At 49.5% G+C, this 72,089-nt stretch overlaps 2 protein-coding genes across 2 annotated transcripts; one reads left to right on the forward strand and one right to left on the reverse strand.

Moving 5' to 3' along the window:
* Nucleotides 1-3,427: 3,427 nt before the first annotated feature.
* Nucleotides 3,428-12,029, forward strand: LOC119270106 (UPF0481 protein At3g47200-like). The gene is made up of 2 exons (XM_037552077.1): nt 3,428-4,274; nt 11,251-12,029. Exons 1-2 carry the CDS (start codon nt 3,633-3,635, stop codon nt 11,953-11,955), a joined length of 1,347 nt encoding a protein of 448 aa, XP_037407974.1. The 5' UTR covers nt 3,428-3,632; the 3' UTR covers nt 11,956-12,029.
* Nucleotides 12,030-35,683: 23,654 nt separating this feature from the next.
* On the reverse strand, nt 35,684-37,647 carry LOC119270107 (uncharacterized protein At4g15970-like). Its single transcript, XM_037552078.1, has 3 exons — nt 37,181-37,647; nt 36,725-37,099; nt 35,684-36,554 (listed from the first exon to the last, which is right to left on the reverse strand). The coding sequence occupies exons 1-3, from the start codon at nt 37,388-37,390 to the stop codon at nt 36,063-36,065; spliced, it is 1,077 nt and encodes a 358-aa protein (XP_037407975.1). The 5' UTR covers nt 37,391-37,647; the 3' UTR covers nt 35,684-36,062.
* Nucleotides 37,648-72,089: the final 34,442 nt, after the last annotated feature.

The following is a 72,089-nucleotide window of genomic DNA, read 5'->3' on the forward strand; positions in this document are numbered from 1 at the left end:
CTCCAGACTCGGCACGATCCTAGCCCGTGGGACGACACGCGTATTAGTTTTCTTTAGTTGGATTGTGGCGAGCTTCCTTCTGTTTTTCAGTTGCAAGATGGAATAAACAAAGCCCCAGAAAAGATGCAAAGAATTACCCATCGCAAAACTCTTATTTCTCTGTGTGACTGTGTTCCTCTGTTTTCAGTCTACCTCATGTGTGTAATGTTCTTCAAAGAAAAATTTAGAGAGAAGAAGAGATAGTTGAGATCACGCCATAAATCTAACAAATCAAGCATTTGAAAATGTTATAATGTGATTCAAGAATTGTTAATCTTATATTTTAAAAATATTTATCAAGCATTTAAAAAATGTCAAAATTGTGTATAGAAAAATATTGACAATGTCTTAAAAACTTGTTAAACTTGAATTTTTAAAAAATATGTATTAGAAAAATGTTCTTGACGTATACGAAAAGTGTAGACCAAGAACCAAAAGAAACGATGAAAACCAAAAAAACAAAGAAAACACGAAACTAAAGAAAATGAAGAAACAAGTGCAAAAGGAATGAAAAACAGTGAGAACCAACAATGAAACAAAAAATAAAAAAACATTGAAAACCAAGAAAGAAACAAAAAATAGAGGAAAAATGGAAACTGGGAAAGAAAAGGAAAACTAAGAAAAGAAACAAAAACATAAGAAAGAACAGAAAGCCCATGAAAAATGAGAGAGAAATGGAGAAGGCAGGTTGGAAAAAAATGATGAGAACCCATTAAAGAAACAGAAAAGCCAAAGTAAGAACAAAAAGAAGGAAAAAAATCAAAGAAACTGACAAAACTGCGCTGCCCAATGACTATACGTGATGGAAAGCATTTAGGCGAGGGCAGCACATTTCTGGCTATAAGCGAGATATAGCTCCCGCACGCCCGGCGTGCCTAGCGTCGTGTCGTGCCGACCTGAATAGCATTTAGGCTGTGCCTGGGCTAGATGGTGCAGCACACGGGCCGGCACAGCACCACTTGTTTAGTAAACATGCCCCCATGGGCCAGGCCGGGCACAATTATGGTGGGCCGAGCCGGGCCGGCTTGTTTGGCCTACCGTGTTTCTCAAAAAACAAACTAATGATGGGTTGAACAGGGGAGCAACTAGTTAACGAGCGCTTCTTCGGGAGCCTCGCAACGATCAGCGCCATTTGGCGCGTTCTCAGACATTTGTCACGTGTCGTGCTCTGGACGCTCCCTTTGAATTTTATTTTTTTATTTTTCCGCACGTGTTTTCAGCTTTTTAAACTGTTTTTTTTGGGTTTTTTCGACGTTTTGGTTTTTTCTGGTCTTTCTTAACTTTTCGATCAAAAAAAATTCCGAATTTTTTTTCATGAAAAAACGCGTTTTTTTTCTTTCTTTCGTGAAAGTCACGGTTTTTCTTTCGCGAGAGGCACGGTTGTGCTTTAGCGAGGGTCACCGCCGTGCCTCTCGGAAACAAAAAAAACGCGTTTTCTGTTTTTTTCTTTCGTGAGAGTCACGGTTTTGCTTTCGTGAGAGGCACGGTTGTGCTTTCGCGAGAGTCACGGCCGTGCCTCTCGGAAAGGGAAAAACAAAACGCGTTTTTCTATTTTTTTCGTTCGTGAAAGTCACGGTTTTGCTTCCGTGAGAGGCACGGTTGTGCTTACGCGAAAGTCACGGCCGTGCCTCTTGAAAAGGGAAAAAAATACGCATTTTCTGTTTTTTTTCTTTCGCGAGAGCCACGGTTTTGCTTTCGCGAGAGGCACGGTTGTGCTTTCGCGAGTCACGGCCGTGGCTCTCGGAAACAGAAAAAAAACACGTTTTCTGTTTTTTTTCCTTACACGAGAGTCATGGTTTTGCTTCCACGAGAGGCACGGTTGTGATTTTGCGAGATGCACGGGCGTGCCTATTTCGGAAAGGAAAAAACCGTGCTCCTGGTTCGGTTTTCTCGCCCGGTTTTTTTCGTGAAAAAAAAGTTCGTCAAAACCTATCAACATGGGACTCTAGTTTTGAAGATCTCGACGCGAGGAATTCAACGGTGAAAACGATTCGAGATTTGGACGCACGGTTTAAGAGATAAAACGTTTTGAATAAACGAATCTACGAAAAAAGAGAAAACTCCCGGATTCCGACAAGTGGCGCGCTGCAAAGTGTAATGGTCTTTGCAACGAGTACCTTCTAATTAGTGATTTGGGTTAAACAGTGTCGTGCATGCCTCGGTCGTATCGGATGCAAAAGAGAAAGGTGTGGACTGTGGAGACACTGAGGCGAGGTTGAAGACCGACACAGATAAGAGTGAGCTGAGACAGTGATGGGTTGCCGTAAAGCGAAAGGGTCTTACTACTACTCGAAACTAAGGATTAAACCAACGCGAGGTCAAAAATATTCTCTCCTGCTTTCGATGTAGCAGCTGTCAGAGCCACGCCTCGAACTATCGACGATGCGGCGTCCGTCAAACAGAAACAAAAGATGGTGTGCTGCAGGAGCAGGACACACTGCCCTTGCTGGCCCCTGGGACCTGGATGGTGCTCGCTCGGCGGATCGAAGCCTGCAATTCCGTCGTTGATGGAGATGAAGCTCGCTGGTTCTGGCAGAGATATCTACTGACGTGTTTGGGATCCTGAGCTGCGGCGATAGCCGCCGCCCACCGCCTGTTCATATGCTACCGGTTGATCTTTTGGTCTTGCCGCCGGTGTGGTTTGACGGGCTGGGATCGATCGTCCGTTGTGCTGCATGTAACTAGCCTTTGCTGCTTGTTTACTATCAGAACTTTCTCTATTTTTACCTTGCTTTTGTTTGCGGTGTACAAAGATGTCAATTTAGAGCCCGGGTGTCCTCGATGAGCGCTTTATTTTAAATAAAAAAACCATGTGTGGAATTGCTTTAGCATTAAAAAAACGAAATATTTAAAATAAAGTGCTCACTGACACCTGTAGCTGCAAAAACCCTATTGATGCATATTTCTTGAGTCCCATTCCGATAATCCTACACCTACGAAGTGGCTATGAAGGCCTATATTATTTCCGTCCCATACACCTCTCTCGCCCCCTGATTTTAACAGGGTGGGCCCGTTCCCTCTAACCGATCCAATAATCTTTCTTCACGATGTTGTTTACGTTGAACCCGTAACAGACCTTACGTAGGTCTAGCATTGCCCGTCTCATTCTGCCAAACTGGAAACTCCCTTTACAGCAGGAACGCGTACTCAGATTTGTACACCTTTCAAACTTGTGCGCTGGATGCCGGTTACTCGTTGTCTATTTCGTTAGCTCCTCTCTTGACAGTGGAACCGGGCATAAACTCAGCATCAGTAAGAAAAAATGTGAGGAAAAATGGTGGTCGTGTCACTGCATTATTGGGGCCGGCCAGATTTGCTTTTTCCGCCGATACCATAAATAATCCACAGACAAGGTTAGGTTACCGCCGAAAGGGGCGGCCTATGGTGGAGGGAGCCCACGCAAGAAAATTCCTTGTCCTTACCGAAGACGATCATCGGCATCGGTAGCGTGCGCTTCCAATCCATGGGTGTGGGCGCCATCCGACCAATTGCAACTTGCCTGCCTGCCCCTTCTCCATAGCGACAGTGCAGCGACCTTCCAGCTCAGTGCCCCAGTGAGCTGAACCCAGTCCAGTCCCGAGCGTGATCCATTAATGGGGGAGGCGACGGCGGCGGCGACGGTGGAGGCGGACGCGGGGGCGCCGCTGAGCAGCTGGGTGGTGGAGATGGAGAAGACGATCGGCGAGATGCACATCGACCCGGCGGCGGAGATGGCGCGGTGGAAGCGGCACTCCATCTACCGCGTGCCGGAGCGGATCAAGAACCTGCACAACAGCAAGGCGTACCAGCCGGAGCTGGTCTCGCTGGGGCCCTTCCACCACGGCGACCCGGAGCTGCTCCCGATGGAGGAGCACAAGCGCCGGGCCGTGGTGCACCTCGTCAAGCGCTCGGGGCGGCCGCTGCGGGAGTTCGTGGCCGCCGTGGCGGAGGTGGCGCAGCAGCTGCAGGACGCCTACAAGGACCTCGGCGACGAGTGGCGCGGCGCCGGTGAGAACCGGGACCGCTTCGTGCAGCTGATGGTCACCGACGGGTGCTTCCTGGTGGAGGCGATGCGGATGGACGCGCTGCGGGGAAAGGTGCACGAGGAGTACGCGCCCAACGACCCGGTCTTCAGCAAGTACGGCTACCTCTACCTGTGGAACTACATCCAGTCCGACATGGTCGTCGTCGAGAACCAGCTGCCGCTCCTCCTCCTCCAGAGGCTCCTCATTGTCCTCGATCACCACAAATATCAGGTACTTTTCGCTCCTTCATTCATCCCCCTTGCAAGCACTAGTTTCCTTCCGTCCGTAGTTTGCCAATGAAATCCCGATCGATCCACCAGATTCAAACCGGCAATAATGACTTCACTGATAGATTTACTTAAAGTACTGCTACCGTTGATGCGATCTGCATTGGAGTAGTTTGGATTTGACAATAATGTCTTCACTGGCAATAGATTTATTTATTCAAGGAATTGATTCGACTGAGTGGATTGGTTGCTGGATTCAGTTTAAGTGGCGTAGAAGCATCGCTCAGTGACTGTCGTTGCATGCCGACCTGGACAGGAACAGAAGGAGACATGACATGCTTGATTGGCAGGCTGCAAAGGGGAGCCAGCCAAACGTTTGTGTGAAAGTGATATCTTACTTGAAACTTTGAAAGAGAGGCATAGAGATAATTTAAAGATATTATCATGCACGGACAAACATACGCAGTATGCATGAAATACACGTGGATACTCACACGATAAACAACTTGATGCCGGGATAGAAGAACCGTTGTATATGTTTTTTTGTTGTGGCCTTCCTTCCGGCATCTAGTACAACGAAGACTTTTCTTGATTATTATAATGAACTTTAATGAAAAGGCTTGAACACTTATGCGATTGATAAGGATAAAATATTTCACACTGGCAGCTTATTTGTTCAGTCCGCAACTAAAAACATCTTATGTTAACTTACAGAGGTCACGAGGACAGTGGCTTCAGTCTCACAAAGTTCTTTGGCAGGCATTGTTCTCGTGCATCGTCCCTGTGTTCTTAACACACTAGTACATATTACTAATAAGTATTACTTCCTTCGTCTCATAATATAAGATGTTATTACAATAATATGTATATTATATTATGGGACAGAAGGAGTACAACTTTGTACGCGTGAAATTTTTGGGAGAAAAACTTCAAAAAAGTATTACTATTACGGTATTACCCTGCGCCAGTCTCCACTACAGATACTAAGAATACTAGGCCCGTAAGGGATTCATTTTTCTGGTTTTTTTGAACCTTTTTTTAGCACGGTTGTTGGGGTGACGCGTGTCCAGCAGTTTTCCTGGGTGCAGTAAAAAAATCTTGGTTGGATGGTTTTAGCACGTTTGATTTGACGTGGTGATTGCCAAAGTCAGATGACCTTGTCTATTGACGCGTGTGCATGAGATTCTACCGGAGAGTTCCTCTATATTATTGTACTTGTCTTTTGATATTACGTGGCAGTGGCCTATTTAGACGGGTGGATGTGGAGGCGTCTAGAGCTGTCTCTCTGGACCTCTCGAGAGGCATCCCATCAAAACTGCTTCCGATGTAGACGACTATAAAATGCCCCTGTTCATCTCCCAGATCGCGGCTCCCACAACCATCCTTCCCGTTCTCTGCCAGGCCCGACTGCCGGCATCCAAATCCTCTCTGAGCGACGGCTTCACATCTACCCTCCCCGGGCCAAGGTGGTGGCGCACGTAGCCATCGCACCTCCTTCCACTTCGGCTACACCACCCCCTCTTCACATACATCCTGTCCTAGCCGGCTGCACAATGGAGGCGACCGGGCACCTCCCAGAGGAAGACGAGACGGGCGACCACCGGGACAGCCAACCCACGGTGCTGGATGGCGGAGAGGGACGATGGTGACGCCGCTCGGCGAAGAGGTGGCGATGGAAGGGGCGTTTGTGGTGGTCGGTCGCGGACGGCATGGTCATGGAACGGTGACTGGGCAGACGAGCGGTGGCGGCACCAGGCGGTAGGGCTCGCGGGGAGGACACGACCGCGTCAAGTTGGTGCTCGCCAGCATCCTCACGGATGGGTTGCTGTCCGCTGCGTCCGTGAAGCCAAGATTGAGAGTGTGCAGCGCCGTCCTCGGCACATCCCGGCGACCGCCGCCCCAGCAAGCCGCGTCACCGCCACGCATCCCCCATGCCCCGAGTGATGGCGTTTCACCTGATGTTTCTCCCCACGGAAGCGCAGAAGGGAACCGACGCGTCGTCTGCCAGTACGGGCGAGCGAGAGGATGATGCTGACGGATCTGCTCTCTTTTTTTCGGTGTTGCTCTCAGTTTGGTCCTAGGCGGTGCCCTTCCGCCTTCCTCGGCAAGCCTACAGCGCCAGCTTCCAACTTGGTGGCGGCGGTGGACGAGCCCACTGCCCACGGCCTTCTGTCCTCCGGAGGCGAGCCAACAGCGAGCTGCTGCAGTGTTTCGCCCCTCTTTCCCCACGAGCTCTCGACTCCTCCTCTGTCACTCACGCGGCAAGCAGCGAGCTAGCAACTCTCAGGCGGTAGCTCTCCAGTTGGTCGTCACTTTATTGGCAGTAGCAACACCACTAAGGTATGCTCCTCTTTTTGTTCTTTTTCACATCCACTGTTCAAATCTATATAACTACACACACCATAATTATTACTAGATTAGATGATAGTTTGTATTATCTAGACTTCTGTTTTTACTGATGTAAGGGAAAAAACATGTGGGAGGTTTTTTTGCTCTTGGTTTGATATGTCGTTGCAAAAAGGTTTTGTTTTACAAGGAGATGAACTGTCATTGCTTACAAGTTCAGATCAGAAGGTGGGTGCATATAGTACAGAAAATTGTATACCTAATTAATTATTAGTCTAAACGGAAGGTTTACCAGGTATGTGTGCAAGTCTGTGGGGAGGACATGGATTTTGAGATCCAGCTCCTGCCCGTATGTGCAAGAAATTCATGACCTACATCTCTAATATAGCATGGTAAATCGTTTTTATTCTTGATCTATCCATTACGTTGTGTTCCATTTCCTGGTAGGAATTCTGTTTTAATTTCGCATGCTGTTCAAACACATAAGCACTTGATGTGCATTACTGACGTACTAAGGAAATGCTACAGCTTGATGTCTATGTACATTTGGAACTTTAGTTCTGACGAGATGTGTCTTGTGGAGTATATTGGCTTCCAGTACAACTGAGCATGATTTATTGGCAATATACTGCTGCACTACATTATTCCCGAGTCAAGCATAACATTTTGGGCATAACTTTACATGCAGTGCAATTTGGCAAAACAGATGAGAAATTCCTTCTTATTCCAGAACCACTTAAATTTCCCCCGTACCTATTTCCCCATTTGATCTTTGTAGGAGATATTGGCACAATGACTTTATGTTTTTAGCAGTATTGTTTGTATTTTCTTTTGCAAGAAATGCTTTAGAAATTGGACTGTAGCAGTTTGGTCTCTTGAGCTCACAAGATCTGTTCTTACTAACAGAGCTGCTTACAAACGTACCGGTCATTAATTACCAATTAATGGTTGCATAATCTGACTGCTTTCTCTCCTATGGATCATGCTTACAGTTGAGTATCCACTGATTCCTAAATGCTTGAACTGGCTATACATCTCCTTTTGTAAATCATTCTAGCTCCTGATTACCAGCTAGGCAAATTTTAACATGCTCCCTCTTACCCCAGCTTTTTACATGTCAGGTAAGAAGGTAAGAGTTAATTAGACCACCAATTAATGAGATCAACGGGTCAGATCTATTATATGCTCTTACCTCTCATGTGAAAAAAGGAGATAAGGGGGAGCATGTTAAAACTGCTCAACTACCAACTAACAGCTGCATAAGAGGACTTCGCTTTCTCCCTTGTTAATCATGCTTCCAATTCAGTGCCTACTGATTCACATTGTCTAATATGCATGTACCATTTTTTGTTTATAATAATCATGCTCTGGTTAAATAGTAAAGAGCATAGACCAACATTTCCTATAAGATTCTCCAAACAAAATATATATTAGAGAGCTACTTAGTGCCTACCTTTTCAATACCAATTACTGCAAGTAAATAACCCTATTGTGGATATTTGGGTAACTTCAGAATTATTATTTTCTTTGCTTTCTTGCACTCTGAGAAAAAACGACCACACCCTACACAACTTCTGGGAGCCAAGGTCGTTTTAGCCTTTTGTCATCTCTATCTCAAGGCTGCTTATTATGTGGAACTTCCTACAATCTTTTCTTTTTTTTGTTCACTGCTTCATTGCTGCTCTAGCAATTAGTTTGTACAATTCCTTTTCTAAATGGAAGTACCTACAAATCTAAGTGAACTTGTGCCTTCTCCATGTCATTTATCGTATTTTATTTTGGAAGGTTGCTAATTATATACTCCATCTATTTTCTTTCTTTTTTCTTTCATACTTGATTGTTTTCTTGAGGCCACAAGGGATTTTCCGTGTTTCTAAGGTTCTAATGGCCTTTATCAGTATAAAACTTAGGCCCCTGGAACTTCCCATTTCTAGCATCATTGCTATCTTACATAAAGCTGACAATTTTATCATGAGATTTTCCTTGGTCCTTAGATAGTGTGGTCTGGTCACATGAATTTCTACAGATTTCAATCCTGATATTAAAGCAACTCAAATGTTTGCATACATCGTGCTGATCGGACATCATCCGTGCTAACTAATTCTCTAAAAGGACAGTTGATTGTTCCATGAAGCCGAGCTGTTATGGATTTGGCGCATTGTATATCATCCATGCTAATGAATTCTCTAAAAAGACAGTTGATTGTTCCAGGAAGCTGTGTTAAAGTTGCACATGTGGTCTTCTTGAGTGTTTCCCAGTATATATGTAGTATGAAAACTGACCGGTAGTGATTAAATAAATGGGGTCTTGAAACAGCCTCATTGTTGGCATCATCTTCTATTTGTTAGCGAAGAACAATCCTTTTTTTAGCTAACCTCAGGTCTAAGAAAAGAACTAGAGCTTTGCAATTTTGTATCCAGTAGCCACTATCACCACGTACTGTAGATCACTTATGCATATACCGCCTAGACTAGATGTACCCTTTTCCCACCTACTGTAGATCACTTATGCATACACCCTTTTCTTATATGAACTACTTTGTCGTGAATTAAGCCTTGAGACGACTTACCAAAAATTACCAAAAAAAACAAATAACTAATTTGCCGTGAATTAAGCCTTGAGACGACTTACCAAAAATTACCAAAAAAAAACAAATAACTAATTTGTCGTGAATTAAGCCTTGAGACGACTTATCAAAAATTACAAAAAATAAATAAATAACTTACCAATCCATGTGGCGCGGCGTGCCGCCGCGCACTACACGCTAGTTTTAGCTATCAGGACTATACTCCTGATCAGATCAATAGCTTGAGCGCCATCTTCCAAATCCCAGCACCAGCACAGTTGTTCTCTTCTTCATGCTGAGCTGAGCAGAGCCGGGAACATTCCCTCGCCTTGGTCTCCATGATCTGGAGGCATTTGTCCAGCATCAGGACAGAGTGGCCTCCATCTTTTGAGCAAGCGCAACAGGCGTCGCCGCATCATCCGCAAAACAGACCAAACTGCATGGCCAAAAAATATGTCATTTATCAGTTTCCAAGTGGTCCACAACTCCACATTAATCCAGAAGAAATCATGTAAGCTAAAGCCTCTTTTCTTATTACACAACCAAGGACTTGCAACATTAACATAGCTGTCAAGCACAACAGGAACATCAACTATGACTCCCACTTCTTTCCAGAGTAGTGCCAATAACATCAAATTCAAAGAAACGGTGGCGAGTTTCTAATCTACAGCACAATGAGTATCTTTTATCAGGGATGTCTTGTCTCTCACACAAATTGTCTCTAATGAGCAATTTATTGTGTGACAAGAGCCTGTACCCTGGGGGGAACGATGGGTAATTTTCAAACAGCAGGGACAAAGATGGGGGTACTCCCCCCTGAAATTAATCACTACATAAAGAAACTGCGACTATGCAGGCCAGAACCATGTAATTGCTAGACCATCTGGTCCGGACAATCTGTACAAGGTCTTCCTGTTGCTGCATAAGTTTAGCATCAAAGCCCCTCCCAAAAGAGATCTTGATTTGAACCCCGTCCCAAATCTCGGCAATAGTGACATTAACCTCATTGCACACAAAATTTATGTCAAAGAACTGAATAGCTGAACTAAAATATTTGACTGACCGAAATAAAAATAGCCGCCTGCCAAGTTAATTTCACTACTCACTCCGATCCATATTACTTGTCGCGCAAATAGATGTATCTAGATGTATACATCATTTTGAGTGACAAATAACATGGATCGGATGAAGTATGACTTTACATGACGTTGTGTGATTAAAATGACACATTTCTCTATGAATTTTTTATACTTCAACTAGATTAATTTTTCTTTGCAATTGAACCAGATTAAACATTAACTAGTACTCCCTCCGTCCGAAAAAGCTTGTCCCTCAAATAGATGTATCCAGCATCAAGTTAGTGCTAGATACATCCATTTGAGGGATAAACTTGGGACGAGCTTTTTCGGACAGAGGGAGTATATAAAATTATACATATACATGGTTGCACACGCCTACTTGTTGTCGTACTGGTCTTCATTAGCTGGTTTTGTCAACCGGGATGAAAATCCTTGTCTAGATCATCTTTCATCTTTGGCGGGATGTGGCGGTGATAACGTGAGAACGTTATTCCTTCTTGAAGGTGTTGCTGCAGAAGAAGTCGACTTAGTTGTAGGTGCTTATTTCATATCTTGTAATGGTTCGGTTGTGGCTACTTTGTTTTGTACTCTGCTTACTAATTGATAAAAATGGATGTGTGCAACAATGATGCAGAGACCGGGGGTTTGAACCTTGTGCGCTGGGACGTAGAACCCATTCCTGTTAAATTCATATTCCAGTTTGACGAGTTATTTTTTCAGGGGTATTTCTTTTAGGTGTAGACTTAGAATTGAAGCATGCCACCATGTTTGCTCTAAGAATTTGAAAATTCATATGTTCATCGAATAAAAAAAGATAGCTATACTCTTGGCCTTGAGGTGGCATAAGATTGTCATAATGCAGATTAATCAGAACATTATATATTGAACCTGTTAATATTATTACAAAGATATCATAGTCGGGTCATACACACGATGGAGATCAGAACAACCTTGTTAGTTCTAACTTTATGTCTAACTAATTTTTATAGAACGCTTCACGGGTGAGCAGGTTGGTGCTTGATTCTCTATGTCCGTGGCGCCGACACTTGGTTGGCATCAATCACCTTGGGCTCCACCCTCTCGACATCTTGTACACAAGCCTCACCCACGGCGACCATCAAGAACGCACCGGATCGACGGCGTATGTCATGCCCTCGGCGATGGAGATATACGAGGCCGGAATCCATTTCAGGGTGAGCGATACCGACAGCCTCCTCGACGTCCACTTCGAACGTGGCAAGCTAAGCATGCCGGCGATCAGGGTTGATGACAGGACCGAGAAGAAGTTTCTGAACCTGATGGCGTTCGAGCGGCTCCACCCCGGTGCTGGCAATGACGTGACGGCGTACGTGATCTTCATGGACAACATCATCAGCTCGGCCAAAGACGTGGCGCTGCTGAGATCCAAGAACATCATCGAGTGTGGGCTGGGCAGTGACGAGGAGGTGGCCAAGCTACTCAACAACACGCTCAACAAAGGAGGAGTGATGAGCCCGGCTAGCAGGCTCCACGACGTGCAGCGGCGGGTGAAGGCCCAGTGCACGATGAGGAGGAACAAGTGGCGAGCCAATTTCATACAGAGGTACTTAAGGAATCCTTGGGTGTTTATCTCACTTGTAGCCGCCGTCGTCCTGCTTGTGGCCACTCTATTGCAGACTGTGTATACTGTTTTGCCCTTCTATAAGATTATTTAGTACCACTTGAATATACCATGTAAGCTTTCTAATATTGAAGCATATATGTTTTGCCCAATTTGGTTCATGGACTCTCTCCCTTGTTTGTTTTATGAGTACCTACCTTGTCCCAATTTTTTTGGCCATATGCATCCCACCACCAACAACACCACGACGCTACAGATCAGAGTTACCGGTATTTGGGGAAAGCGTCTTACGTGCAATGTGTGCTCCAAGGACTCGCAGTCGCATACTTGCACGGACTCTCATTTTCTGCTCAAGCTCAACGCAGTGGTGGTGCATCATATCCATGCGTCAGAATAAATCCTGCACGCCATGGCAACCCGTGTGCAGTTGACGTCTTGACGTGGCTCAGAACAGAAAATAACCCTGGACTGTGTTGGCTGCAGTTGGCTATGTGCATCATGTTACGCCCTCCATATGGTGATACTGAAATTGCCTTTATATTATCGCAAATCGTGTGGGCTTTGTGTTACTCCAGATTGCTACAGATGTAATCCCTGGTAGGGAGTCGTCTCAACTCTCGTGTATCGTGTGCGTGTGGTTGTAAGGCCCTGTTTGGTTTCAATAAGTCACCTGACCATCAACCTATAATCATGTCTACGGAAGAGCAGGGTTCCCACAGAGGGAACTTAAATTCAGAATTCCTACGAAGCAGCACTACAGTGAGCAAAGTAACTCTAGCGACAGGGAAAAAAGCTCGTGGAAACTACATAGCTCATCCAAGAAGTGCACCTTATTATTTATGTTGAACATTTGATCATATCTCTCTTCAAATCTTTCTGTTTTGATTCAATGTGGGCTCAGTATGGGACCTCAAAATCTGACTTCATCATCGATATAACAATTAGCGAACAAAATGAATATATCGCCTTCAAAACTCCTGAAGTTAAGGTTCAACGCAAGGACAAGATGCAGGTAAACTGAAGTCATAGCTGATACAAGGAAGCAAGACAAAGTCAAGAATTCGTGTGACTTACTTCAAAATGTTCAGAGTGTGCACTGCATACTCTGGATGATGGCCAATTGGCCATGGAATCCAAATAATGAATATATCCTATCTACTTATAAGGAGTATTGCACTGTGCGGCAAAATCACCTGTTAGCCTGTTAATGCGTTCTGCAACCATTGGAGTTTTTGAGCCAGCCCCTGACAAGAACATTATGTCTATTTTGCCAGGAAGTTTTTGTTAAAATCTGTGGAAACAGAGAGAAAACATAAATCACAGAGACAAAAGAAAATAGTACTCAAGTTCTAGGTGTTATTGACTCATTATTGGTTTGACAGGTACATGAGGGTCTAAGGTATATTGATGGAATAACTTTTCTTCACCTTTAAAGTATCAGATAGATCATTATGTTTGAAGAGTCTTCAATCATGTCCGGCAGATTAAAGCTTCCCACTTTGCGTAAAAAGAGTAAATGTCACTGGCGGTCTTAGAACTTGCGCTGCTGGTGCACTTAAGTCACACTACTTACAAACAGGAAAAACCCGTCACAGAACTTGCGTTGCGGGTGCATTTAAGTCAGAGAGGCAAGCTGAACCGGTCGGACGCCCGATTTTCTCTCTTTTGCAGTCTCGCAAGGCGCACGTGACACCTCCGGGGATTGGTATTTTTGCAGTAAAGTCGGTACTGATTTATTTGCAGGGCCGTATTGCGAAATCGCTAGATGATGATCGCCGAGCAGCATGGCCGGTAAGGAGATGATAGAGAGTGGCAGCGCCGCCGTGGCTAGCAGGCGCACCCCTTCCTATTTTCCCGTGCGCCCGTCGTCAGTCGCCTTGAACATAGCCGTGCGTCCAGCTCTCCACCGCCACCATTCTACTGTTGCCACACGAACAGTTGCCGCTGCCCTGCAGCTACGCCTTGCCTCCTACCTGCCGGCTGCTCGCGTACGGCGCGCCGAGAAAATGTTAGGAAATAAGCCACAGTGGGCGCGTGTGTGTGCGGTGAGCGTGTCGGGCGCCGATCCGTGGCCGCGCCGAGCCCGTGGCAGGCGTGCGTGTGTGCGTCTGGTCATTGTATGGGCATAGCCCGACTAGTGTATGGGCATAGTCTGACTAGTGCGTGGGCAGTGTGCGTGCGTTTCGAGTGTGTTGTTGCGCGGCCGGAGGCAGAGTCCAGCATGAGCATGCAGAGGCGTGGGCGCTCGGGTCTCGCGGAGTGAGGTGTGGCTCACGAACGAGAGGATGCGCAAGTCGCCGAGCTGCAAGTGGACGTGGACGAGTCGCCAGCGTGGGCCGTGCATTGAGGAGCACGTCCTGCGGACGAGGGCATGCTCGGGCGCAGCGTGATCCGCGTCGAACGAAACGGCGCTTGAAGACCGGGTAGTGGAGGAGTGCTCCGTGTGGTGACCCTGGTGTATAAAGGGCATTGTAATCAGGCGTTTTGGGTTGAGTCCAGAGAAAGAATAAGGCTAAGATACAGGCGTTCGTCGCCACGGCGTTCGTCGCCGGAATATCCTTGTGTGCTCCATTGTTCTTCATCTCCCTTGCGTTCTCGTCGCGAGAGAGAGTGACGGTACAGCTGGAGGCGTCCTGGACTCTAAGGATCTAGGGGTCTTTGTGCGAGAAAACGATGCAGCCTAGAGGCGTTTAACCGCAAAACAGAAAGCGTCCGACCGGTTCAGCTCGTCTTTGTGACTTAAATGCACCCGCAACACAAGTTCTGTGACGGGTTTTTCCAGTTTGCAAGTTGTGTGACTTATGTGCACCCGTAAAGCAAGTTCTAAGACCGCCAGCGCCATTTACTCCGTAAAAACTAATGGTGCTAGCAATACGAATGTCTTCGGTCCTTTTGTTTCGAGCAAGTTGGGGTTGGCTACAGATGAAACCCAACAAAAAGCCATGAGAAAGAGATAAGAATAATTCCAACTATCATGTCATAAGCGGAAAGAGAAAAGGATCAACATAGTTAAGTACCTAGCACGAATTCTGAGATATACAATTGGCCTGCAAGTCCCACAATACAGGCGTTCTTTGTGATCTCTTTGCAACTGGCAGCCAGTCAACATTAACCATCAGAGATCTAATCAATTTACTGTAAAAAAAATCTATAGTAGTATGCAAGAAATGGGAGCCTTACATCACGTTGTGCAGAAGTAGAGTGCATATAGCACGTTAGAATCCTCGTTCCATTGTACTTACTATAGTTACCAAATGTTCAGCCCCAGTTACCAAATGTTCAAACATAGAGCAGAAATGTTCAACTTGAGTACAAATAATTTTAACACCTATCTGACCAAAAAAAATTCGATAAACGGTGGATTTTATTGACTCAAAATGAAGCATCAAAAAGATACAAAACACGATGAGCCCATATCCGGGCTTTGCATAACTAAGAACATCTCCAGCCATTGTGCCCCCCAGCCGGCATTTTTTTTGCCTTTTGGGGTTGGCCCGGCAAAGTATTTGGCATGTGATCGAGAACTTTCCCAGCCGTCCTCCCCAACCGGCCCCGAGCGCGCCACGCCTCCTGCCTGCTCGCATGCATTGCGACACCTCATTCTCCCCCTGCTCTCTCCCTCATTCCCTGGATGCCATGGCCGAAGTCGCCGTTCGCTCGCTCTCACTCCCCCTCCCTCTCGCTCTCTCCCGCCTCCCCGCGCCACCACCACCTCGCCGCGCTAGCTCCCGCCTCGACGCTGCGGCGCGCGCAGCCGCGTCCTCTTCTCTCTCCCCTCCCGTTCCCCTTCCCTGCCCTCGCAGCAGCGCGCGACTCCGCGCGGCACGCTCCCTCGACGAGCGGCAGCCGAGCAATAGCCTCGCTCGAGCAGGGGGGAGACGGGGAGACGAGCAACAGCAGCCGCCGCCACAAGGCCAGGCGCTCGCCGCTGGGCGTCGCCGGACAAGAGCGCGTCGACGGCGCCCTTGCGCGCGAGCGGCCCATGGACTCGACGAGCGGTGGCGCGCGGATGGTCACCAGTCAACCCCGCGCAACCCCGACTGGTCCAGGAGCACCGCCAGCGTCGACCACTTCTCCTGCGGGCATCGGAACGGACTGGGTCGCTGTAGAGCTTTGGGATCGACCGCCTCTTCCCGCTTCGGTCGCCGGAGATCCCTGCCGAACCCACTGCCGGCTATTGCTACTAAGCTTCTCGCCGAGCCCCCTTGAGCCCCTCTGGTGAGCACCGCCGCTCCTACATCCCCTCCTGAGCTCCGTCTCCTCCTCTAGCTAGCTGGCCGCAGCCGCCGGCTCTGCCTCCGCCATGAACGAACAACGGCTCGATGTCGAGCTGCCCGAGCCCACTCCTGATGCCCGTTGTCGGTGTCAAAATCGGCGGATCTCGGGTAGGGGGTCCCGAACTGTGCGTCTAGGCTGGATGGTAACAGGAGGCATGGGACACGATGTTTTACCCAGGTTCGGGCCCTCTTGATGGAGGTAAAGCCCTACGTCCTGCTTGATTGATATTGATGATATGGGTAGTACAAGAGTAGATCTACCACGAGATCAGAGAGGCTAAACCCTAGAAGCTAGCCTATGGTATGATTGTTGTTCGTCCTACGGACTAAAACCCTCCGGTTTATATAGACACCGGAGAGGGCTAGGGTTACAGAGAGTCGGTTACAATGGTAGGAGATCTACATATCCGTATCGCCAAGCTTGCCTTCCACGCCAAGGAAAGTCCCTTCCGGACACGGGACGAAGTCTTCGATCTTGTATCTTCATAGTCCAGGAGTCCGGCCGAAGGTATAGTCCGGCCATCCGGACACCCCCTAATCCAGGACTCCCTCAGTAGCCCCTAAACCAGATTTCAATGACGACGGGTCCGGCGCGCAGATTGTCTTCGGCATTGCAAGGCGGGTTCCTCCTCCAAGTACTTCATAGAAGATTTTGAACACAAAGGTAGTGTCCGGCTCTGCAAAATAAGTTTCCACATATTGCCATAGAGAGAATAATATTTACACAAATCTAATCTGCTGACGTATTCCGTAGCGTGACATCATACCACGGCCAAGTCTTTATTCGAATCATTTTACTGTCCCACCTCAGTGCGTTTAGCGAGGCGGTTTCCTTGGCACGTCTTGTTAAAGCAGAGATCGTGTCCCCTTATTCCGGGATTCTCATCAATACGGGTGTGGGAGATAAGCGAGTTTTACCAGGCTGGTGGGGGCGCATAGTCGCGTCCGCCCATATAAGGGGATAAGGATCCACCTTTTCATCCACGCCTTCTTCCTCCTTTGCCTATCCATTTCCGCGCACTCGAGCTCCAGTGCTCAAGTCCGCATACCCCACCTCAACCTTCTCCAGCCATGTCCGGAGCGTGAGGCAAGTGGATGGTCTCCTCCGTCACGGAGGGACACATTAAAAGACTGAGGAAGGCCGGATACTTGTCTAACGACATTGCGCACCGGCTTCCCGAAGAGGGGCAGCTCATCCCCACCCCTAGGCCCCATGAGAGGGTGGTGTTCCTCCCCCATTTCCTCTGCGGACTGGGCTTCCCTCTCCACCCATTTGTCCGGGGGCTCATGTTCTACTATGGCCTGGATTTCCACGATCTGGCCCCGAACTTTGTCCTCAACATATCGGCGTTTATCGTCGTGTGTGAGGCTTTCTTCCGCATCCGCCCCCATTTCGGCCTATGGCTCAAGACTTTCAATGTCAAGCCAAAGGTGGTGCACGGCACCCAAGCGGAGTATGGAGGCGCCATGGTGGGCAAGATGCCCAACGTCCTATGGTTCGAGGGCTCCTTCGTGGAATCCCTAAAGGGGTGGCAGTCGGGGTGGTTTTACATCACCGAGCCGTGCGACCCTGAATGGGTCGCAGCCCTCGAGTTCCGATCCGGACCCCCTACGCGGCTCGCCTCCTGAAAAGAGACGAGCCTGTCGTGGGGTAAAAAAGGAGAGCTGACCGGACTCCAAACATGCGTCCAAACCCTAGTGGACAAGAAGCTCAAACTTGTCAACGTAGTCCAGGTTATGCTCATCCGCCGGATCCTCCCGTGTCAACAACGGGCTTTCAACCTGTGGGAGTTCGACCCGGCGCGACACCGAACTCTAAGCAGGATCTTTGACACGATGTACGAAGATGCCTAGAAGGTGCTTTTCAAGGGCGCCGAGGCCCCCGCATCCGCTATCGAGGATCGCGGATTCAGCACGCAACGTCACGCTTGTGCGGTAAGCTGTTTTTACCTTTTACAGGGTATTAGTTTTTCATAGTTTGACTCCATGCGTGATCTAAGCTCCCTTACCTTTGACAGGATTGGCAGAAGACGTCCGGACAGATCAATTGTCCGGCTCCTTTGCCCGAAGGCCCAGCGGACGCTCGCTTGGCGAAGCTGCTGGTTTCGGCACCCTACGTGGTGCCGGAGAAGAAGGCCGAGAAGAAGGCCACGGGGACTGGAAAGAGTGCCCGGCGCCGGGAGGTGTCGGATTCATCATCCGACGACTCCAAGGCGCACTCCTCCCATGAAGACGAGGAGGAGGAAGAAGAGACCTCTCCCTCTCCAGCGGGGGGAAGGAAGAAAAGGAAGGCCGCCCCAACTAGGGAGGCCGAAGGGTCCAAGAAGGGGAAGACCCCTCCTCCGGACTACTCCACCAACGCCGACGACAGCGAAGAGGAGTGGCCGCACAGGGCCAAGCCCCTGGCGAGATCGTAAGTATCCGGATACCAGAGTGATTCATAGTATTCCCCCATTGCACAGCTTTTCCTTATGTCGAACATGATTGTGCAGTCCGCCCAAGGCCGGACTCGATGAGTCGTCGAGCGGCTCCCTGGATTCGTCAGATGTGAATTCGCTTCCGACGGCTTCCTCCCCCACCCTACGGACGGCGCCGAGGTGGCGTTCCAACAGGTTCCAAGCCAGGAGGAGGTGTCCTGGAGGCGCCGCAAGGCAACCTCCCGGACTCCAGGCGTAAAGGGGATAGAACCCCCAAGGGCTCCAAGTCCGGCCTTGAGCCGGACACCGCGCTGGAACCTTCAACGGTTTCGGACTCCGGTAGGCAGCCTCCTTCCAAGAGGAGCAAGCCTACCGAGCCGGTGACCTCCGTCCAACCGGAGGCACCGGACAATTTGCTGGAGACGCTTAATGGCGCCTCCATCGATGAGGAGCACCGCACTATTATGAGTGCGGTGATCCAGAAGGTTCAGTCCGCCAAGAGCGGACTGACTGAAGCCTGTGCCAGCCTTCTAACTGGCTTTGAGGTAAGTAAAGAATATGTAAAAATATTACCGCATAGACAGTAGCCCCTGATGCTCTGTTCGGCGTTCGGAAAGAAAAGCCGAATAGAGGATCTAATAAAATTTACAGGAGTCTAACATAATCAAGTCAATATGCGTATGCAGGCTTCGCCGCTGGCCTCCGCCGCACTGACTGCGGAGGTGGATACGCTGAAGCAGAACCTCGAGCGGTCCGAGCAAGAGCTCGGCCTAGCCAAGCAGCAGCTCGAGGAGAAGGAAGGTAAGAAATACCTTATTGAAATATGTGAAAGGTGCAATTGCAAAAAGTGACAGGATTAACGCGGCTATTGTAGGGGCCACAACTGAGGTGGCGACCCTTAAGCAAGCGCTATCCGAGGCCGAAAAAAGGGCGGCCACGGAGCGCACCGAGCGGGAGAAGCATGAGACGCAGGTTGGCGAGGTGCGGCAAGAGGTCCAGTCTCTCATGAAAAAACATAAGAGTTTGGAGCTTGACTCGAAGACGCGAGAGTCTGAGCTCGCGGCGGCCATTGAAGATGCCAAGTCTGCCAAGGCCGAAGCCTAGAAGGCCCTCCAGGAGGTTGAGGCAATAAAAAAGATAGCGGCGGGTAAGGCATTCTTTATGCAAAGCAAGCACATAAAAGTGAATTACTTGTTACTTACCCGAATGCGGAGCTCTCCAGGAGCATTCGTAGACTTGCCCCGTAGCGTGTCAGATGCCGCCGCCTTCTACCGAGCCAAGGAGGGAAGCTCGACGGAGAAGGTGTTCTGGTCTCAGTATGCTGAGGCCGAACATCCGGTGCCCTTAAGCGACCAGCTGAAACAGCTGGTCGAGCTCCATAAGGTGGCCGAGCAGGCCATGAAGGGCCTCATAGTCCGGCTGTGGCCTGGAGAGGCCATGCCTGGGAGCTACTTCGGGCTGGTGAGGCGGCTGGTGGAGGCCTGTCCAAGGCTCGAAGTCATCAAGCGCTCCGTATACATCGAGGGTGCCCGTAGGGCGCTTGCCCGTGCGAAGGTGCACTGGGGCAAGCTGGATGCTGAGAAGCTTGTGAAGGACGGGCCACCACCGGGCAAGGAGCATCGCAAGCCCGAGATGTATTATGAGGGCGTTCTGAAGGGTGCCCGCCTTGTGGCGGATGAATGTTCCATGGATGTAATTTTTCAGTAAACTCGCTCGTTTTGTCCTGTGCGCTGAAAACTTGTTCATATGCGCTAAGAAATGCTTTTTGAATTTAAAATATTACCTTCTGTGCGGCCGTTTATCAAATTTGAGAGATGGCGAGTCGTCGGCTTCTGCCCCCATGGCACGAGTGCTGGGGTGTTCGGGATAAACATGAGCGCTCTTTTTCCCATTCTTGGGTCCTTCGAGGGAGGCGCTCAACACAATGAACAAGGCAATCAGACTATAATGCTTGAACACTCTCACTTAGCCATAGAATTCTATAATTTTATATTTCGGCGAAGCCCCTAGTGTTCGGAAGACCGAATTCGGGGCGCTATCCACGCCTAGGCCGGACAAAGCCGACTCCTCGCTCTAAGCGGCATAAGTCTTTAGGGACTCGAAAACCTCTCGAACAGCGACCAGCTCTCGCCTCATCATGACAGTCAGTTTTAGCTTTCTCTACCGAGGTGCTTAGCCCAGCTCAGCTGGGGCACAATCGCAGTAGTTCTCCTAGTGCTACCTTAGCCGATATAACGAAACGTAAGGTACCAAAACATAGGAGCCGGGCAAACCCAACTATTGACCCAAGATATGATTCGGAGCCGATGCATATAATGCTATAAGTTCGGGGTGCCGCACTTGTGAAAGTGTTCGGACTTCTCACACCGTATTGTGGGGTACTTAAGCCCCTGGCGTATTGGCCGTACCAAAGTGTACGGTGCAATATGTCATTAATGAACATATATTCGTAAAAAAAAGTAATGCAATAATAGACGGAAGCTATGCATTGTTTATTTAAAAAGGTTGCGATCAAAGCAGGATGATACAAATAGTGTGATAAGCAAAAAATGGAAGTATCAAATATGTCCTTTCCAGGGGCGAGCTGCGGAATGTTATGCGAAACAGGTATACTGCTCGTTATAGAGACCACCTTAGAGTTCCGTAGTGCGGCGTAGCTTTCTGCTTCCCTGGTTGTATCGTTTGCGCGGCAATTGTACTGACGGACAAGCCTTCCGAAGAATGGAGTCCTGAAAATAAGAGAAAATTAAGAAATCGGCAGCCCCTAGTGCGGTTTAAGCCGCGCTTCGGTCGTGCCGTGATGGTGCCCCTTCCCCTGTGCCCATGGTATTTCCAGAGCATAGTTATGTACGCGCAACACTGGTTTCGCAAGTTCGCGAGGGCTGGGGCTGGGGCCGCATTGCTACGCTTGCTCTGAACGTGTCAGGCGGTCTTGGTGTAGGTTACTCCGGGCGCGCTTGACGGTGTCCAGACGTTTAATGGCCGGACTAGAGAATTGCCTTGAGAGGCTGCTTTGTATTTCCACTGCGATAGCCGCCGTATGCTCCTCCGTTCGGAGAGAGCGTTCGGTGTTTCCATTGACCGTGATGACGCCTCGAGGGTCTGGCATCTTGAGCTTGAGGTATGCGTAGTGCGGCACCGCATTGAACTTGGCAAATGCGGTTCGCCCAAGCAGTGCATGATAGCCACCGCGGAACGGGACTATGTCGAAGATTAACTCCTCGCTTCGGAAATTATCCGGAGATCCGAAGACCACTTCAAGTGTAACTAAGCCTGTACAGTTGGCTTCTACACCTGGTATGACGCCTTTAAAGGTTGTTCTGGTGGGTTTAATCCTCGAGGGATCGATGCCCATTTTCCGCATTGTATCCTGATAAAGCAGGTTCAGGCTGCTGCCGCCGTCCATAAGGACTCTAGTGAGGTGAAATCCATCAATAATTGGGTCTAGAACCAATACGGCGAATTCGCCATGACGGATGCTAGTGGGGTGGTCCCTTCGATCAAAAGTGATCGGGCAGGAAGACCATGGGTTGAACTTTGGGGCGACTGGCTCCATTGCGTATACGTCCCTTAGCACACACTTTCGCTCCCTCTTGGGGACGTGGGTTGCGTATATCATGTTCACCGTTCGCACTTGTGGGGGGAAACCTTTCTGTCCACTGTTGTTCGGCGGCCGGGGCTCCCCCTCGTCATCGCTATGCATCCCCTTGTCTCTGCTTTTGGCATTTAACTTGCCTGCCTGCTTGAACATCCAACAATCCTTGTTGGTGTGATTGGCTGGTTTTTCGGGGGTGCCATGTATCTGGCATGAGAGGTCGAGTATTCGGTCCAAACTGGACGGGCCCAGAGTATTTCTTTTGAATTGCTTTTTCTGCTGACCGGGTTTAGAGCCTCTAAATCCGGCATTAACTGTCGTATCCTCAGCGTTGTCGCTGTTAATGCGGCGCTTTTGCTTGTTGCGACGCGACCTGCCACTGCTGTCCTTGGTATCCGAATTACCAGGGCTCTTGGTCATGTTATTGCTGCGAGCTAGCCAGCTGTCTTCTCCCGCGCAAAAGCGGGTCATAAGTGTCGTGAGGGTTGCCATAGATTTCAGCTTTTCCTGTCCTAGGTGCCGTGCAAGCCACTCGTCGCGGATGTTATGCTTGAAGGCTGCTAGAGCCTCTGCGTCCGGACAGTCTACAATTTGATTTTTCTTGGTTAGGAACCGTGTCCAGAATTGTCTGGCCGATTCCTCTGGCTGCTGAATTATGTGGCTTAGGTCATCGACGTCTGGTGGTCGCACATAAGTGCCCTGGAAATTGTCGAGGAATGCGGCTTCCAGGTCCTCCCAACAACCAATTGATTCTGCTGGCAAGTTGTTAAGCCAATGCCGAGCTGGTCCTTTAAGCTTGAGTGGGAGGTATTTGATGGCGTGTAGGTCATCACCGCGGGCCATGTGGATATGAAGGAGATAGTCCTCGATCCATACCGCAGGATCTGTTGTGCCATCGTATGATTCAATGTTCACGAGTTTGAAATCCTCGGGGATTTGATGATCCATTACTTCATCTGTGAAGCATAGTGGGTGTGCGACGCCTCTGTATTGGGCTACATCACGATGCAGCTCAAACGAGCTTTGTCTACTGTGTTCGGCCCGGCCGGATTTACCGTATCCGGCGTGACGAGTACCGTCTCGTGCCGTGGGGCGCCCACGTGATCCGTAGATCGATCTTGTTTGCCTTGCCTTGTCCTCCAATATATCTCGCAGGTCTGGCGCATTTTCCCATGCCTTGGTATTTTTTGAGCGGCGCCGGGGTGCGGCTTGAGTGGAGGGCCGAGAGGCCTCTCTGTCGCGGCCACGGGGTGGCCGGTCGGCCGCATCATGCGCTGATGATGTAAGTTTAGGTGCTTCCTCTTCTAATTGGGGTAGCAACCTGCGCTTTGGGTAGCTCTTGGAGGGGCGTTTGAGTTCATACTCTTCGGCCGCAAGGACTTCAGTACATCTGTCGGCTAGCAAATCTTGATCAGCTCTAAGCTGTTGCTGTTTTTTCTTGAGGCTGCTCGTCGTGGCCATAAGCCTGCGTTTGCAACGCTCTTGTTCGACCGGATCCTCCGGCATGACAAATTCGTCGTCGTCGAGGCTTGCCTCGTCTTCGGAGGGAGGCATATAATTATCGTCCTCGACCTCTCTGTCTGCCGCTCTCTCATGAGGGCTGGCTTCTCTATCCTCTTATGCCGAATCTTGCTGGAGGTGGTTGTCTTCGGCACCGTCCGGGGTGTTATTATCTCCCATGCCGGAATCACCGTTTTTGTTTTGGTGGGATTTAGAGCGGCGCCGCTGACGCCGGCGCTTAGGCTGCTTCTTGGAGGGGTCATCCTCCGCTGTTCCATCGCCATTGCCTTCTTTTGGGGTGTCCACCATGTATATATCATACGACGAGGTGGCTTTCCAGTGCCCTATAGGCGTTGGTTCTTGATCGTCTCCTGCATCGGCGTCCATACCGTCGATGTCTTCGGAGTCGAAGTCGAGCATATCATTTAAATCATCGACAGTGGCTATGAAGTGGGCGGTGGGTGGGCTTTGAATTTCTTCATCATCCGCATCCCAACCTTGCTGACCATAGTCCGGCCAGGGCTCTCCTGACAAAGAGAGAGACTTTAGTGAATTCAGAATATCGCGGAAGGGCGAGTGCTGAAAGATGTCCGCCGCGGTGAACTCCATGATCAGCGCCCAATCGGGTTCGATCGGTCGGGGCGCGGAGGGCTCGGAGTCTGGAGAGGAGTCCGGCTCCTTGGAGTCATGGGCTTCGCAGAGAATAGGGCTGGTGTTCGGCTCGATCGCCATAGAGATTGCATCCCCTGAGGTGGTGTCTAACCACCCATCCTCGATTGGTGTGATCGGCTCCGAGCTAGGGGTCGGAGCGGACACGGGTGCGGCCTCCAGGGCACTGTTCGGCGGCAGAGCTAAATCATGCCCATCGTGACAGTGCGGCGCGCTCGGCTGTGGCTCGAATCCGTCGAAGATCAAGTCTCCGCAGATGTCGGCCGTGTAGTTCAAACTTCCAGTTGACCTGATGGCCAGGGGCGTAGCTTTCGATCTGCTCCAGATGACCAAGCGAATTGGCCCGTAGTGCAAAGCCGCCGAATATGAAGATCTGTCCGGGGAGAAAAGTCTCACCCTGGATCGCATCGCTGTTGATGATCGGAGAAGCCATCGGGCCTAAAAGTGACGACACAGAGGAACTCTCAATGAAAGCACCAATGTCGGTGTCAAAACCGGCGGATCTCGGGTAGGGGGTCCCGAACTGTGCGTCTAGGCCGGATGGTAACATGAGGCAGGGGACACGATGTTTTACCCAGGTTCGGGCCCTCTTGATGGAGGTAAAACCCTACGTCCTGCTTGATTGATATTGATGAAATGGGTAGTACAAGAGTAGATCTACCACGAGATCAGAGAGGCTAAACCCTAGAAGCTAGCCTATGGTATGATTGTTGTTCGTCCTATGGACTAAAACCCTCCGGTTTATATAGACACCGAAGAGGGCTAGGGTTCCAGAGAGTCAGTTACAATGGTAGGAGATCTACATATCCGTATCGCCAAGCTTGCCTTCCACGCCAAGGAAAGTCCCTTCCGGACACGGGACGAAGTCTTCGATCTTGTATCTTCATAGTCCAGGAGTCCGGCCGAAGGTATAGTCCGGCCATCCGGACACCCCCTAATCCAGGACTCCCGCACACGTCATGCTCTGCGAGCTCCCAGTAGTCCGCCTAGCCGCTCGCTACGCTCGGAGACGAGCCGTAGCAGCACGACGCGGCTGCTCCGAGGAGATGCGGGCGAGGCCGGCGACGGGAGACGGGGCCGTCCGCTTGTGGCTCCTCCGGGGAGATGCGGGCGAGGCCGGCGACGGGAGACGGGGCCGGCCGCTTGCGGCTCCTCCGGGGAGATGCGGGTGAGGCCAGCGACGGGAGACGGGGCCGGCTCGCCGGTGGAGGGCGTCCAGGATCGCAGGAGCGAGGAGCAGGGGAGAGAGGAGAGAGAGCAGAGGAGCGAGGCGGGAATGCGGGAGACAGCTTGTCTTTTTTACATGCATCACGTGGTGGGCCAAGCCAGGAAAAGAAGGAGAGAGAGATTAGAGAGGCTGCCAGTGGGCCTTTAGCAGCGAAAGTACCGTGCCGGCGCCCCCAGCTGCCTCCCGCTTGCGCGCGCCGGCCGTAATTTTAGGCAAATCCGGTGCAAAACGAGGTTATGGGGGTGTGACTGGAACTTTTTTGATCGCCGGTGCTAAAAAAAAGGCTCCTGGGGGTTTCTTGGGGAGGCGGCTGGAGATGCTTTAAGATGCACACAGCCAATACACGCAAACATGCCGGCAATTAGCAAAGTCATAAGGCCAAAGCTATGCATGGGCGAGGAAAAGATAAAAAAATCCCAAAGCAATCAGATCAGCGACTGCCAAAACTACAACAATGACCATGTCTGCACCAATCATATCATGACACAACATGGACGATGAGGTCTTCAACAACAACGCCTTCAGGGGGAGTGATGCTCAAGCGTCATCGTCACTGGATGCAGCCATAAAGGCCAGAATCTAGATTTTCACCCTGAAGAATCAGTCCGAAGCATGTCCGAGCAATGCCTTCAACAAGGTAACAACGCAAAAAACATCGCCATTGCCAGGTATGACCAACTCCGGTCGAACCTAGGCTTTCACCCCGGAGCTCTAGACTGGGTGCTCGGATAGCACCACCATTTATCCGCAATCCCAACAGTACATGCGATGTGTCGTCGCCGTTGCACGATCATTCCTCTGCATCAAGCCGTCGTCCGTAGTTTTGCATCTCACCGCTGAAGTCAACCGCCGGATCTCAAGAGATGAACCCTCCGTAAGACCTTCGGATGACCATCGCCGTCATGGAGCCGTAGGAGGTCAGTCACCACCAAACAGACCGACCGGATCTGGATCACCACCACCAAGCCTTCCAGGCCTGAATCAAGGCAACTACGCCGGGGTACCATGCTGCGGCCGCCTGACTACAGATACGACTGTCTGGCATATTGTAGACAGTCGTCCGTTCCAAGACTCTGGCCGCCCGCACACCGGCACCAGGAGGCCGGCGTCTGCGCGTGCGCTACAGATCCACGCTGGGAGAACATGCGCCTTCTGCCTCGGGCTGCCAGCTGCCACCACGCCGCGGCCCTCGCACGCTAGCTGCGGCAGCACGGGACAAGTCCGGCTGCGAGCCCACGAAGCTGGGATCCATTAGGACTGACCCAGCTCATAGGTAAGAGCATCTCCAACAGCCGCGCCAAAAGGCGCGCGCGGTAAACTTGGTGTTTTGCGCGCGCTGGACGGTTTCGCACGCTCCAGCGGTGGCAGGAAATAATTACGCGCGCGGGGGAAAGGGCGGCAGCTCGCTCGCTACTTTTGACGCGCTGCTTCCGGCGCGCCTATAAATTGCGGCGCTTGCCACGCGCGCCTCGTAGCTTCTTCGCCGCTCCAGCGCGTCCACCGCTTCCTCTCCTCGCCGCTCCAGCGCCCCGCCACCGACGCGCCACCATGCCGCCGCGCCGCCGAGGAGCATCGGGCTACCGCGGCGTCCGCCAGCGCCCCAACGGCTGGTACTCCGCCGAGATTCGGTCCGGCGACGTCCGGCTCGGCCTCGGTACGTTCCGGACCTCGCACGAGGCCGCACGCGCCTACGACGCGGCGGCGTGGCGCCTGGACAGGCCGCAGCAGATGAACTTCCAGGATGTCCAAACGCGCCAGCAGGCGCAGGACGTCGCCCCTCCGCCTCGTCTTATCACGGACTAGGACCGTGCGGATCATGCTCGGCGGCAGCGCCGCCTCCTCGTCGCCGAGGAGGACGAGCGGGCCATGGCGAAGTGGCGCCGGCGCCACCCGGAGGACATCGCCAACGAGGAAGCCTTCTGGGCAAGGCGCCGCGAGAAGACGGCAAGGTGCCGCATGGAGCGGTTGGACAGGCATCGGCGGAAGGCCCTGGCGTTATCGCAGTGCGAAATCGTTGAAAATGGTGGGCAATCGATCTTTTCGTCTAATGATGACCGTTGGGAAGACATGTGGCTCGATACCTCGAACGAGACCAGCGAGGATGGCGATGATGATGATGACGACGATTGGGAATAGGCTGTAATTGCACTATCTAGTAGTTTTTTTAAAATCGTTGCACCGTAGTTTTTTTTATCTATCTATGCTATCCAGGATATCTATCTATGTATCGTTTTAATCTATGAATTTTATTTATCATTTTAGTAAAAAAATATACGCAATGTTTAGCGTGTGCTGCATTTTAGCGCGGCCGCTGGAGCTACGCGTGCGCGCTCAGTTTCAGCGCGGCTGCTGGAGCCAGCGCTGTCGGCCGCGCTAAACCAGACAAAGGGCGCGCGGCAAATGAGTTTTTAATGCGCGGCGCGTTGGGCGGTCGATGAAGATGCTCTAACGCGTGCTGTGCCGATGCACCCCGCCGAGCCGCATGGCCTCGCGCCTCTGCCAGGATGAGCGGCCCCCGCGACCCCCACCCAAGGAGAGAGGAGCAGGACTCACCGCCACCGACGCTGAGCGGGCTTTGCCCGGCGACGCTTGTCAGCTGCGGCGGGGAGTGAGACGGCGGCTCGCGGCGACTAATTTCACGCCCAGCTCGCCCGCGGGGGAGCGACCGGGGCGTCAGTTACGGGCCAGTTGTTTGTCTCGTGCGCGTTTTAGCAAAGCAACGAAGGGGGCGGCAGAAATGACGCCACGAACTAATGATCCTCACCAGAGGCAGATCCGTAGGCTGCAGCCTGTAACTTATCAGTAGGTGTAGAATTTTCGTGCGCGCCGCGGCGGCCTCCGACTCCGACTCCGTCTGCAACCACCCGGCAGCGGATGCGAGGAAGGCGACGGACGGGAGGGTGAACTGAATTTCGAATTATCATTTTTTGAATTTTCAAAAAAGTACGTGCATTCTAAAAAATGTTTTCGTGTTTTTTGGAAAACAACGGATGAAAAAAAAAACACTTGAAAACAAAAAAATAACCATTAGAAACCTGAGCAGGGAATTTTTTTTGGGTCCCTCAACTATCTGGAACAGAGAGTCTTTTTTTTAAGTAAGAGAGTTGAATGGGCTGACCCACTCGGTCGTTCACTGGGCGAAAGGTCCAGATTACAGGCTTGATGGGCTCTAGTTGTTAGTTCGGGCTGGAGTTAGATGGGCATTGGTTGTCAGGCCATGGCCAGGAAGAGTTGCATCGAAGGTCTTAGCCAACAGACTGAAGCAGATTCTCCTCGATATCATCTCCGAAGAGCAGTCCGCTTTTGTCCCTGGACGCCTTATCACAGATAATTTTATCACAGCTTACGAGTGTTTGCACTATATGAAAACCAGGAGGGTGAAGGGAAACAGGTTTTGTGCACTTAAGCTAGATATGATGAAGGCATACGATCGCCTAGAGTGGCCGTATCTGAAAGCGGTCATGATTAAGTTGGGTTTTAGCCCCAGATTTACAGAGACCATTATAAGGTGCGTTTCTTCGGTTTCTTTCTCCGTTCTGTTTAACGGTGGCAGTTTGGAGGGTTTCAGGCCTACACGTGGACTTCGACAGGGGGATCCGATCTCGCCTTACCTTTTCCTGCTAGCTGCGGAGAGCTTATCGTGCCTTTTGAAGTTCAATATTGGGGTTCAGGGAATATCAGTGGCGCCTGAAGCACCTCTGGTTAATCACCTACTTTTCGCTGACGACAGTTTACTCTTTTTTGAGGCAAACGATGAGGCTGCTACAAGGGTTAATGGTCTGCTGAGAGTATACTTTGATGCTTCGGGGCAGAGAATCAATGTGGAAAAATCATCAATCTTTTTTAGCAAGGGGGTTGCGGATTCGGTAAGAGGATCAACCATGAATATCCTTGATGTGCACAATGAGTCGTTAACTGAGAAGTATTTGGGTTTGCCATCAGACATGGGCAGAGCAAAGGAAGGATCTTCTAAATATTTGAAGGACCGAATTTGGAAACGTGTTCAGGGTTGGATGGAAAAGTGCCTGTCAACGGGAGGGAAGGAAGTTCTCATCAAGTCTGTAGCCCATGCCATTCCAACATACTCAATGGCATGTTTTAAGCTACCCCGAGGTTTATGTGAGCACATCAATAGTTTGATACGCAAAGTTTGGTGGGGGAGTAAAAACGGTGAGCGAAAAACAGCATGGGTGTCGTGGGAAACAATATGAAAACCAAAATTTATGGGCGGCCTGGGTTTCCGAGATATTGAGCTATTCAACCTAGCTCTTCTTGCCCGGCAAGCGTGGCGATTGATGCAGCAGCTGGATTCCCTTAGCGCCCGCATTCTAAAAGCTCGTTACTTCCCAAATACAGATTTGCTGAACGCCACACTTGGCAATGCTCCTTCGCAGGTTTGGCGGCCACTCTTGGAGGGCCGTGACATTCTGTCTTTGGGGCTCATCAAGAGAATTGGAACCGGAGCAACTACGCATATTTGGCAGGATAACTGGTTGCCAAGAGATTATAAGTTGAGGCCCTTTTGCGCCCGCTCCACGAACCCGCCGGGGATGGTTTTAGAGCTAATCAACCCAGCCACAAGGTCATGGAACCAACAAGTATTATTTGAGTTTTTCATTCCTGCTGATGTAGAAGCGATCCTCAATATACCGCTCAGTACCAGGCAACAGGAGGACTTTTGGGCATGGCACTACGACAAGAGAGGGATCTTTTCGGTTCGGTCAGCTTACAGGATGATTTGCGCCATCAAAACACAACGAGAGGATTGGCTTGAACATCGTCCTGGTCATTCTAACGTGGCTGCGGACAAAAACTCTTGGTCTCAGCTATGGAAGGTGAAGGTCCCCTCAAAGATAAGAGTTTTTGTATGGCGGTTGGCGCATACTTCTATCCCTACCGGCCGGGTGAGACATGAAAGACATATGGCAGAGTCCCCCGCCTGCTCTATATGCGGAGCAATGGAGGATACATGGTGCCACTCGCTACTGAGTTGCTGCATGGCGAGATGTGTTTGGGCTCTGGAGGATGATGAACTGGTTGAGCATATGATATCAAACCAAACCGAAGATGCGAGACTATGGCTGTTCTGGCTGTTTGAGAATACAAATCAGCGAGACCTAGCTCGAATTTTAGTGACCATGTGGGCGATTTGGTGGGCTAGGAGAAAAGCTATACACGAGGAGGAATTTCAGAGCCCGCTTTCCACTATGTCTTTCGTAAACAGATTTTTGGAGGAGCTATATATAGCTAACTCGCTAAAACCCTCGACTGTTGTCACACGAGTTAACCGGCAACGAGCAAAGGTGTGGCTACCACCCCCGGGCGAGACCTCAAAGCTAAACTGTGATGGGGGGCTGTCAACCTTAGGAGACAAAGGAGCAGCAGGAGTTGTGTGTCGTGACAGACTTGGCAAGTTTCTTGGTGCTTCTGCAATGGTGTTCGATGGCCTCACTGACCCGACAAGTCTTGAAGCTCATGCATGTAGCGAAGCACTAGCTCTAGCCCGGGATTTGCATTTTCAGGATCTCACCATTGCCACGGATTGTGCTGAAGTGATTTCAAACATTAGATCGTCAGGGGTTCCTTCTTATGCTCCTATCCTTCGAGAGATCCATACTAGCTGTAATGATTTTTCTTTTGTTGATTTCCGTTTTGAAAGTAGAGATAATAATTTTGAGGCCCACTTGCTTGTCAAGGGAGCTGTGTCTCTCGCAGTGAGTCGTCATGTGTGGCTAGGGGTGCTACCGGAGATTGCTTGTATTCCGGAGGTTGTGAACTTTGAATAAAATCTCTAGTTTACCTTCAAAAAGAAAAGAAAAAAAAAGGGGCATCGTCTCTTCACTCCATCGACTCGCCTCGATCCCCAATTCCCCGTTCTGCCCAAACCCTGAATCCACGGAAACAAACGAACAGAATGGAAGGAGAGACGCGGCCGCCGCCGGAGCTGGACGGAATGGAGGGTGGGGCGCAGCCGCCGGCGGCGGCGTGTGTCTCCAAGGTGCTCGACGACGAGAACCTCCTGACGGAGATCATCGTCCGCGTCGGCTGCCCCACCAGCCTCGTCCGCGCCGCCGGAGTCTGCAGGCTCTGGCTCAGCCACGCCTCCGACCGCGCCTTCCTCCGCCGTTTCCGCGAACTCCACCCGCCCAGACTCCTCGGCTTCTACCTCGCGCAAAGGGAGTATCCGGACGCCGCCGCACGCTTCTTCCCGATGCTGCCTCAGCCTCCGGGGCTCGATGCCGTCGTCCGCCGCGCAAGCTTCAGCCTGGATACCTACGAGGGCGCAGACATGATGGAATGCTGGAACGGCAGCGTCCTCACCTGCTTGCACGTACAGAACTTCAATCACCGCCGATCCGAAATTATATTTGCGGTGCACAGCCCTCTATGTTCCGAGAGAGGTATACCCACCATCCCAGCATTACACCACAAATTCGGGGAAGGCAAATTATGCACTTTTATTCAGCTCTTTTCCAAAGAAGAAGGCGATGGCGTGTCCTACTTTTATATCAGGGTGGAGTGCGACAGGCTTCAAACATATTCTACGGTGCATGTATATGTGTTGCAAAATGGTGATGATGTCTGGCGCACCCATCTTACCTTGGCCTCAGGAGACATCCTACTATATCCACGATCCAGTCCCAAAGGGGTGCTCGTTCACAACAAAATCTATGTGCCGTGCGACCCAAATGAAATTGTTGTCCTGGATTTGACAACCTCGATCTTATTGACAATTCAGCTCCCACAAGGGGTGGGTTTTGGCTTAGCAGGCAACACCATGCTGTCACGGGCTGATGATTCTTCTGGTGTATATCTCATCCATGCCAAAGAGTTTCAACTTCACATATGGCTCCTCAAGGGAGACAGCTGGTTGTTGGTGGACACCATTTGTTTGCGTGAAATGTGTGCTAATTTGCTTGAGGATGAGCCTATTGCTGATATCCGGATAAACCATGTGGGGGACTATAATGAGTTTGTATTCTTGGAGATGGGTCGATGTGCACTCTATTTGGATATCAAGTGCAGGACACTGCGTAAAGTGTATGAGATGACATCAGAGGAGCAACATTTGGGTGATATCTATCCTTTTATGATGAGCTGGCCTCCCATATTCCCTGCACTCGTGGATAGTGCTACAAGGTGTGCCTTTTTTCCCTTTTGGTGATCTGTATCGCGTCCTCGTAGAGGTTACAGAGTTTTGCAATGTGCATCGTGCATCTCACTGTTTCGTATAGTTGTGGGGTGGTTTTACATATGTGATTGATTCCTTAGGCCTTTTTAAGAATACTAATTAAGCGACATTAGTGAATTTTGCTCAATATTAGTTGCAAAATTGCACATGATAGTGTCGATGGTTGTTGTTGTTTGTACATATATTGAAGTATTAGACTGTAGCGGACCCCTCTGTGACTCTGTGGAATACTCCCTCCGTCCGGAAATACTTGTCATCAAAATGAATAAAAGGGATGTATCTAGATGTTCTAGATACATCCCTTTTATTCATTTTGATGACAAGTATTTCCGGACGGAGAGAGTACTTGCTTCTGTTTGTGCTGGCAGCAGAAGTCATGCTTCCTGAACCTGGTCTTCCCTTTATAGTCTCATAATAAAAATTCGTAGTGGTGCTGAAAACTGTCCTATTTGCTTCTTTCGCATGGATCTCTCATTCTGTTCTATACTTGTATCACAGTTATCTGAACTAGCAGTGCAAAATTGCAAACTGGACCTACAAAAACATGAGACAGCATGTATAAGAGGATTAAGAGCTGAAGTATGCCTAGCCTTGTCAATCTGTTATCATGCTGACCACTATGTTTTCTTGCACATAAATAGTCAGAAACCCATAAATTCTGGAATTTCCTATTTCTTAAATCCATTGTGTAATTTTCTACATACTACTTCTCAACTGTGAACCTCAAGCTACTTATGAGGTTGCTAATACTTGTTTCCCCCCAGAATGTTGCCTAGTGGATCGTATGTTCTTTTTCTCAAACACAAGTGCTGGATTTTACGCCGGTGCTCTTGACCTTATTCATGATTTGTGATTCAGATATATTGCAGTGAAAATCTTCCTTTTGGTACTCCCAAGCTAAAAGTGGCTAGTTTATGTTTGTGTGGCATTTCTCTTTCTATATCGGAGTTTTGGTTTTGTTGGAATACAAACTATAAAATGGAAATATGTCTGACTGGGATACGAAGGCATTTAACCTATGCTGCTGTAAATTTTGGAAATAAAAACTATATTGCTTGACCAAATCCATCCCTTTGATTTCTGAGTGCACTTGACATTTGACTATCGATGGTGTTATTGTGATGCTTAAAGTGGCAAATTGAATGAAACATGATGCTTAATTACCTCCATCTGGATTCTCCTATGTCTTCTCTGAGACAGAAATGTCACGTGAAGGAGACTAGGATGCTTTTGGATGGTTTGCTTGTGTCAAGAGCGCTATAAACGAAGAGCACGGGGCTGCATTTCCTCAGTAGCAGTTCTAACCGCGTTCATCTTATAAGTAGTGGTGGATTAATTAGGATGCCATGTAACTGTATCAGGCACTCTTGTCCTGTGACATCAGTAGTGTTACTCTGTTAGCGACCAATTGATTTCTCTGTTTCGTCTTGTTGCCCTGTGTGGTTCCGGTGCTTGCCCGCTTCAGCTTGCTCCTTGTGGCATCTGGGGGTTGGTTCCACAGCTTTGCTACTTGTGGCATCTGTCGTTGGTTCCACAGCTTGCTAGTTGTGGCATTTGGAGAAGCGTCTTACTGTATCAATATTACAGAATCGGTTTCAGTTAGGGATGTGTAGCTATCTGACGTAACAGTAAAAGAAAGCTTCGTTGAAGGCACGATCTACTCTTCTTCTACTTCCCCTGTTCCTAAATATAAGTCTTTTTGAGATTTCAATAAGAATATTTTCGTTGAGAACTCCCTTCGAACTGCTCAAATTTGAGAGGCGGTCGACACGACTCCTAACTTTTTGAACAGAGCAACTCTAGCCTATCCCCTAAGAAATAGAGAAAATGGCCGAATAAAGTTTAGTGGAGCCCTTCGACCAATCAAATTTGAGAGGCGGTCAACGCGACTCGTAACTTTTTGAGCAGCTAATAGCAACTCTAGCCTAACCCCTAAAAAATAGAGAAAATGGCCGAGCAACTCTAGCCTATCCCCTAAAAAATAGAGAAAATGGCCGAGTAAAGTTTAGTGGAGTAAAAATACTCCAGTAAGTTTTGACCAGACCTAGCCGACCCTCTAAATATAAATGGAGTAAACTTACGTTTGGGTCATACATTTTGTCGAACACATGCTATGCACCGCTGCAATGATGGTGGCCACGCCGGCAACGTTGGTGCGCACTTCAGACACGCTAGCAATGCTGGTGAGCGCTTCTCGCGGCCTTACTGGAGCGGGGCCTCCGTCCACACCATGCATGGTGGGGCGCTAGGGGCGACCTTGTGGCCTGTGCTGCTCTAGCGAGGCGCGGGCGAGGAAGGATGCGAGGTTCGAGGTGTCAGCATCCATGGTCAGGGCGCGCTTTGGTTGGTGTGGGTGACGTCGCTGGTTCTGTTGGCTTCTTGGTTGCGGCTTCATGGGTCGCTTCGCGTCCTACCGCAGCTGTAAAACTCCTGCAGCAGCGGCAAAGGGGTGGGACGCTACAGAGGTGGTGGCCCAGGGGCGGAGCTGGTGATGGGATGCAGCGGCAGATTTGGGTCGGAGGGGGCGAGGAAAGCCACTAGATTTTACTCGGTCAGCTAAAGGCCGAGTATATTTACTCTACGGATAGGCTGAGTAAAAAAAAATTTACTCCCCTAACCACTTGAGGAGATTGGCCAGGTGCCTGTTAGAGGAGTAAAATCAAAATTTTACTCTTTTATTATACTCCCTCCGTACTTGAAAAAGTGTACTTTCAACTTTGTTGAAATGTTAAAATATCTCAAAGATTGACCAAGTATGTGCAAAACTATATTAATTTTGTGAAACCTAATAGATATATGATAAAAATATATTTAATCATGAATCTAATGCTACTAATTCGATGAAAAAAATGTTAATGTATTATTGTATAAAATACGGTCAACTATAAATTTTTTTGACTTACCAACAAAATTGAAAGTACACTCTTTAAAAAACGAAGGGAGTAGTCTTTAGGGGATCGGCTAGAGTTGCTCTCAACCGGCCGAGAGTTCGACTAGGTCTGATTAGGGTTGGGCTTGAGATGCTCTAACTGCTTGACAGCAACAAAATTACAGTTTAACACCGTAAAATCCACCGGAGCATAGCAATACGTATTCTTCTTCCCTAAGAAAAGCATAATTTTTGTGTACTCTTTTCGAGAAATATAGCATGTGTGCGTGTTGTAACTAGTTAATTTCTGAAATATGAACAGAATGGCGAAACACAGCAACGACAGGCCGGAAGCTCGCTCGCAATCTTCCATGCACCATCGGTCTCTCTCAATGAGCATTCCCGCATCGATCGGTCCCCGTCGTCGATCTCAATCAATCAACAAATCGATCAATCAATGTATGCACTTGCCTCCCTCGAACCTCCACCCGATCTTGCCGGCCCGGCGCTCCCACTCCGGGCGCGACACGTAGCGCCTCCAGTCCTCGACGACGCGCCGGAGGTCGTGCAGCTTGTTCTCCAGGCCGATGCAGCAGGTCATGTGCACGGTGGCGATCCGGTTCAGGTCGCGCCCGAGCTGGCAGAAGCCGCTGACGTGCTTGCTGTCGACGAACCTGATCCGGACGCCGATGGGCGGCGCCGCCAGCTCCCGCTTGATCTCGTTGAAGACGAACTGGTCGTGGTTCTCCGGGAAGCGCGCCCTGGCGGCGTGCCAGTAAGCCATGGCGCGCGCGTTGCGGGCCGTGGCCTTGAAGTAGATGAAGCCCGTGTTGGGGTAGTTGCCCAGGTCGTCCGGGTCGCCGAAGTAGAAGTCGCTCGACGTCGTGATGTCCGCCGCCGCCGTGATGTGCACCCGCGGGTCCCGGAACCACGCCACGTCCACGTCCTGCACCCACGCACCCCGCACCTCGTCAACGCCTCGATCGGTAGAGAGATGCCGGCACGATTATTATTTCTAACGGAGATCGAGAGAGCACGTCGATCGATCTCCAGAGAAAAGAAAACGATGGAAAAAAACTAAACTAAAGTAATGGCAATGGCGACGAGACGACGTGCCGTGAAGAGGAGGTTGTAGCCGAGGAGGAGGACGCGGTGCTGGAGCCGGAGCTTGCTCCAGACGAGGTCGAGGTAGTCCTTGGTCATGTAGCTCTTGGCGCCGGAGAGGTCGAGGCCGTGGACGTCCGGGAGCAGCAGGTGGCAGTGCGGGTGCACGGCGCGGCACCGGCGGAGCGCGCCCTCGTCCATGGCCACCACCACGATGTGCTTCACCAGGTGCGAGATGTTGAGCCCCACGCGGAAGCTCTCGAGGAAGGAGTCCAGCAGCGACCCCTCCGCCGCCCACGCCTCGTTCACCGACGTCATGATCACCGTCCGGTCCTCCATCGCCGCCCGCCGCAGCATCCGCGCGAACGCGTCGTCGCCGCCGCCCGTCTGCGCCAAGGAAACCGTTAAGCAGATTAGAATCAGATAGCAACGGCCGAAGAGCTAGCAAATACGAGTAGATCGTAGTACCGCATTGGTAGGAGAAGAAGCCTTCGTCGCCGGCGCGGAAGCCGGCCGAGCCACCGCGTGGCTTCCCTGAGGGGTGAACTCCGTCGTCGCCGTGGGCCACGCGGGGCCTGCGGTGGCGGTGTAGAAGAAGACGAGCAGCGCAGTCGCTGAGGCCGCCCCTGAGAGGAAGATGGCCACCGGCGAGGGCTGGGTGCTCTTGGAGATCGCCATGCCGGAGCAGCAGCTGGATCAACTCCGAGGCATGCAGGGGAAAGGAAGGAGCAAAGAGCTCGGAGGCGGCTTCCTATAACTCTACCAGCAGCAAGCCCGGCTTTCCTCGGACGCTGATAGGCCGTGCCAGTTCGTGCCTTCTCCACTCTCACTGTACTGCTACCATTTCTTGGCCCATTATTTATTGGACTAGTATCATTCTATGCATGTTATGCATCACGGGTGGCTCGTTGACGGGGTGATTAACTAACGCGCCATCGACTAATCAAACGCGAGGTCGTAGCCAGGTCCGATGCCATCCACATGGCTGCCCGCAATCAAACGACAGATGAAACCAGCAGGGCGCGCGCATGGTCATGGCCAGGTCTCAGAACTCTCGCAGCCGAGCTTAATTACGAACGCGACGGATGACTGGGGTGGGCCGGTCCTATTGCTTGGACGAGTTCGCCATGCCTCCATCGCTGCCACAGTGCACACGGCCGGAGGAGGAGGAGGAGAAGCTTCCGCAAGCAAAGCAGCAGCCGGTCGACAGACACTGGCGCCAATTGAATGCCGAGACCTCGACGTGCACGGTGCAACGCATGGTTGTGGGCCGGGGAGGCATTCGCGGGAACAAATAATCATGGCGAACTCCGGCCGTCCGTCACCAGCGCCTACCTACTAGTGTCAGCGTCACCAGTATCGCCGCCCGTACTGGCATGCTGCTGGCTTCTGCCAGAGCGACGCGTGCACGTCTTGGCCGGCGTATCGTGTGCACGGCGCACCGACGACGGCCGCCTCCATATGCAGCGGCACAGCGGCACATCTGATCCGCACATGGCGCGGTTCTTTGGCATGCTGGCGACACCGTACCAGTGGACGGTGGTGTTAGAACGAGGCGGGCGGGCACGTCTGTGACTGTGATAGTACTTGCTGTTAGGTGGTTAAACTGACTTTGCTCTGACCTCTGCGAATAGGACTGAACTCCGCCGAACTTCTCATCTTTTTTCCGTTGCGCGTCCGTCGTTGGACTGAAGAAGAAAGCTGCGGCTCGACCGAGAGACAGCTTGCCTGACGGGTGCTTGTGAACCAATTCATCGCTTCCATACAAGCCCCGGTAGCCCCGAGTCGTGGCGTTTTCCCCTTCTGCGATTAGTCGCCAGTCGCGACGGAATCATGATGGCCTCCCACCGGAAAACTGCACTGTTCCTGCTGTCTAAGTTTCGAAGGGAAAAAACTGCTTCTACTGTGCAAGTCACCTAAGGCACCTTCAACGCCAACCCTTAAACCATCTACAATTGTTCGGACCATGGAAGCCATCCAATTTGATCCTATATTGGTCGGCAGCACGGTCTGGACGTGTTTTCTCCCACAAACCGGAGACAAAAGTGGAGAAGGTTTGCGGGAGTCCAAACCAATTCCAAGCCCGCTCCCATGCCCGCTTCCAAGTCCAGATCGATCCATCACAAAAAAAAAGACCGATCCCAAGCCCACTTCCGACCGTCATGACCCTCCGGAAAACTGCACGCCATCTATGTGTTTGGCTCAAGGGAGATGCTAGGGTGGTTATGGGTATCCCTATCCAGCTGGTTAGAACATTTCCAACAGGCGCGCAACGCTCGGCGCCTAAAAAACAGTTTGCAGCGCCTGAATCGCCTATTTTTGCGCGCCGCGGTGCGCTGGCTTCAGCGGCTGAGGCAGTCCTGGATTAAGGGGTCCTCGGGCGTCCGGCCTGTGTGACATGGGCCGGACTATTGGGCCATGAAGATAAAAGATAAAAGACTTTCTCCCGTGTTCGGATGGGACTCTCCTATGCGTAGGAGCCAAGCTAGGCGTCCGGATGTATTATTTTCTTTCTCTGTAACCGACTTTGTATAACCCTAGGCCCCTCTGGTGTCTATATAAACCGGAGGGTTTAGTCCGTAGAGAGCAATCACAATCATACATGCTAGACTTCTAGGGTTTAGCCACAACGATCTCGTGGTAGATCATAATCCTCATACTCATCAATATCAATCAAGCATGATGTAGGGTATTATCTCCATCAAGAGGGCTCGAACCTAAGTAAAATATCACATCCCTTACCTCCTGTTACCATCGACCTTAGATGCACAGTTCGGGACCCCCTACCCGAGATCCGCCGGTTTTGACACCGGCATTGGTGCTTTCATTGAGAGTTCCACTGTGACGTCGAAGTTAGGGTTGATGGCTCGCCTCGTTATCAGAGACAATATCAACTCTGGAGGAGCTCTGGCCTCAGGCCAAACCCTAAAAATCTTTTTTGTGTAATTCCAAATGTGAAGCAAGTCTCCATATCCTATTGGTGAAACTGAATACTTGAAATCCAACAGAACCCTTGTTTCTGGGCGGCTTTACCATGACCGCCTGTTCGGCCGTTAAGCCGACGATGACTTCTCGGGTCATCGAAAATCGCCTCCGTGTTGACTCTGAATACTCCAGACAGATGGATTCGGTGGAGTGCTTGTCTTTAAATGAACTCCTGGATCGCATTGCCGCCATGGGGGTCGCTACTGACTATGATCGGATTGGGCTTAAACCCGATCAGAGAGAAATCAAATCACCGCCGATCACCCATCAGATAGCGGTCATAGAAGAGCAAAACAATAATTCTTCCCCTATGCTGAAGACGAACTATGTTCGGATTTCTGAGCTCGAGGAGCTGGATACCTGTCTGCGGAACGACACTCCAAGCCCTCAGAATCCGGAATCGGGCGTGGGGCCCGGAAAATCATTGGACATCCCGGAACCCGAACTAATAAGCTCGCAAGCTTCTCAAACTCCGAACTTCAAATTGGGTCAGGGTTCGGATTTAAAGCCACCCACCCACCACATGCAATATTCAACAAGAAATTCCGGTCATCCGGATATATATGCAACCTCACGTGCATACGACAGCGGTCTCAGGAAACAGTCCATCACTTTTGGACCAGGTTCCTCCTTGTCAAAGACAAGATTAAAGATTGTCGCGATGAGGACACGATTTCTGTATTCTGCAATAATTGCACGGATGAAGGAATCCTCAACGCCATCAACCACCGTTGCGAATTACACTTCGCGGACTTGGCAACTATAGTACAGAAGTACTGCACAATGGAAAGTGCCTGGAAAACTCAGACAGCTCGCTGGGAGCCACGGTCTCCACCCAATCCCATGCACCCTCACGGGGCACCCGAACCCATAGTAAAGAAAATTAAACCCATTACGGGATGCGGAACCGTTCTGGAGGGCTGGCTCAATAGGCCATGCAAAATACACATGACACTGGATGCCGTACCAACCCACGGCCTTAGAGCATGTTGGATACTCCGGCAAGTGTCCAAGAGCGGCGAGGATATCCTCACCAAAAACACCACGGAGCAACTCCCCCCAGAACACGACGACCACATAGTATTGACAGTCTTTGAGACTTTCGCTTCAAACAATCGGCGCAAGAGGGCACTCCGCGACCTCGCTGAAGTCTGCCAAGTCGCAACAATAAATCCTTGGAACGACACGGCCATAACTTTCAACGCCAGTGACGAACCAAAAATCCGGTCAGTCCGGGCACCGGCCGCCTTGGTCCTCAACTCAATTGTGGATGGCTTTCGGCTCACTAAAGTGCTCATGGACGGCGGCAGCGGAATAAACCTCATCTAGGAGGACACACTGAATAAAATGGAAATAGACAGGAGCCGCATCGAGCATAGTAATACGACCTTCCGAGGGATCATTCCCAGCCGAGAGGCACGATGTGCGGGGAAAATTACACTCGACGTGGTATTCGGCACGTCGGAGAACTATCGGTCCGAAGAGATAACCTTCCAAGTGGCCCCTTTCAACAGTGGATATCACGCCCTGTTGGGGCGAGATGCATTCACACGCTTTCAAGCTATACCTCATTATGGGTATATGAAGCTCAAGATACCCGGGCTCAACGGTATTATCACTCTTGCTAGTGATCTGGACATAGCCCTCCACGCCGAAAACAAAACAACATCCCTGGCCCTCGAGGCACTGTCCGAGGCCCTCGCGGCCGAAGAGTTAACCGCACTACGCTCTACGGTGGATAGGGATGACATAATCCTTAATAAGCGTCCCAAATCCACCTCCTTCAAACCAACAGACCAAATAGTCAAATTTTAAGTCCACCCGACGGACCCCAAGAAGACAGCTTCCATCGGGGCACAACTGGACCCAACGGTTGACGCCGCACTACGAATCCTGGCGCCTGTGCGTCGGTTTCAAATCCTGGCGCCTGTGCATTCAAAGACCTCAATAAGGCTTTCCCTAAGGATCCCTTCCCCCTCCCCCGCATCAATCAGTTTATTGATGCTACTGCAGGACACGACTCACTGTGTTTCCTCGACGCATACTCCGGATACCATCAAATCAAAATGAAGGAGTCCGATCAAGCCGCAACGGCATTCATTACCCCATACGGGCCTTTCTGCTTCAACACTATGACTTTTGGGCTCAAAAACGCCGGCGCCACTTACCAACGCATGATACAAACATGCCTGGAGAAGCAAATCAGCAAGACAATTGAAGCATATGTAGATGACGTCGTCATAAAGACTAGGCACGTCGAGTCATTAATAGACAATCCGCGTCTCACATTCGACAGTCTCCGAACTTATGACATCAAGCTCAATCCAGAAAAGTGTGTTTTCGACGTTCCCGCTGGAAAACTGTTGGGCTTCATCGTTTTCAATAGAGGAATTGAGGCAAATCCAGCCAAAATCCGAGCTTTGTCACAATTGACTACACCAACAGACCTTAAATAGGTCCAAAAGCTAGCCGGATGCGTAGCAGCATGTAACACCCTCGATGCGGCTATAGCTCCCACGTGTCGAGGCACGACTTAGAGACATAACCGCATTGAAAGTAATGTCGCAAGTTAGGCAATCATCACAACATCCCATGTAATGCATAATAAAAGGGGGAGACACATAGTTGGCTTACACTCGCCACGTCACATCAAAGTACATAAATAACATCCATCATACAAACACTCATGGCCCGACTACAACGCCAAAATAGAAAAGAACCCAACATGCAACAAGGCCCCGAATCAAACCCCAACTAGGCACCACTACTGATCATCAGGAAAAGACATGTAGTAACGCTGAGAGTCCTCGTCGAACTCCCACTTGAGCTCGTACTCGTCACCTGGAGCGGAATCACCTGGACCTGCATCTGGAATTATAGTATCTGTGAGCCACGGGGACTCAGCAATCTCGCACCCTCGCGATCAAGACTATTTAAGCTTATAGGAAGGGTAAGGCAAAATATATGTGGAGCTGCAGCAAGCGACCAGCTTGTATGGTGGCAATCTTACTCGCAAAAGAGAGCGAGAAGAGGAGGCAAGGCACGAGCGAGAAGCTAGAGGGCAACCTGCGCAAACATTACTCCAACACCGTGTCCACTTCCCGGACTCCGCCGAGAAGAGGCCATCACGGTAACGCACACAGTTGATTCATTTTAATTAATTAAGGTTCAAGTTATCTACAACGGGACATTAACAAATTCCCATTTGCCCATAACCGCGGGCACGGCTTTCGAAAGATCAATCCCTGCAGGAGTCCCAACTTAGCCCATGACAAGCTCTCACGGTCAACGAAGGAATAGACCTCCTCCCAAGATGTTCCGATCAGACTCGGTATCTCGGTAACTCAAGACACTTCGACAGGTTAAAACAAGACCAGCAACACCGCCCGAATGTGCCGACAAATCCCGATAGGAGCTGCACATATCTCTTTCTCAGGGCACACTCAGATTGTCTTAGGTACGGGTAGGCCAGCCCAGAGTTTCCCCTGGTGGCCACCGACAGCTGACAGGTGGACCAACACTCAGAGGAGCACTGGCCCGGGGGGTAAAATAAGATGACCCTTGAGTCTGCAGAACCCAAGGGAAAGAAAAGGCTAGGTGGCAAATGGTAAAACCAAGGTTGGGCATTGCTGGACAAGCTTTAATCAAGGCGAAATATCAAGGGGTTCCCATTATAACCCAACCGCGTAAGGAACGCAAAATCCGGGAACATAACACCGATATGACGGAAACTAGGGCGGCAAGAGTGGAACAAAACACTAGGCGAGAGGCCGAGCCTTCCACCCTTTACCAAGTATATATATGCATTAAGATAACATAGCAATATAGTGATATCCCGACAAATAAATAAAAGATGTTCCAACGAGGAATGGCCTCCAATCTTCACCTGCAACTAGCAACGCTATAAGAGGGGCTGAGCAAAGCGGTAACATAGCCAATCAACGGTTTACTAGGACAAGGTGGGTTAGAGGTTTGACATGGATTGGGAGGCTGACAAGCAAATGGTAGGCATCGTAGCATTGGCATAGCAAAAGAGCGAGCAAACTAGCATAGCAAAGATAGTAGTGATTTCAAGGGTATGATCATCTTGCCTGCACAGTTGTCAGAGTTGACTGGATCCTCACAAGCAAACTCAACGGGCTCCTCTGTAGCGAACTCGTCTCCCGGCTCTACCCAAACAATACAAACAAGCAACAAAGATACAATCAACCACGTGCAAGACCAAGCAATATGATGAAATGAAGATATGCTATGCGGGATGCAAAATGCAAGATATGACAGAAAAAGCATGAAGCTGGCCTCAACTTGGAATTCCAAGGGTGCCACTAGAAATATGAGATGAAATCGCTTGAAAACGATATAAAGTTCATCGGAATCGGAGTTACGGTTTGGAAATGGCAAGCGATTCAAAATTGACACCGGTCTGCGATTTACAACAAGTAGGCATCTAAATGCAACGAAAAGAACATGCTACAGCCACCAAACGTGACAACAGAATACATGGCAGGGATGCACACAAGATGCTTAACAAAAGACTAGCACTGAGCCACGGCCAATTCATCCATGATGAGGTTCAAACAAGCATGGCAAAAACGCAAATGCAAAACAGATTCCAGACTTAGTGAAATTAACACTTGTCTGAAATTTCAGATCACGAAGCCCTCTTCGGAGCAGCAAAACAACATGATACATGACCTGATTATGATAAATAAGAACATGGCATGGAGCTACTCAACAAGCTTAACAAAAGACCCAAAGTGACCTGGGGCCAAAAGGGATCACAAAATATACTAACGAGCACCCGAACATAGCAAAAACATAATCAGTTTTCAGACTTAGTGAAAACTGAGACATGCTGAAATATAACTCACGAAGGCATATAAACGAGCTCGATGGACTCACCACGGTGCAAGTCATGGCAAGGCAAGATACATCCATTAAGAAGGCACAAAATTCTAGCTAGACATGGCAAGAACAATGACATAGCATGCACGGATCAACTACAATAGCATCGGCAAAATCGTAAACAAGTTGACGATGTGCCCAGATTCACAACGAAGCAAAAGTAGAGCTCGATTGACTCAAGCTAGGGTGCTCCATAATTGCAAACAAAGACATGTATGGATATATCATAACATGATTAACAAAAGTCCTTTACTGATCATCCTCAAAAGAGGCACGGATCACTAGAAAACAAGCTGAACATATGGCATCATGAACTAAATAATCCCAGACTTAGTAAAAACAACTAAGTCTCTGAAAACAGATTTCCCGGGTGCCTCACTTTGCAAGCTTGCACAAGTCACCATACACATCCTAAAAATGCATGGGTTAGACCTCTGGAAAGAATAAAAAATCCTTAACAAAACATATGAAGGACTCACAGGCATAGCATGCACACAAAAATCATGGCAAAAATGACAAAAGTCTAAGATGAACTAGCAGATCTGACAATTAACTCACGAAGCCTCCTTCTAACAGCAGTTTGGGCATCAAGATAAGCTCAAATGAAAATGATGCAATGGAATGAAATGATGTACTCGTCGAGGCGAACATTTTGATATACTATATGCCCAAATCGGAGCTACGGATGCAAAGTTACGGAGCCTCGAACGGGAGTATATGAAGTGAAAATTCCTGGGACTTAGCAAAAAAAAATCAACCTCTCGGATTAGATCTAGGGTTTCACACGGAAACCGAGGCGCGGCCGGCACTGTTCACCGAAGCTCTCCGGCGAGGAAGCAGGGCTCCGGCGAGGAGGGAGTCGGCGCCGGCGAGGGCTGCCGGACGACGGGGGCGGCGGCGGCCGGAGCAGGGCCCGCTGGCGACGGGCTTGGCGGCGGGGCGGCGAGCTTGGCGAGGCGGGGTCCGGCGCGTGGCGGCGAGGGCCGGGTCCGGCGCATGTCGGCGAGGCGGCCGGCGAGTCGGCGGCGAGAGGAGGCGGCGTCGGCGCCGGAGAAGAAGGGCGGCGCGGGCGGCGGAGGATGACCCGGGCGGCGGCGTGGCTACGAGCCTCGGGGGCCTGACTCGGGCCTCCCGGGCCGCGGCGGCGGCGGAGTGGCGATGGCCACGTGGCAACGCCCGATTGGGCGCGGGCGGCAGCGGACGCTGTCCGGCTGGGGGCGGACACGTCCGTCGGTGCGGGGATCTGTTTTTTTAGACTAGGGTTTCGGGGAGGAAGAAGAGATCCAAAAACGGGGGGGGGGGGCTATTTATAGGCATAAGTAGAGCTAGGAGAGTTCAAATGAGGTGCGGTTTTCGGCCACGCGATCGTGATCGAACGCTCTAGGACATGGAGCAGAGTTTGGTGGGTTTTGGGCCAAATTGGAGGGGTGTTGGGCTGCAACACACACGAGGCCTTTTCGGTCCCTCGGTTAACCATTGGAGTATCGAACGAAGTCCAAATGGCACGAAACTTGACAGGCGGTCTACCGGTAGTAAACCAAGGCCGCTTGGCAAGTCTCGGTCCAATCCGGAAATGTTTAATCCCCACACACGAAAGAAAGCTTGAAATGACCATCGGAGGAGAACGAAGCGCCGGAATGAAAAACGGACAACGGGGAAAAAGCTCGGATGTATGAGATGAACACGTATGCAAATGCAATGCACATGATGACATGATATGAGATGCATGACAAAGAAAACAACACACAGAGACAAAGACCCGAACCCGAGAAATAAATATAACTTAACGCCGGAAACGGCAAGAGTTGGAGTACAAATAGGGAAAGTTACATCCGGGGTGTTACAATACTCCACCACTACGAAAAGATCTCGTCCCGAGATCTAGGACTGAAAGAACGCCGGATACTCAGAACGGAGGTGATCCTTGCGTTCCCAGGTAGCTTCACGGTCGGAATGGTGTGACGACTTGACTTTGAGAAATTTGATTGACTTGTTGCGAGTCTTGCGTTCAGTCTCTTCAAGAATAGCGACTGGGTGCTCACGATAAGAGAGATCTTCTTGGAGCTCAATGTCCTCGAAGTTGACTATGCGGTCAGGAGTCTTGAAGCACTTTCGAAGCTGAGAGACATGGAACACGTCATGAACATTTGCAAAGTTTGAAGGAAGCTCGAGTTGATAGGCGAGGTCGCCTCTCTTGCTGACAATCTTGAAAGGTCCCACGTATCTGGGGGCAAGCTTCCCTTTGATACCTAAGCGACGAGTACCTTTCATAGGAGAGACACGTAGGTAAACATGATCTCCGATCTCAAAAGCCAAATCACGGTGCTTACTATCATAGTAGCTCTTCTGGCGGGATTGGGCTGCTTTGAGGTTATCACGAATGACTTTGCATATTTCTTCTGCTTCTGTGATTAAGTCATTACCCAGCAGCTGACGTTCACCAGTTTCAGACCAGTTGAGAGGGGTACGACACTTCCTGCCATACAGAATTTCAAATGGGGCCTTGCCCGAACTTGCTTGAAAACTGTTGTTGTATGAGAATGCAGCATAAGGAAGACAATCCTCCCACTTCATGCCGAAGGAGATCACACAAGCCCTGAGCACATCTTCAAGAATCTGGTTGACACGCTCGACTTGACCGCTTGTTTGAGGATGGAAAGCAGTGCTGAAGCGGATGTTCGTGCCCATGGCCTTCTGGAAAGAATCCCAGAACCTTGAGGTAAAGATGCTGCCACGGTCTGAAGAGATCACTTGAGGAGTACCGTGTAGAGAGACAATGCGAGAGGTATAGAGTTCCGCCAATTGAGCTGCAATGATCGACTCTTTGATAGGCAGAAAGTGAGACACTTTGGTGAGTTTGTCGATGACAACGAATATAGCATCATTGCCACGCTTGGACTTTGGAAACCCAGTCACGAAATCCATTTCAATGTGGTCAAACTTCCATTCTAGAATGGCAAGAGGTTGGAGGAGGCCAGCTGGCCTTTGGTGTTCTGCCTTCACTCTTCTGCAGACATCACATTCATTCACGAATTGAGCGATCTCGCGCTTCATTTGAGTCCACCAATAAGCTTGCTTAAGGTCCTGATACATCTTCGTGCTCCCAGGGTGGATGGAGAGGAGAGAATTGTGAGCCTCGTTCATGATCACTTTACGGAGGTCACCTTTGGGCACAACAATACGATCCTCGAAGAAGAGAGTGTCCTTGTCATCAAGGCGGTAGCACTTGTACTTGGACTGATTCTTGGCAATTCCAATCTTCACCTTTTTCACCATAGCATCAAGAAGCTGGGCTTGGCGAATCTGGTCTTCTAAGATAGGAGAGACTTGAAGGTTGGCAAGGAAACCTTCAGGAACAACTTGCAGATTAAGTTTGCGGAAAGCTTCACAAAGCTCGGGTTGATAAGGCTTGAGAATCAGACTGTTGCAGTAGGCCTTTCTACTCAAAGCGTCAACAATCACATTGGCCTTGCCTGGAGTATACTCGATACTCGAATTATACTCTTGAATCATCTCAACCCATCGAGTTTGCCTGAGATTGAGATTAGGTTGAGTGAAGATGTACTTGAGACTCTTGTGATCAGTGAAAATGTCCACTTTTCTTCCCAATAGAAGATGTCTCCAAGTCAAAAGAGCATGCACAACTGCCGCCAACTAGAGATCATGAGTGGGGTAGTTCTTCTCATTAGGCTTCGACTGGTGAGATGTATAAGCAACAACTTTCTTCTCTTGCATCAATACTGCGCCAAGACCTTGGAGAGAGGCATCACAAAAGACCTCGTACGACTTGGATTCATCAGGCGGAGTCAGAACTGGAGCAGTGATCAACTTCTCTTTCAAAGTGTTGAAAGCAATATCACACTCCAGAGACCAAACGTACTTGACGTGCTTCTGAAGAAGATTAGAGAGAGGCTTCGCGATCTTAGAAAAGTTTTCAACGAATCTTCGGCAATAGCTTGCGAGACCGAGAAAACTGCGGAGTTGCTTCACGTTCTGAGGAGGTTCCCAATTCACAATAGCAGACACCTTCTCAGGATTCATGGAAATGCCCTTGGCAGAGATGATATGACCAAGATAAAGAACCTCATCGAGCCAAAATTCACACTTGGAGAACTTGGCGTAGAACTGATGTTCTCTGAGCTTATCGAGAACCAAACGCAAGTGCTTGGCATGATCTTCCTTGTTCTTCGAGAAAACCAGAATGTCGTCGAGATAGACCAAAACGAAGTCATTGGTGTAGGCGTTGAAGATGAAATTCATCATGCGAGAGAACGTCGGAGGAGCGTTGGCGAGGCCAAAAGACATGACAGTGTATTCATATGAACCAAAGCTTGTTCTGAATGCTGTCTTGGGAATATCTTCTTCACGAATGCGAATCTGGTGATAACCCATATGGAGATCAAGCTTGGAGAATACTTGGGCACCTTTGAGTTGTTCGAACAGCTCATTGATGTTGGGAAGTGGGTATTTGTTCTTGATGGTCTTCTTGTTCACTAGACGGTAATCAACACAAAGTCGGTCCGTTCCATCCTTCTTCTTCACAAAAAGAACACCACAATCCCACGGAGAAGAACTAGGCCGGATGAGACCCATTCTTTCTTGCTCATCGAGTTGCTTCTTCAGCTCCTTCAACTCTTCAGGTCCGAGCTTGTAAGGACGTTTGCACACAGGTTCCGTGCCAGGCTCAAGTTCAATAACGAATTCAACTGGCCGGTGCGGAGGCATTCCTGGGAGCTCTTCTGGAAAGACGTCTTGATATTCGCAAACGACTGGAATTTGAGAGATGGCGTCCAATTCACCCTTCTCATTGAGAGAAAATAGACGGATAGTATTATCCCAAGCGACAAAGACAATTACATCCTCAGACGAATGAGTCAATTGAATCTGCCTGGCTGCACAATCAAGCTGAGCCTTGTGCTTAGAAAGCCAATCCATTCCGAGAATAAGATCAATATCCGAGTCACCGAGAACCGTTGGAGAAGATAGAAACTTGTAGTCACCCAAAGTGATAGAAACATCCGGAGCAATGGAGTTAGCATGCATGCGCTTACCGGGAGAGACAACTGCTAAAGGACTAGGCAAAATTTGCAAAGGCAAACCATGCTTAGATGAAAACGGTCTCGAGATGAAACAATGCGATGCACCCGTGTCAAAAAGAACTTTAGCTGGAATATCATTAACAGGAAGGTTACCCATGATCACATCTGACGAGTCCTCTGCCTGAGCTGCATTCATCAAATTGACCTTGGCATGCTTGGGGTTATGCTTGACCACAACTGTAATTGCCGATCTGACAGGAGGAGGAGGAGGAAGACGCCTCTGGTTGAAACACTTGTTGGCATAGTGACCCTTCTGTTGGCACTTGTTGCACGTGACCTCTGAAAGCGGATGGTGATACGGAGCACTTGATCTTGGAGCTTGAGACGAAGTCTTGTTCTGAAAGCCAGGGTTGGGTGGGTGGGAAGAACCACTGCCACCTTTGCTCTTCTGCTGAAACGGCTGACGGAACGGAGTAGGAGGAAGCCAAAACTTCTGCTGCTTGGCCACTTGAGTAGAGGAAGAAGGAGTAACATCTCTGACTCGCTTCCTGGAAGCATCACACCTCAACTGAGCAGCCTCTTGCTTCAGTGCCATGTTGTAGAACTCATCGTATCTCAAGGGCTTGAAGAGAACAAGAGCGAGCTGAATATCTTCTCTGAGACCACCCCTGAACTGATATATCATGCTCTTCTCATCAGGGACGTCCTGCTTGGCAAAACGGGCAAGCTTCTGGAACAATTTGTTGTAGTCATAGACAGACAAAGAGCCTTGCTTCAGATTGCGGAATTCCTCACGCTTGCTTTCAACCACGCTCTGCGGAATATGATGAGCTCGGAAATCTCGACGGGAATCATCCCAAGTGATAACACGTCCACCTCTGGAATCCTTGTACTGCTGGAACCATTCTGCAGCTTGATCTTTGAGTTGAAAGGAAGCGAACTTGACAAAGTCCTCAGGCCTGACGTTACTGCACTCGAAATGCTTACACAGATCCACAAGCCAATCGTCAGCATCGGTTGCCTCAACACAATTGCTGAAAGTCTTTGGCCCGTTAGCAAGGAACTGGTTGAGTGTAGCAAAGTGACTCTGATTGCTGCCTTGATTGCGCTCTTGGAGAATTTGCATGATCAGCTGAGTGTTTGCATTGGTTGCGGCCATCACAGCTTGCCATGCTTCCGGAGGAGGTGGAGGTGGTGGCGGATCTTGATTCTGGTTCTGACTGGTGCTCTTAGCGGGAGCCATCCTGAAGAGGTTGACCACCATTAGCACATTGATAGATAAATATTGAAGCTGAATCCAATGGAATGAAAATTGCAACATATAGTCTTCACATCCGAACAAAATGAACGAATGCATTCCTCTTGAAGTGGTCACATATCCCTAAATTGCGAAGCCACATAGAATTAAGGTAGAGAAATAAATCAACAAGGTACGGATCAAGAACGAATAATCGGTAAGAAATCCCAATCTCAAACCAATATCCGTGGAAGAAGAACTAGAGCTACTGGAATTCCCACCTATGAAACTCCCGAACTTTTCCGGTTATGCAATCAGGTGTTGAGGATACAGGGGAAGCATAATATCTCACCCAAACTAGCAAATCCTACATCCAGCTGTATCCATCCTTCAACACATAACCAAGAAAACTTCGGAAACCATCTACCTCAACCTTCGAAAAGCATCCGTTATACAAGTTATGGCGATACTCCCGAACTCCCGCCCCAGTACTGGGTGGCGTCGAGGTTATCTCACCAACGAACTGCATAAAAGAGATTTTCGATGTCGGCGAACATATCTCAAGTATTCCAGAATTGCAACGATAAAATTATGATGACAACACCTCAGAGCTCATCTCCCCGGGACACTTTCACTAAACCCCTGACAGGAGGCACCAAGACAGTGTTCTCATCATAAGCCATCGGAACGATTCCAAGATACTCGCGTGATCCTAAAATTTTTTTAGTGAAATTTGAGAAGAGAAGAGTCAAAACTCTATGTCAGGATGCCTTACCAGAGCGATGAGGAGACTGGGAAGTAAAAAGAATTCCTAAGCTCTCCGATATATAATTCCTAAATGACTCAAAACATTTTTTTTCTAGACACAACTCGGCTGCTAAAACGATCAAGCAATGGGGCTCCTAAGGTCGGGGAAGGCTCTGATACCAACTTGTAACGCCCTCGATGCGGCTATAGCTCCCACGTGTCGAGGCATGACTTAGAGACATAACCGCATTGAAAGCAATGTCGCAAGTTAGGCAATCATCACAACATCCCATGTAATGCATAATAAAAGGGGGAGACACATAGTTGGCTTACACTCGCCACGTCACATCAAAGTACATAAATAACATCCATCATACAAACACTTATGGCCCGACTACAGTGCCAAAATAGAAAAGAACCCAACATGCGACAAGGCCCCGAATCAAACCCCAACTAGGCACCACTACTGATCATCAGGAAAAGACACGTAATAACGCTGAGAGTCCTCGTCGAACTCCCACTTGAGCTCGTACTCGTCACTTGGAGCGGAATCACCTGGACCTACATCTGGAATTATAGTATCTGTGAGCCACGGGGACTCAGCAATCTCGCACCCTCGCGATCAAGACTATTTAAGCTTATAGGAAGGGCAAGGCAAAATATATGTGGAGCTGCAGCAAGCGACCAGCTTGTATGGTGGCAATCTTACTCGCAAAAGAGAGCGAGAAGAGGAGGCAAGGCACTATCGAGAAGCTAGAGGGCAACCTGCGCAAACATTACTCCAACACCGTGTCCACTTCCCTGACTCTGCCGAGAAGAGGCCATCACGGTAACGCACACAGTTGATTCATTTTAATTAATTAAGGTTCAAGTTATCTACAACCGAACATTAACAAATTCCCATTTGCCCATAACCGCGGGCACGGCTTTCGAAAGATCAATCCCTGCAGGGGAGTCTCAACTTAGCCCATGACAAGCACTCACGGTCAACGAAGGAATAGACCTCCTCCCAAGACGTTCCGATCAGACTCGGTATCTCGGTAACTCAAGACACTTCGACAGGTTAAAATAAGACCAGCAACACCGCCCGAATGTGCCGACAAATCCCGATAGGAGCTGCACATATCTCTTTCTCAAGGCACACTCAGATTGTCTTAGGTACGGGTAGGCCAGCCCAGAGTTGCCCCTGGTGGCCACCGGCAGCTGACAGGTGGACCAACACTCAGAGGAGCACTGGCCCGGGGGGTAAAATAAGATGACCCTTGAGTCTGCAGAACCCAAGGGAAAGAAAAGGCTAGGTGGCAAATGGTAAAACCAAGGTCGGGCATTGCTGGACAAGCTTTAATCAAGGCGAAATATCAAGGGGTTCCCATTATAACCCAACCGTGTAAGGAACGCAAAATCCGGGAACATAACACCGATATGACGGAAACTAGGGCGGCAAGAGTGGAACAAAACACTAGGCGAGAGGCCGAGCCTTCCACCCTTTACCAAGTATATAGATGCATTAAGATAACATAGCAATATAGTGATATCCCGACAAATAAATAAAAGATGTTCCAACGAGGAACGGCCTCCAATCTTCACCTGCAACTAGCAACGCTATAAGAGGGGCTGAGCAAAGCGGTAACATAGCCAATCAACGGTTTGCTAGGACAAGGTGGGTTAGAGGTTTGACATGGTAGGCATCGTAGCATTGGCATAGCAAAAGAGCGAGCAAACTAGCATAGCAAAGATAGTAGTGATTTCAAGGGTATGATCATCTTGCCTGCACAGTTGTTAGAGTTGACTGGATCCTCACAAGCAAACTCAACGGGCTCCTCGATAGCGAACTCGTCTCCCGGCTCTACCCAAACAAGACAAACAAGCAACAAGGATACAATCAACCACGTGCAAGACCAAGCAATATGATGAAATGAAGATATGGTATGCGGGATGCGATGCGGGATGCAAAATGCAAGATATGACAGAAAAAGCATGAAGCTGGCCTCAACTTGGAATTCCAAGGGTGCCACTGGAAATATGAGATGAAGTCGCTTGAAAATGATATAAAGTTCATCGGAATCGGAGTTACGATTTGGAAATGGCAAGCGATTCAAAATTGACACCGGTCTGCGATTTACAGCAAGTAGGCATCTAAATGCAACGAAAAGAACATGCTACAGCCACCAACTGTGACAACAAAATACATGGCAGGGATGCACACAAGATGCTTAACAAAAGACTAGCACTGAGCCACGGCCAATTCATCCATGATGAGGTTCAAACAAGCATGGCAAAAACGCAAATGCAAAGCAGATTCCAGACAGTGAAATTAACACTTGTCTGAAATTTCAGATCACGAAGCCCTCTTCGGAGCAGCAAAACAACATGATACATGACCTGATTATGATAAATAAGAACATGGCATGGAGCTACTCAACAAGCTTAACAAAAGACCCAAAGTGACCTGGGGCCAAAAGGGATCACAAAATATACTAACGAGCACCCGAACATAGCAAAAACATAATCAGTTTTCAGACTTAGTGAAAACTGAGACATGCTGAAATATAACTCACGAAGGCATGTAAACGAGCTTGATGCACTCACCACGGTGCAAGTCATGGCAAGGCAAGATACATCCATTAAGAAGGCACAAAATTCTAGCTAGACATGGCAAGAACAATGACATAGCATGCACGGATCAACTACAATAGCATCGGCAAAATCGCAAACGAGTTGACGATCTGCCCAGATTCACAACGAAGCAAAAGTAGAGCTCGATTGACTCAAGCTAGGGTGCTCCATAATTGCAAACAAAGACATGTATGGATATATCATAACATGATTAACAAAACTCCTTTACTGATCATCCTCAAAAGAGGCACGGATCACTAGGAAACAAGCTGAACATATGGCATCATGAACTAAATAATCCCAGACTTAGTGAAAACAACTAAGTCTCTGAAAACAGATTTCCCGGGTGCCTCACTTTGCAAGCTTGCACAAGTCACCACACGCATCCTAAAAATGCATGGGTTAGACCTATGGAAAGAAGACAAAATCCTTAACAAAACATATGAAGGACTCACAGGCATAGCATGCACACAAAAATCATGGCAAAAATGACAAAAGTCTAAGATGAACTAGCAGATCTGACAATTAACTCACGAAGCCTCCTTCTAACAGCAGTTTGGGAATCAAGATGAGCTCAAATGAAAATGATGCAATGGAATGAAATGATGTACTCATCGAGGCGAACATTTTGATATACTATATGCCCAAATCGGAGCTACGGATGCAAAGTTACGGAGCCTCGAACAGGAGTATATGAAGTGAAAATTCCTGGGACTTAGCAAAAAAAAATCAACCTCTCGGATTAGATCTAGGGTTTCGCACGGAAACCGAGGCGCGGCCGGCACTGTTCACCGAAGCTCTCCGGCGAGGAAGCAGGGCTCCGGCGAGGAGGGAGTCGGCGCCGGCGAGGGCTGCCGGACGACGGGGGCGGCGGCGGCCGGAGCAGGGCCCGCCGGCGACGGGCTTGGCGGCGGGGCAGCGAGCTTGGCGAGGCGGGGTCTGACTCGGGCCTCCCGGACCGCGGCGGCGGCGAAGTGGAGAGGGCCATGTGGCAACGCCCGATTGGGCGCGGGCGGCGGCGGACGCTGTCCGGCCGGGGGCGGACACGTCCGTCGGTGCGGGGATCTGTTTTTTTTTATACTAGGGTTTCGGGGAGGAAGAAGAGATCCGAAAACGGGGGGGCTATTTATAGGCATAAGTGGAGCTAGGAGAGTCCAAATGAGGTGCGGTTTTCGGCCACGCGATCGTGATCGAACGCTCTAGGACATGGAGCAGAGTTTGATGGGTTTTGGGCCAAATTGGAGGTGTGTTGGGCTGCAACACACATGAGGCCTTTTCGGTCCCTCGGTTAACCGTTGGAGTATCAAACGAAGTCCAAATGGCACGAAACTTGACAGGCGGTCTACCGGTAGTAAACCAAGGCCGCTTGGCAAGTCTCGGTCTAATACGGAAATGTTTAATCCCCACACACGAAAGAAAGCTAGAAATGACCACCGGAGGAGAACGAAGCGCCGGAATGCAAAACGGACAACGGGGAAAAGGCTCGGATGTATGAGATGAACACATATGCAAATGCAATGCACATGATGACATGATATGAGATGCATGACAAAGAAAACAACACACGGAGACAAAGACCCGAACCCGAGAAATAAATATAACTTAACGCCAGAAACGACAAGAGTTGGAGTACAAATAGGGAAAGTTACATCCGGGTGTTGCACAACATTAAGCCGCTTTATCTAAAGACTAGGAGAAAAGGCATTGCCACTTTATCACCTTCTCCGACGCACCCACCACTTCGAGTGGACGGATGCGGCAACGGCCAAACTGGAAGAAATAAAGGCTCTTTTAGCGAGCAACCCAATCCTGGCCGCGCCAAACATCGACGAACCAATGTTATTATACATATCTGCAACTCATCAGGTGGTGAGCGCGGTGCTCGTCGTTGAGCGAGAGGAGGACGGACACAAATTCCCACTTTAGAAACCGGTATACTATGTATCCACTGTCCTCACACCATGCAAATCCCGGTACCCTCATTACCAAAAGATAGCATATGCGGTCTTCATGGCATCCTAGAAGCTACGACACTACTTCCAAGAGTGCTCGATAACGGTGGCTTCCGAAGTACCACTCAATGACAAAATATAAAACCGCGACGCTACGGGCCGGATTGCTAAGTAGGCCATTGAGCTCCTGCCATTCGACATAACATACAAACCATGCCAAGCCATTACATCCCAAGTATTGGCCGACTTCGTCGCCGAATGGACAGAGGCCAAACATCCTAAAGAGTACGGTACATATTCCAACTGGGTCATGCACTTCGATGGCTCTAAAATGCTGGCCGGTTTAGGAGCAGGCGTCATTTTAATGTCCCTCATTAGAGACACAGTCCAGTACGTACTCCAAATATTATACACAGACTCCAACAATGCAGCCGAATACGAGGCCTTATTGCACAGTCTTCGGATGGCTACCTCCATGGGCATACAACGCCTGGAGGTGCACGGGGATTCAAATATCACAATATCCCAAATAAATGGAGACTTCGACGCCAAGGATCCAAAGATGGAGGCCTATCGCAATGCCGTACTCAAAATATCAGCTCGGTTCGAGGGACTCGAGTTTCATCATGTGGCTCGAGAAAGAAATCAAGTGACGGATGTCCTTGCTCGCATGGGCACCAAGCTTGACCACGTCCTGCCTAACATATTTTTGGAAAGGCTCTTCAAGCCATCTGTGGTGTGGCAGGATGAGAACGGCAACACTAGGCCGGATCCGATTATATCCCAAGATTCCGAACACAATACCGATGTCATCGAGGGCTCAGCCACCGAAATAACACCATCGACCCATCTAATAATGGCAGTAATTGCCCCATGGACCGAACCCTTCTTGGTCTACCTTAATAGGCGAGAGCTCCCTGAGGACCAGAATGAGGCTCGCTGCATTGTTCGGCGCTCGAAAGCCTACAAGGTCCATGTCGGAGAGCTCTATAAGAAAAGTGCTACCGGAGTCCTTCAAAGATGTATCTCCGAAGAAGAGGGACGGCAGCTCCTGGCTGAAACCCATGCTGGTCTCGGCGGTCACCACGCCGCAGCTCGGGCCCTTGTAAGTAAGGCCTTCCGTACAAATTTCTTTTGGCCGACGACCCGAGCAGATGCAGAGGACCTGGTCCAACGTTGTGTCAGATGCCAACTCTTCGCCAATCAAAGCCATATGCCGCCTACTGCTTTACAAACAATCCCCATTACTTGGCCTTTTGCGGTCTGGGGGCTTGATATGGTAGGACCCCTTAAAGGAGGAAGCCATAAGAAAAAATATCTACTAGTCATGGTAGATAAATTCACCAAATGGATAGAGGCCAAACCAGTGAAAACGACTGAAGCTGGACCGGTGATAGACTTTATATCCGGTGTCGTGCACCGTTATGGTGTCCCACACAGCATCATCACCGATAACGGCTCCAATTTCACAGCCGATGAAGTGAAATCCTGGTGTGCTAAATTGGGCATTAAGCCTGATTATGCCTCGGTCTATCATCCACAAACAAACGGTCAAGTAAAACAAGCTAATGGTCTTATTATGAGCGGCATTAAGCCTAGACTAGTGCGGTCGTTGAAAGAATCAGACAAGCACTGGGTTGAGGAGCTAGACTCCGTGCTCTGGGGGCTGCGGACCATGCCCAATCGTACTACCGGATACACACCATTCTTCATGGTGTACGGCGCAGAGGCCGTTTTGCCCTGCGACATCATTCATGACTCACCTCGAGTGCGCATGTATGAAGAGAGAGAAGCCGAGTTGGATCGACAGGACAGTCTAGATGCCTTGGAGGAGGAGCACGATGTTGCAAAGGCCCGTTCTGCATTCTATCAACAACAGGCTCGCAGATATCAAAGCAGAGATGTGCGGGCCAAGACTTATAATGTTGGTGAACTCGTTCTACGCTTGCGAGAAAAGAAAAAGGACAAACTCAAGCCCAAGTGGGAGGGTTCCTTCATCATTGATGAAGTTCTCACCGAAGGAGCGTACCGCCTGCGTGATGCATCGGACAATCGCCTAGAGCCGAACCCGTGGAATGCGGCCAGACTCCAAAGATTCTATGCCTAGAGCTGGACTCTTTGTTCGTTTTCTTCTCCCTTTGTCTCCATTTTCCCCTCTTTTTAACCTTTTTATCTAGCTCTTTAGCTCTTGTGCGGCCAGACCGCACACCTATGATGTGCACATCCTTAAATGTATACACTCATAATACCTGGGGGCCTCTTTTACAAAAGCTTATTATTATTTTCCGAGCGTCAAGGTCAACACATATGTGTCCTCTTCCACATATGTACCTTTTCTTCGCCATTATATGCATCATTATGACTTAAGTTTTTGCCAAGCTGGATTGCCTGGCTCCTGTGCTTATGCCCTACGTTCCCGTTTGTTCGGTAGGGCATAAAGGGAGCACCTCTGCGATTGTTATAGCCGGGTCATCCGGACTTGTACCTCAGACTGGGTGAAGCCGAAAGCTAGCGTTCTTAAGGGAATATTCGGTCGGCGAACTAAAGACGTTTACCTTCATCACACCATGAACCCCCATATGTCACATATACTGCGATTTTTCAATCATAGTTCGGATATGCATACTAACGCATATCCGCCCAGGGAAAGGAACCCTTAACGGAACTATTCTCCCTGGAAGATATTTCTTACAATTAACATGTAATATAACATAGCTAGCTGGATACAACTTGTCTGTTCAAGCAACTATGACCCCTACGCCTGGTTTCCACGCATACCCCGGTCTATATTGCCGTTACAATATTCGGAAACACTCCGAGCCTTCGGGTCCAGAGGTCGAAGCGAAAAGGTCTACCATGACAATCATTTTACAATCTGGCTAGGGACAAATTTGTAAATCGAAGTACATAGTCATTTGGACTAAAAAACTTCTTCCTCTATGCCATCTAACAGGTTATCTAGCTTACAATCCTGTTGGGAATACTTGGCGGCTATCTTTACTTGGTCATATACCAGACTAACTGGAATTTCTTTTCCATCTGACCCCCGAGGTCTGACCCGGGCCATATGATTCGGATCAAGCTTGGTGTACCATGTTTTTACCATGGCCCAGGCCTCTCGTGCACCATCTCGGCAGGCTGATATCTTCCATAATCAGAAGCGCCGCCGAGCTCCCTGGAATGTCTTCGCAAGCTCCTCCATACTTCCTGGAGGAGAGGCGGATGGCCACAAAGCTTTGGCAATGCTCCACATTGCTTGCCGAGCTCGCTCGTGCAGTTGGGACAACTCTTGCAGCAGGTCGCCTTGAGAGCTGGACATTTCCTCTTCGGAACGGCCAGTCAGCATACCTGCAGACATCAATCTGTTAGATCATTTTCTCGCTGAATTACATAAAGGTAAGGTCAAAAGCATACTGAATATGCCGCCTCATAGCTTCTTATTCTCCTTTACGGCGTCAGCCAGCTGGGCCCGTACATGTTTTAGCTCTTCACCCATCAGGATGTTGGAATCCTGCAGCTTGTTCTTGTTGTCCCTGACCCGCGTCAACACACGTTCGCCTGATGCGTGTTGCCTTTTGGCCTCCTGTTCACCCGCCTGGGCGACTTTCAATTTCTCTTTCAGTTGATCTACCGATCCTGTTAGTGGAGACACAACAGTATTAATATTACTGGTATATGATTATCCTTTTTTTGGACGGAGGGAAACATTACCAGGCGGTGCCTCCTTGGATTTCTCCAATTCGGCGGTAGCCGTAGCTAGCAGAGTCTGGCACTCTTCCAGCTCTTGAGACAGCAGGTGAAAGGATTGATATGGTTGACTAGAGGGGGGGGGTGAATAGGCAACTAACAATTTTTAGCTTTTCTTTAGCAATTTAAACTTTGCATCAAAGTAGGTTGTCTAGATATGCAACTAGGTGAGCAACCTATATGATGCAACACGGATAGGAACACAAGCAAGCAAGATATATGAAACAAATAAGCTTCCACAAGTAAAGGCACGAGATAACCAAGAGTGGAGACGGTGGAGACGAGGATGTGTTGCCGAAGTTCCTTCCCTTTGAGAGGAAGTACGTCTCCGTTGGAGCGGTGTGGAGGCACAATGCTCCCCAAGAAGCCACTAGGGCCACCGTAATCTCCTCACGCCCTCACACAATGCGAGATGCCGTGATTCCACTATTGGTGCCCTTGGAGGCGGCGACCGAACCTTTACAAACGAGGTTGGGGCAATCTCCACAACTCAATTGGAGGCTCCCAATGACACCACGAAGCTTCACCACAATGGACTATGGCTTCGCGGTGACCTCTACCGTCTAGGATGCTCAAACACCCAAGAGTAACAAGATCCGCAAGGGATTAGTGGGGGAATCAAATATCTCTTGGTGGAAGTGTAGATCGGGGCCTTCTCAACCATTCCCGAGCAAATCAACAAGTTTGGTTGGCTAGGGAGTGAGATCGGGCGAAAAATGGAGCTTGGAGCAATAATGGAGCTTAGTGGTGGAAGAGGTGAGTCAACAGGGAAGAAGGGGACCCCTTATATAGTGTGTGGAAAAGATCCAACCGTTACCCACCAACCAGCCCGTGGCCAGCGGTACTACCGCACCTGGCCAGCGGTACTACCGCAAAGCTGCGCGGTGCTACTGCTTGCAACCAAGCGGTACTACTGCACGGCTGTGCGGTACTACCATACCGACCCATGGTACTGCCGCAACCCCAGCACAGAACCGATAAACAGACGCACAGGAGCTGGGGGCGGTACTTCCGCACGCGCGGTACTACCGTGCCCCCCATGCGGTACTACCGCGAGGCAAAAATCCCAGCCAGGGTAGAAGGGAAACTTCCGTGCCTACTTCTGCAAAGAAACAGAAGTAGCAAAAACCCGACACAGTAGTACTGCCGAGGGGCGGTACTACTGCCTGACTGCATAGCGCGGTACTACTGCTCGGCGAAAACGGTACTACCGCGGTAGGTGCGGATGTAAAAAATTACATCCGCTCCTACTACCGCAAAGGGGAGGCACTAGCCCGGTGGGCAGCGGTAGTGCGGCTCCAGGGGAGCGGTACTACCGTGGGCACCTACGGTACTATCGCACCACCGCGCGGTACTACCGCGGATGCCTACGGTACTACCGTTGACCTGGGAGCAGTACTACCACAACCAACAACGGCAGCCAAACAAGGGAGGCAAGAAAACGGAGGAAGCTCCAAGGAAGAGGGAGGGGAGAAGAAGGAGACGTGTACGTGATGATTCGACCCAAACCTTTCCAACGTGGACCCCCTCTTAATAGTACGGCTTTCCTATGACTCAAATCCACCAAAAAGAAACGTAGAAAAGATGCCGTCTTCGTCAGTCTTCAAGGGGCACCCAATCGTCTTGTGCCTAGCAAAGAAGTGACTGGAATACTCATGGCACACGATTAGTTCGCAAATGCATTGTCATCAATCACCAAAACACTTAGGGATAAATGTGTCCTTACAATCTCCCCCTTTTTGGTGGATTGATGACAAAATGGGATTTGCACAAGGAAAATACTATTAAGTAAATGCAAACCCCTCCTCTCTATAATATAGACGGGCTCCCCCTAGATGTGTGCCACCTAGATGAGTGCTATGGACTGCATGGCACACGAATACTAGGAACAGAGCACCCCCTATATTATAGAGACAAGACATATCTATCACTAGACAAGATAGCACACATATAAGTTAACTACGATAGATAAAGTGCATATGTCTTACACCATATGAAGGAAAGGACTTGAAAGCACAAACCAAACAAGAGCAACCAAGCACAAACAAGGTCCAAAAGACAAAGCAAATAAACGCAACAAGCACGACACAACGCAAATCCCTACACTCTCTCCCCCTTTGGCATCGAGACACCAAAAAGGCAGAGAGGACACCTACACACACGGGGTGGCTTAGGCAGAGAAGTCGTCCCACTGCTCCTCGTCAGACTCAGCGGCGGGGATAGTCTCCTCGAGGTCATCCTCTGAACTGGTCCACTTGTATCCCTGCTTTGACATCCAGGCAGCCTCAGGTGTGATGACGTCCTCAGACCCGCCAGACACATCCTCTCCAAAGAGCCTCATAACCTTCTTGTCATGGCGGCGACTCTCCTTGTCTGCCACATGAGCCCTGTACTGTCTGTTCGCCTGCATGCAGAAGAGAGTCTTCATCTTGTCCTTTAGCTTCTTGGCCCATGACGACTCAGAGGTGGTGGACCTAGTAGCACGGTCCTCAGCAACATTCTCAGCAGCAGCCTCCCCCTCACCAGCAGCCCTCCTAGCAGAAGAGGCCTCAGCACGGGTAGTGGTGTTGGCCCAGTTGGGCTTGACGCGGAGGCTGATGGACTCATGGTGAATCCAGTCTGGAGCAAGGAACTCATCACCCGGGTACATCTTCTCCCAAGTGGTGGAGAGCAGCAAAAATAGGTATGGTCCATAGATAGGTACCTTGCGAGTGAACACCACAAACCGAAGCTCACACCACATGATGTGTGAGACATCAAGTGGCTGAGTCTGAGAAGAACGTGCCTCTGCACACAAGAGCAACATGTCCACTAGATATGCATGTACCTTGTCCTTGTCACCAATGCATGGGAACAGAGTGTTGCGGAAGATGCGATGCATGATATCCAGAAAGGAGTTTAACACCCAAGATGACTTGCCATTGAGGAGTACCTTCTCAACACGGAAGGGCTGAAGCAGGTTCTTGTTGGCAGACTCAGAGTTGGCATGGGGGCGAACGCCAACGGGGGTGTGAAGCCCGTCATCAGGAATGTGCAGCAGATCCATGAACTCTTTCCATGTAGCAGATAGCTGACGGCCATTGGTCATCCAGGTCATCCTCCGCTCCTCCCTGGGATAAAAGTACACTGAGGCAAAGAACTGACAGATGAGCTCAGGGTCATAGTCAAGGTGAAAAGAGATCACCGGCTCAATAGCAAACTGCTCCACCAAGTCCAGAGCCTCTCCAAAATAGTCACGAAACTTGTCCTTCCACATGTGATGCATGTCTATCCACTTGACCTCCACGAATGTATTCTGCTTGCTCTTGATTACATCCAGATAGATGAGAACCTGTTGCTTGTTCCAGAACATCTCAGTGCCTCTGAGCACAGCCCGAGGAGTCACATAGGGATTGACCTTCCGGCGTTCGACATACTCAGTGACAAAAATCTCGTCCATGCCCTTAGCATGTTCCTTTTGCTTGCTGGCAGTGGTCTTGACATTGCGCTTGGGGGCATTGCAGCCCTCTGGGGCTTCATCTTGGGGGTTGCACAGACGCTTGGAGCCAGTGTCACGACTGGGATTGGAATGGCGAGAGCCACCACCTGAGACACAGAACGCAAAAACACCCACAACAGCCAAGAGAGATTAATGCAAAGACCACAACAAAGCAAGTGAAACAAGAAGAAAGCACACATGATAAATGCCTAGAGAGAGATTTGATCCCTATGGTAGTACTGCCAAGTGCTGCGGAGCTAAGATAGTAGTACGACTCTTAGACGCGGTAGTACCGTGCAAGATCACGGTAGTACCGGGTGTAGGAGCGGTAGTACGACCTTAGCGCCGCGGCTGGCGCGGTAGTACCACGTCTGCAGAGTGGTAGTACCACATGGTACGGTAGTACCGCACCTGACGGGCGGTAGTACCGCAAGAGCGGTAGTACCGCACATTAGGCACGGTAGTACCGCACCGCGTCAGATCTGAACAGGTTCAAATCTGAAAAAGCCCGTGAAACCACGGTGGTACTACGGTTGGACAAAGCTACCACAAGACAGCATATCAAGTATGTTTCCTACGCATCACGACTCTCCTGCATCCTACTCTTGCGCAGATTTGGCCTAAAATCTCAAGAACGACAAGTTTCTCCCCAAAAACCTAGAAGCAAGAGAACATCCAAGAAAAAGAGGGATTTGGGGAAAAACCTTGGTCCATGGCAAGAGGAAGTGGTGGGGAACGATCCCACCGGTCGGAATCCGAGGAGAGTGGCCGAAGACGGAGATCCGGCGAGGGACTCCGGCGCCGTTCTTGAGAGAGAGACGTGGAGAGAGAGACAAAAGAATGGGTATGGGGAGTTGGAACTCCCCTGCCCGAGTCATAACCCCCACGCGCCCTCGATGGCGCGGTAGTACCGTGCCCAGACACCGCCCGGCGCGGTACTTCCGAAGTATCGCACCAGAGCGGTAGTACCGTGCTGTGGCGCGGTAGTACTGTGCCTCCCAAAGCGGTAGTACCGCGACCAGACGCAGTAGTACCGTGAGCTCAAGAAGATGCACGTTTCGAGCACACGAAAAACTGGATCTTTGCACAAAACACTCCGAGCCAACACGACACCACAAGACCACACAACCCACAAAACCAGAAAGGCACACGACAAACGAACCAACCACGAGACACCACCTCTCCAAAAGAGAGGGCGGTGGCCGTAGCCACCTATGTTTGAGTCAATTGGTATGGCACCGCGAAGAATTATCCTTGGGTCCATGACCAAAACTCGTCTTTGAAGCACAAGTACCATCAAACATGGCTAATGTGAAAGACTTGATTGATTTATGCATAATGGGGGGAGGGAGAGTTCATTGAGAGAACATCACTCCCCCTATGTCCATGCGTACATCTAAATAGGACAACACTTTGAGTATGGTGGGGTGTGCAAGGGTTCAAGCAACATTGCTCGAATCGATGATATTTAGCTCATGCCTTAACTCGCGAAATCTTGCTTCACCCAAGGGCTTCATGAAGATATCTGCAAGGTTATCATGAGTGTTGACGTAGTTGAGCTCGATCTCTCCTCGCCTAATGTGATCCCGGATGAAGTGATACCGGATCTCAATATGCTTCGTCTTGAAGTGTTGCACCGGGTTGAGAGAGATCTTGATGGCACTTTCATTGTCACACCAAAGAGGCACTTTGTCACAAGTGACACCGTAATCCTTTAAAGTTTGCCTCATCCATAGGAGTTGAGCACAACAACTACCGGCGGCAACATACTCCGCCTCAGTGGACGAGAGAGACACATAGCTTTGCTTTTTGGAAGACCAACTTACCAAAGAGCAACCAAGGAATTGGCACCCTCCGGAAGTGGACTTCCTATACACTTTGTCTCCCGCCCAATCGGAATCCGAGTACCCTACAAGCTTGAAGTTTGATCCTCTTGGGTACCATAAGCCAAAGTTTGGGGTATGAGCCAAATATCGAAAGATTTGTTTGACCGCCACATAGTGACTTTCCTTAGGTGCGGCTTGAAACCGTGCACAAATTCCCACACTCAACATGATGTCCGGTCTAGATGCACAAAGGTAAAGCAAGGATCCAATCATGGAACGATATACCTTTTGATCCACCACTTTACCATTGGGATCTATGTCAAGTTGGCACTTGGTGGGCATTGGAGTGGAAGCCGGCTTGGCGTCACTTAGCTTGAATCTTTTGAGCATGTCTTGAGTGTATTTGGATTGATTGATGAAGGTTCCTTCTCTTCTTTGCTTCACTTCGAACCCTAGAAAGAACTTCAACTCTCCCATGGAGGACATCTCGAACTTTGAGGTCATGAGAGCGGCAAATTCCTCATTGAAAGCTTTGTTAGGAGAACCAAAGATAATATCATCAACATATAATTGGCACACAAACAACTCCCCTTTGACCTTCTTAGTAAAAAGAGTGGGGTTGATTAGCCCAACTTCAAAACCACGGTCTTGTAACAATTCGGTAAGGTGGTCATACCACGCACGTGGGGCTTGTTTAAGGCCATAGAGTGCCTTATCGAGTTGATACACATGATCGGAAAAGTAGGGATCCTCGAACCCGGGGGGTTGCTTGACGTAAACCAATTCATTAATGGGACCATTAAGAAAAGCACTCTTCACATCCATTTGTTGTAACTTAAAGTTATGATGAGAAGCATATGCAATCAACATGCGAATGGATTCAAGACGAGCAACGGGAGCAAAGGTTTCACCATAGTCGATACCCTCGACTTGGGAGTAGCCTTGTGCTACCAGACGAGCCTTGTTGTGAATGATAATCCCATGGGCATCTTGCTTGTTCTTAAATATCCACTTGGTTCCTATGACATTGTGATTCCCAGTTGGTCTTGGCACTAATCTCCACACTTTGTTGCGCTCGAAGTTGTTGAGTTCTTCATGCATAGCGTTGACCCAGTCCGGATCTTCTAGCGCTTCATAGACCTTGTGGGTTTCCACACAAGAGACAAACGCGTGATGCTCACAATAATTTGCTAATTGTCTACGAGTGCTTACCCCCTTTCTTAAGCTTCCAAACACATTCGTCATGAGATGATCCTTGATGGAGAGCTTGGAAGCAACGTTGGCGGCACGACGCTCTAATTCCTCCTCGGTGGTGAGTTGAGGAGAGGTTACTTGATCATCTTGAGCGCCGTCATGAACTTGTTCTTGATCTTGAACTTGCTCGGGGGAGAGAACTTGACATTGGGCATCACTTGGTGTGTCCACACCGTCTTGAGTATGATCTTTCCCTTGGTCATGTTCTTGAGGATGAGAGCCTCCATGTTGTTCTTCGGAAGCGTGTGGGCCTTGGGTTGGTGATGGCTCCACTTGAGTGGAGCTTTGTCCTTCTCCTTCGGCCACAAGGAGTTCCTCAATGGGTAGGATAAAGCCAACACCCATTCTTCTTATGGCTCGGGGAGGAATTTCATCACCTACATCACAAGTGCCACTTTGCTCCACTTGGGAGCCGTTATTCTCATCAAACTCCATGTTACACGTCTCCTCAATAAGTCCCGTGGATTTATTGAGGACACGGTAAGCATGAGAGTTTGTAGCATAGCCAACAAATATGCCCTCATAAGCTCTAGCCTCAAATTTAGACAACCGAACACCTTTCTTGAGAATGAAACACCTACACCCAAATACCCGGAAGTACTCGAGGTTGGGCTTGTTACTGGTGAGTATCTCATATGGAGTCTTGTTCAAGCCCTTGCGGAGATAGAGCCGATTGGATGCATGACATGCGCTGTTGATGGCTTTGGCCCAAAAGTTGTACGGAGACTTGAACTCCGCCATCATGGTCCTTGCCGCATCCATCAACGTCCGGTTCTTCCTCTCCGCAACACCGTTTTGTTGAGGGGTGTATGGTGCGGAATATTGATGCTTTATTCCCTCATCACTAAGAAATTCATCCAAGGTATAGTTCTTGAACTCGGTGCCATTGTCACTTCTTATTGTCAAGATCTTTGCATTATGTTGATGTTGTGCTTCATTTGCAAAGTCAATGACGGTTTGTTGGGTCCCGCTCTTCCTCTTGAAGAAATACACCCACGTGTACCTTGAGTAGTCATCCACAATCACCAAGCAATACTTCCTACCTCCAAGACTATCGAAGGATGGAGGCCCAAAGAGATCCATGTGAAGGAGCTCCAAAGGCCTCTTTGAATAAATGATAGTCATGGGAGGGTGAGCCTTCTCATGTAGCTTTCCTTTGATATAGGCACCACAAGCATGATATTTAGCAAAACTAACATTCGTTAGTCCACGGACATGGTCCCCCTTGAGGAGACTTTGCAAAGATCTCATATTGACATGGGCTAAACGGCGATGCCAAAGCCATCCCACATCAACTTTAGCCATTAGGCATGTCGCGGTCTTAGTGGGTCGCTCCGAAAAGTTAATCACATAGAGACCATTCTCGACATGCCCAACAAAAGCTACTTTAAGAGTCTTGCTCCACAAGAGGGCCACGGTATCGATACCAAAGAAAGTGGCAAAGCCCATGATAGCAAGTTGATGAACGGAAAGTAAATTGTATGCAAGGGACTCAACAAGCATGACCTTCTCGATCGTGAGATCATGAGAGATGACCACCTTGCCAAGTCCCAATACCTTAGAAGATGAGGCGTCACCCCACTTGACATTGGTGGGCATAGATGGAACTTTGTGCACATCCACCACCAAGTCCTTGCTTCCGGTCATATGATTTGTAGCTCCGCTATCGAGCAACCATGATCCACCACCGGAAGCAAACACCTACAAGAGATCAATGCTTGGTTTTAGGTACCCATTTTGTAATGGGTCCTTTGATGTTAGTAACAAGGGTCTTAGGAACCCAAATAGACCATTCAATGTACTCATGAAGAGAACCAACAAATTTGGCATAAACATGCCCATCACTAGCACGACATAACACATAAGAAGGGTTAAAATCGCCGGCTTTGTTGAGAGGGGTGACATTGCCCTTCTTGACATTGTTCTTCTTCTTCTCCTCGGGGGCACTCTCTCCCTCCCTCACAAATGTTTTCATGAGGGGAGGAGGTCGTTTGGTCTTGTCATTCTTCTTCTTGTTCTTGGAGTCGGGCACGTACCCAACCCCTTCCTTGGCCACACCTCCCTTTTGGTTGATCAAGAGATCGTTGAGGTTCTTCTTGCCTTGTATGCAAGTCGCAAGACCTCTCTCAAGTTGCTCCTTCAACTTAGCATTTTCCTCAACAAGATGTATATGCTCACAACACGGGTTAGTAGCATTTGCATTATCAATTAGAACCATATGAGGAAAAGTTGCTTTCTCCTTAGTTAGCTTCACTTGGAGTTGATCATGAGACTCCTTGAGACTAGCGTGAATACCCTTCAAGGCCTTGTGGGCCTTGTCAAGTATATCAAACTCCTCTTTGAGTCTAGCAAGATCAACCCCGAGTTTGGCCTTCTCGGAATTTAGCACACGAGAAACAATGAGGACATGATCATAATCTTTCTTTAACTTAGCATGATCAATGTTGTGTGACTCCTCAAGAGCCAAACGAAGACCACGCTCTTCCTCAAGAGCATTGGAAAGATCCGAAATCTCATCGGCATAGTCACGACTATGCCCTTCCATCTTAGAGATGGTGTCTTCGTGAGCCTCGATCATGTCATTGTCTTCACCAAGTTGTTCCAAGAGAGCAACAAAGTGCTTCTTGGATTTTCCCTTGAGTTTGCCCATAAAGGCCTCAAACTCGTTAGCCTCCACATTAGCTCCCTCAAGTTCATTAATGCTATCCATTGGGGAAGGATGATTAATGATGGTAGTTTTGATGTTGGAGGTTACCTTGTTGGTGGCTTTAGCCATGAGGCACTTGGCGGTGATGCTCTCGTTGGGTGAGTCGAAGAGAGACACCCGTGACATTGTTGCAATGGCAACGGAGGCCATGGCAACCGACTCACCATCTTCATCATCGTCATCATCCTCATTGTCCTCTTCTTGCACAACCAAAGCCTTGGGAGGATTCTTCTTGGTGAAGTTGTTCTTGTTGGGGAACGACTTGGCCTTGTCCTTTCGGATGAGCTTGCCACCATTGTCTTCCCTCTTCTCATATGGGAATTCCGCAACGAAATGACTCACGTTGCCGCAATTGTAGCAAGTCCTTACACGTTGCTTGCCCCTTGTGCCACTCGAGTTGCTTTTGCTAAAGTTTGGCCTCGAGTTTTTCTTGCTCCAAAATTGCCTTGAAGCAAGTGCCATGTGTTCATGATATGCATACTTCGTATCTTCGGGGTTGCTCTCCTCTTCTTCCTCTTCTTCTTCTTCCACGGTGAGCTTGGCCTTCAATGCAAGGTTAGGCTTCTTTGCCCATTGAGAACGGAGCACCGCATTGTCGGCGGTCTTGTCCAAAATGTTCATGGCCAAAAACTCATCCAACACTTCACTTGAGGTCAAAGTGTGGAAGTCCGGTCTTTGACGAATGACGGAGGACATGGCCTTGTGATAGGGCATCATTGCCTTGAGGAATTTGCGCTTGATCCAATTGTCATCCGTGTCCTTGCTCCCATGATCTCGTAGTGAGACCGCGAGTTTGGTTACTCTCCGATAAAGCTCACGAGGTTCTTCATCTTCTTTCATTGCAAACTCATCGGCCTCATCTTGTACCACTTCATAATTAGAGCGTTGAATGCTTGTGCTTCCCCGGTAGAGAGAGACAACACAATGCCATGCATCTTTGGCCAAGGCGAAGGGACGAAGATGAGGTAGGTCTTCGGGTGGAATTGCATCTTGAATGATGAAGAGAGCATTCTCATTGAATTGATTATCCGCGGCTTCTCGAGGAGTGAAGTTGCTTGGATCATGTGGATAAAAACCTTCTTCAATGATTCTCCAAAGGTTAGTGTTCACATGATTTAAATGACGTTTAAAGTGGTAAACCCAAGAATCAAAGTCCTCATTTTTCACAATCTTAGGAGGAGGACCGGCATGATTCAAATGAGTGGAAGGAATTGGTCCACCATAAACAAGTGGTGGTTCCACATGGGCAAAGATGCCGGTGCCATTCTTACCACTAGAACGAGCCTTTTCACTACTAGCTTCCCCCTTGTCGGGGATAGCATCCGTCACCTTGTTGGCGGGATCACCCACTTTCAACGGTGCGGTGGATAGTTGAAGCCCCTCAAGAAATTTAGTAAACATGCTCTCAACTTCGGTCGTCATGGAGGTTTTCAATGTCTCCAAGGCCACATTGAACTCCTCATGAGAGACCGAGGTTCCCCCATCGCCCGTAGACGAGATAGGATCACACCGGAGTGTTCCTCCACACCGTCTACGGTATCAACCATACTCTTTGGACGGTAAAGTCCTTAATAAAGAGACGAGGCTCTGATACCAATTGAAAGGATCGATATGGTTGACTAGAGGGGGGGGGTGAATAGGCAACTAACAATTTTTAGCTTTTCTTTAGCAATTTAAACTTTGCATCAAAGTAGGTTGTCTAGATATGCAACTAGGTGAGCAACCTATATGATGCAACACGGATAGGAACACAAGCAAGCAAGATATATGAAACAAATAAGCTTCCACAAGTAAAGGCACGAGATAACCAAGAGTGGAGACGGTGGAGACGAGGATGTGTTGCCGAAGTTCCTTCCCTTTGAGAGGAAGTACGTCTCCGTTGGAGCGGTGTGGAGGCACAATGCTCCCCAAGAAGCCACTAGGGCCACCGTAATCTCCTCACGCCCTCACACAATGCGAGATGCTGTGATTCCACTATTGGTGCCCTTGGAGGCGGCGACCGAACCTTTACAAATGAGGTTGGGGCAATCTCCACAACTCAATTGGAGGCTCCCAATGACACCATGAAGCTTCACCACAATGGACTATGGCTTCGCGGTGACCTCTACCGTCTAGGATGCTCAAACACCCAAGAGTAACAAGATCCGCAAGGGATTAGTGGGGGAATCAAATATCTCTTGGTGGAAGTGTAGATCGGGGCCTTCTCAACCACTCCCGAGCAAATCAACAAGTTTGGTTGGCTAGGGAGTGAGATCGGGCGAAAAATGGAGCTTGGAGCAATAATGGAGCTTAGTGGTGGAAGAGGTGAGTCAACAGGGAAGAAGGGGACCCCTTATATAGTGTGTGGAAAAGATCCAACCGTTACCCACCAACCAGCCCGTGGCCAGCGGTACTACCGCACCTGGCCAGCGGTACTACCGCAAAGCTGCGCGGTGCTACTGCTTGCAACCAAGCGGTACTACTGCACGGCTGTGCGGTACTACCATACCGACCCATGGTACTGCCGCAACCCCAGCACAGAACCGATAAACAGACGCACAGGAGCTGGGGGCGGTACTTCCGCACGCGCGGTACTACCGTGCCCCCCATGCGGTACTACCGCGAGGCAAAAATCCCAGCCAGGGGAGAAGGGAAACTTCCGTGCCTACTTCCGCAAAGAAATGGAAGTAGCAAAAACCCAACACAGTAGTACTGCCGAGGGGCGGTACTACTGCCTGACTGCATAGCGCGGTACTACCGCTCGGCGAAAACGGTACTACCGCGGTAGGTGCGGATGTAAAAAATTACATCCGCTCCTACTACCGCAAAGGGGCGGCACTAGCCTGGTGGGCAGCGGTAGTGCGGCTCCAGGGGAGCGGTACTACCGTGGGCACCTGCGGTACTA

This window comes from Triticum dicoccoides, chromosome 3A (assembly GCF_002162155.2).
Source record: "Triticum dicoccoides isolate Atlit2015 ecotype Zavitan chromosome 3A, WEW_v2.0, whole genome shotgun sequence".
Lineage (NCBI taxonomy): Eukaryota > Viridiplantae > Streptophyta > Magnoliopsida > Poales > Poaceae > Triticum > Triticum dicoccoides.

Bases quoted from the DNA above. Each gene is read 5' to 3' on its own strand.
- LOC119270106 (XM_037552077.1), top strand. From the start codon at position 3,633: ATGGGGGAGGCGACGGCGGCGGCGACGGTGGAGGCGGACGCGGGGGCG. The intron at 4,275-11,250 runs GTACTTTTCGCT...TAATTTTTATAG, and splicing joins TCGATCACCACAAATATCAG to AACGCTTCACGGGTGAGCAG.
- LOC119270107 (XM_037552078.1), bottom strand. From the start codon at position 37,390: ATGGCGATCTCCAAGAGCACCCAGCCCTCGCCGGTGGCCATCTTCCTC. The intron at 37,100-37,180 runs GTACTACGATCT...TCCTTGGCGCAG, and splicing joins CTTCTTCTCCTACCAATGCG to ACGGGCGGCGGCGACGACGC. The intron at 36,555-36,724 runs GCACGTCGTCTC...GCGTGGGTGCAG, and splicing joins GCTACAACCTCCTCTTCACG to GACGTGGACGTGGCGTGGTT.